At 38.1% G+C, this 72,089-nt stretch overlaps 1 protein-coding gene across 8 annotated transcripts; it reads left to right on the top strand.

Annotated features, from left to right (window-relative positions):
- Positions 1-23,106: 23,106 nt before the first annotated feature.
- LOC311289754 (NACHT, LRR and PYD domains-containing protein 3-like) lies at positions 23,107-60,364 on the top strand. Of its 8 annotated transcripts, none has more exons than XM_084407991.1 (10): positions 23,107-23,197; positions 23,427-23,514; positions 37,311-37,670; positions 45,487-47,352; positions 48,706-48,879; positions 49,347-49,520; positions 54,582-54,755; positions 58,521-58,694; positions 58,789-58,835; positions 58,915-60,364. In XM_084407991.1, exons 3-10 carry the CDS (start codon positions 37,315-37,317, stop codon positions 59,439-59,441), a joined length of 3,492 nt encoding a protein of 1,163 aa, XP_084264117.1. In that variant the 5' UTR covers positions 23,107-23,197; positions 23,427-23,514; positions 37,311-37,314; the 3' UTR covers positions 59,442-60,364. The 8 variants fall into 8 exon arrangements, with proteins under 8 accessions (XP_084264117.1, XP_084264119.1, XP_084264123.1 ...); XM_084407993.1 differs by having other exon boundaries at positions 37,270-37,670; XM_084407992.1 differs by having other exon boundaries at positions 23,112-23,197; positions 23,451-23,514.
- Positions 60,365-72,089: the final 11,725 nt, after the last annotated feature.

Raw genomic sequence — 72,089 nt, 5'->3', positions numbered from 1 at the left:
AGTAGCCTACATTATAGACTTCTAGAAATTTAGTGATACTTTAAGATTGTGATAAAATTCATAAATTAAATATTTATGAAGTGATGAATAATTAGTGAATGTGTGGTGTAATGAAAAAAAAAAAAAAAAAAAAAACACCTTAAAACAACAGTTTTATTGGAGTGTATTATATGACTTCTAAATGCACACAGAGCTCATGCAGGGATTTTCAAGGCAGGTCATGGAGGGTTCAGTTCCAGCACACCTGTCTGTAATTTTCAAGTAGTCAGTTATTAATTGGTTTAAATTGATTCAGGTGTGTATAATTAGGGTTGGACAATAGCCCTCCATGACCTAAGCTGAACTTGAGACTGTTTACACAAACTACCTTAAAGGGTTAGTTCACCCAAAAATGAAAATTCTGTCAGTAATTACTCACCCTCATGTTGTTCCAACCATGTAAGTCTTTCGTTCATCTTCGGAACACAAATTAAGATATTTTTGATGAAATCTGACAGAATTTTGACTCCTCCATAGGCTTCCAGTGTGACCGAAACGCACCGGCCCAGAATAGTTATTAAAACATCGTTAAAATAGTCCAAGTAACTACAGTGGCACTACATTAAGTTTATCATGCGACGAGAATACTTTTTGTGCGCAAAAACAAACAAAAATAACGACTTTATTCCACTTTTCATTTCCTTCTCTCTGGGCCTCGTAGTGTGTTTGCGCTGCGCGTCTGTGTTGCACGTCATCACGCAACACACACATGACCGGCGTCGGCCAATAGTGAGCCTACGTGGTGACGTGTAACACAGACGCGCTGCGCAAAAACACTACGCAAACCAACTAGACATCCAGAGAGAAGGAAATGAATAGTGGAATAAAGTCGTTATTTTTGTTTGTTTTTGCGAGTCACTTGGACTATATTAACGATCTCTTTAATAACTTTTCTGGGCCAGCAAGTTTCGGTCACACTGGAAGCCTATGGAGGAGTGAAACATGGCTCAGATTTCATCAAAAATATCTTAATTTGTGTTCCGAAGATGAACGAAGGTCTTACGCGGTTGGAACAACATGAGGGTGAGTAATTACTGACAGAATTAAAATTTTTGGGTGAACTAACCCTTTAAGTTTTGCATTAACTAGGGTTAATGAACCCAAGCAAAAAAAGGGTTAATGAACCCAAGCAAATAATTCAGTCATTATTTACTCCCCTTCATGTTGTTTGATCCCTCTGTTTTTTTTTTTTTGTGAACACAAAAGGTGATTTTGGTCAGGTTTGTACTGTTGGTTTAATACAATACCAATCAATAGACTTTCAGAAGCTTCAAAAGCATCATCAAAATGCCAGGAAGCTTCTGAAATTTACTGATATTGTATGAAACCAGCAGAACAAACTTGACAAAAATCCCCTTTTGTATTTAAACAATAAAAAACAGAGGGATCTAACAGCATGAAAGCACATAAATAATGGCTGTATTTATATGTTGAGGTGAACTAACCCTTTCACCCACCAAATTGAAATTGTAGTAAATGTATGTATGCATTTTGTATTATAGTAATACCTTGACGAAATAATCAGCTTTGAGCGTTTATGCCTGAGACCGTTTTAAAAAAAAAAGCTTTACAAAAATTAATCACATTTATGCATTTGCCAGATGTTTTTATCCAATGTGACTAAATGCATTTATTACAGGGACAATGACCCTGGGCCAGCCTGGAGTAAAGAGCCTTGCTGATCGACCAGCAATCTTCTGCTAACCAGTTCAGTGGTTTATCCCACTACACCACAAAGGTAGTAAAGCTCTAACAAATATTTGCATGTAATTGTAAACCTATAAAATTACATTTGGCAAGAAACGGAATGCTGACAACATGAATTGTAAAACATTTTAATCTTATTAAATGTTTTAAAGGTAGTCGTGCTCATGGAGAGCAGGCACAGGGATGATTGGAGCAGACACAGCAGCAGCCAGATTGTCCCGCACATGTTCTCCCACTCTTGCTGCAAGGTTGTGGGGATCAGGGAGGCCGTCATCAAGGTCTTCCTCATCCTATGGCTCAACGATGTCCCCATTGACTAGAGCGAGATTATGAAGCACAGCGCAGCACGCAACAACCTCAGGCACGAAGGCAGGGTTCACCTCCAAGGCCTTGAAGAAAATGCAGCGCCAGTGTGTCTTCAGCATCCCAAAAGCTCTCTCCACGATGTTGCGGGCACGGGAGAGCTTGCTGTTGAAACGAGCCTGCACAGGGTTCTGTACAGGCTCTCTGTATGGGGTGATGAGGCAGATGGGGGCACTCAGGCAAGGATAGCCTCCATCCCCAAGGATGCACTTGCCTGCAGGTGGATAAAGGCTGCCAGCATACACAGGGCTGTTCCTCAGCACCCTGGCATCGTGCACAGACCCAGGATATCCCACAAAGACATCAAGGAACTTCCCCCGGTGATCAGTGATGGCCTGGAGTTGGATGGAGTGAAACAGCTTCCTGTTGATGTAACAGTGGGAGTTATTTGCTGGAGGTTTGATACGGATATGACAGCCGTCTATTGCACCAACTGCTCTGCTGAAAACTGGTGACCCAGACAGCTGTGCAAATCCTGCTCCCACTGCCTCCAGGTCATCTCCGGTCGGAAAGCAAATCACCCTCCTCAAGATTCCCATGATGGCCTTGCTCATTCTGTGCACAATGTTATACACAGAGGTCTTTGGGATGTCAAAGGCCTGCGACACCACCCTGTAGAATGCTGCATGGGCCAGCCAGTGCAGGAACACAAGGACCTCAATCTCCCGTTCCCATCCATGGTCAGATTCCAGTCTGACTGCAGCAATCAGGGACCTGATGGACGGCAGAGACAGGCGAAGGTGGGCACGGTGGTCAGCTGCTTCATCAAAATAGAGCCGCAGAATGGGAACAGCTCTGTTGAGATGGCAGTAGGATGTGGGGTTCACCGCCTGTAAATACATGATAGTTTGTTAGAACAAAAAACTTGAATAAAGCAATGTTTCATATGGTATTGACTTGTATATGTAGGCTATTTATTTATTGTGATGATATGATATCTTTTATTCATTAATTTACTTATTTTTATTCATGTTTCATATTAAATATTTATTCATGTTTCAATAAAATATTCATTTCATGAATTCTTGCATTAATCATTGCTTGAATGAAATTGTATGTATTCACATCAGCTGCATTTGTCTAGTGTGTATTCATACATCTATGTCATATGACAATACAACAGTTTGCTTGTTTTACCAAAATATATAATTTTAATTAAGAAAATGTTATATAATTAAGTGCTGGTCAGCATTTGTCATTATTATTGTGCATAAGTGGTGGGGTGGGCTAGTAATGCAATTCATTCTGGGGTAATCTTATTTTTTTAAGTAGTAATACTTGCTTTGTTGGAGTATGAAATCATAAGTCTTCTCCAAAGGCGAGATCTCCGAGCAGCTGCCCGACGTCTCCTTTGTGCACACATTCATCTAACTATTGCAGACATGCCAACCATTTCAGACGCTGAGGAAAACCGTTCTAGCTAGGTTGTACTGATGCAGTGAGATGTCGGTGCACCTGTTGCTCATAACTTTTAAATTGTTGCGCTTGTGATAACGTCATAGGTCACATGATAACGTCAACATGGCGGATGATGTCCGGATCGCATCCATACTCAACGAGATTTGGCTATAAAGTACCTACTCTTTTAGTGCTCGTTAAGTAAGTACTTATTGAAATTAAGTACCTACTCATTGAGTATGCGGTTTGGAACGCAGCCATGGTCTTGAAAAACATTTAACTAAATCCAGAGTTTTGGAGTTATTATCTTCAGATTTTAAACATAAAATGTTTAGACATGTGGCTTTAGCTGTAGTGCATTTCTAGATTGCTACTAGGGCTGTAGTCAACCAAAGAAATGCTTAGTCAACCAAAGTCCTGTCCTGCACAACGATTAGTCGACAAAAAAAAAGAAAAAAAAAGATGCTATGTTTTGCATTTTGATTGAACATTTATTAAACAATTGTCATAGAGCATTTATAAAACAACAACGAAAAAACTTTATTTTTATTTTTTATTGACACCTGGGATCCCCTGCGAAACGGTTCTCATTCGTGCTTGAATAAGGCCGGCGACACACTGGCTGCTGGCGTGAGAGTCTCAGCTGCGTTGGGTGTCTGTTTTTATTTCGGCTCCCATGTTAATAGGTTGGCGTTTGCACACTACCGTGAGACGCGTCTCAGGCGCGGCTCGAGCCACGCGGAAAACGCGTGCATGCTAGAAATAGAACCGACGCCTGAGTGTTCCAGCAACGGGAGTGTTCTCTGGCTAGAGTGCAGAACAGCGGAGTTTGTATGAACCGAAGTGCATGTCTGAGCTTGTATTGCTGCTGTTGCTTTGACATTGTGGAAAATAGAATAATAGAAACAAAATGTATTAGACTTTTTACCCGTTATTATCATCAATCTAAATTAATCTCGTTTTTAATTTACTTAATTTCGTTTTTCTTTATTTAAATTTAGTTTTTTCTTTATTTAAATTTCGTTTTTCTTTAGGCCTATTTAAATTTCGTTTTTCTTTATTTAAATTTAGTTTTTTTCTTTATTTAAATTTCGTTTTTCTTTATTTAAATTTTGTTTTTCTTTATTTAAATCTACCCTTTACTGTGTCAGTAATTTGTTAGTCAGAAAAATATTAGACTACCTTAAAAGTATTGCTTAAGTTAACAGACTGTGTGCGTTTTATATCACTAGTGCAGTGTCCGTTCTCGGAGAATATTTCCTAAGCCCTGCTCGCGTGAGGTGCGCCGCTTCCCGCTCGCGCTGTTCTGTAGTTTACTATTAATTCTGAACGTCTCGCGTCTCGTCTATATTGCACCAAATGCGACACTGCACTCCCTTGTGAAGTCGATTGGATGAACGGTTCTCGAAATAATCAAAATGCAAACGGACGGACAGACACATAGAGATTACTACCTATATTCCTTACTGAGCGCGAAGCAGCAGTGCAGCCAGCCACAGGTGCGGTTCCCGAGTGTTCTACGTGGTGCGCTAAACTGTGGCGCTGTTACAAAATAGCCTAAATTAAAGCATTTAAAGTTGGGGATAAAACATAGGCTAATTATATTTAGAATACAGTAATATATAACTGCTTATAAAGGAATAAATATCAATGAGTAAATCAATGAAAATTTCTTTATTGGTGAAAAAAAAAAAAGATTATGCGACTGGTCGACCAATGAGAATGTCAGTCGACCAAGACGGCATCGACCGATTAGTCGACTAAACGACTAAAGTTGACAGCCCTAATTGCTACAGTGCCAACTTCAATTTTATTTTCATGAGGATGTTTCATAAACAATAATTTCTAATAACTTTACAAAACTTTGAAGCTATTTATAACAATTTTTTTCATTATGAGAATAATTAATATGACAATATTTACAATAAACTGCCAGGTGTCAGCTTTCAAATGAGATCATACTTGTGCTTTTAGTACAAAGGGTTCATGAACTGTATGTGTTTCAGTTTGGGTATGTCATTTCTGGGGATTTTTCAAAAGTGGAGTTGCAGCTTAACAGGTTAATGTAATTTAATTTCTGTTCTTTATTATAAGTTATTCATTACTCCAGTCTAACACACACACACACACACACACACACACACACACACACACACACACACACACACACACACACACACATATATATATATATATATATATATATATATATATATATATATATATATATATACAGTGCTATGCATAAGTTTAGACACCCATACTAAAGTTGACTAAAAAATCATCTTTTGGAAACTGATCTTAATGCCTTAATTTAAAAAATTAGGAAAAATCCAACCTTTAAGGACACCAATTTTCTTTGTGAATGAATAATGTATCGTAAATAAATAAATGTTCTTCCTTAAAATACAGGGTGCATAAGTTTGGACACCCCTATGTTAAATTCCCATAGAGGCAGGCAGATTTTTATTTTTAAAGGCCAGTTACTTCATGGATCCAGGATACTATGCATCCTGATAAAGTTCCCTTGGCCTTTGGAATTAAAATAGCCCCACATCATCACATAGCCTTCACCATACCTAGAGATTGGCATGGTTTTATTTCAGTTAGCCTAATAGCTAGTTTGATTTGCATTGAGAGATGATCTTATGGAAAGTACTCCATGCCAATCTCTAGGTATGGTGAAGGCTATGTGATGATGTGGGGCTATTTTAATTCCAAAGGCCAAGGGAACTTTATCAGGATGCATAGTATCCTAAAAAAAAAAAAAAAAAAAAAACTTAAAAATAAAAATCTGCCTGCCTCTATGGGAATTTAACATAGGGGTGTCCAAACTTATGCACCCTGTATTTTAAGGAAGAACATTTATTTATTTATGATACATTATTCATTCACAAAGAAAATTGGTGTCCTTAAAGGTTGGATTTTTCCTAATTTTTTAAATTAAGGCATTAAGTTCAATTTCCAAAAGATGATTATTTATTATTTAGTCAACTTTAGCATGGGTGTCTAAACTTATGCATAGCACTGTGTATATATATATATATATATAAATATATATGTGTGTGTGTGTGTGTGTGTGTGTGTGTGTATATATATATATATATATATATATATATATATATATATATATATATATGTGTGTGTGTGTGTGTGTGTGTATATATATATATATATATATATATATATATATATATATATACATACACACACATGTATATGTGTGTGTGTCTATATATATATATACACTTTTGAACGGTGGTGTGTATATATATATATATATAACACACAGAGACACAGACATTAATCCATTTTCTGATCCAACATTTTCTGAGGTATTGTTGAAATATGGTACCCAGAACATGCCCCATCATTGCAGCTTTGTGTGCCGACGGCAGTCGTATTTCTCAAGTTCTCAAAAAAATAAGCACGTAGAGGTATAGATAAATTCATTCTTAAATGAAATCTTGCATTACAACATTTTCTGATGTGTTATTGTTGAATTATGGTGCCCAGAACATGCCATTCCATGCAACTGTATGGGCTGACTGAGTAATTAATGATTTCATATATTCTCAAAAAGGAGGCTGTACAGGGCTAGATAAACTTTCACTAAAGAGTATGCACACACAGCATATATGACTATATTTATCACCTCAATCCAGCGATATACCTAACCAGTTCTTAAGCAATAAAGAATAATTAAGACAATACTGCACTGCCATAATCATTTATTACAAATAAAACAAATATATTGAACATGTAACACAATTAACAGTCACAATCTTTTATGAAGAAACAAGTCAATAAATGTATAGGCCTAGTCCAAACGTCTTGTGCGCAGTCATGTTCAGAAGCCATCTGATCATTTAAAAAGATATATCATATTTCACACAGACAGTTAATCTATGGCACCGATTATAACGAGTTGTCATTAAACTACAATGGATGTTGCTTAATAGGCTATATCATATTCTACTTACCTACAAATAACGGGATAATCCAGTGGTGAAACATCTTTCTGCTTGAAATCGATTAAATTCTTCAAGCTTAATCAGAATTACTGTGGTAAGCTTTAAAACAATAAAGAGAATAAATACACAGAATAAATTTTCTATGTTCACTGACAGCAAATATAATCAGAACATACATAGTAATTATGTGTGGTCAAATGATCTTACCTCTGGTAGTAGCACTTCAAGGACAAACGAAACATTATGTGCATCCTCTGCTCTGGGCACCTTTAATGCGTTCTGCTAAAGCTTCAGTCTGTTAAACGTGCCAGTTTATATATGCATTGTGAATATAAATTTAACTATATATTAAATAATAATAATAATAATGTTAATAATAATAATAATAATACTACCTGTTCTTCATTAAAAACAGAAATAAAACAATCTCTCCGAAACTTGAACTTTGGGTCAAATGTTGGATGTTGATGGAGAAACATTGACCTCAAAACTCCTTTTTTAAGGTCATCAGCAACTTTATGGATTTTTTTTTAATCATTTAATAAATGCATAACACAAACAGCAAATTAGAACACTGGTTATCAAGACACGAGATTTATTCATTTAAATTTATTTTCCCTTTTTCGTGCCATTTGAACCCCCCCAAAAAATAATAAAATTTAGCTTTGGTTTAAATGAATTGTGAAATTGTTATAAAATTGAAATGCCACAACACAATATATTATTAGTGCAAATTATATTGCGTGTGACTGTGGTCTGAGGCTGTCATTATCAATGTTTTTAACTTTATCACCCAAAAAAATTAGGCATACCTTTATTTCATCATCTGTTAGTACATCTGCTACCAATCCCCTTCTGATTAGTCTTCTGGTTCTACAAATAAATATATAAATAAAAAGAAAAAAAATTATTTAGCATATTTACTCTCAAAAGTGTGTTATCTATTTTATTTTATTTTTCGTGTGCTAACTAACCTTACAAATGGATGGGGATATTGCATTTTGCATCCACAGTAGAAGCGACTATCAGAGTCGACATTACCAACACCTGCGCAGTCATTATGGAGCCATCCAGCACATGTGTTGCACTGAATCCATCCCACATTTTTTAAATGACCGTTTATTGTTCTGTAAAAAAATTAAATACACACGTTTGTTTGGTTTTTGATAAAAATATGTATTCTTAAAAAAGCTAGGTTTAACTTTTCCATATTCACTGTAGAGACATGTACTAGTTGCATGCTTTTTACTCTTCAATTGTGATAACAATCTAAGACTATCTATTGAAACCGAATACCTTTACTTTTGTGGTCGTCAACATCTTCCTCTTCAGAAGTACTCTTCAAAACAAAAAGTTTGTCTTCATTAATAAATTCAAATGCATTTTTAACATAAAATCAACAAAAATAATAATTTCACTATAATTTGGTCTAGTGGTCTAGTTTTATACAGTTAATTAATGCTTACATTGTTAGGTTTGTAAGTTTGTAGGCTTATAATTACCATTAGGTCACTTTCATGTTCTTTTTCTAGAGTTGTCTAGGAGAATAAACAGAGCACTTTAATGCAGTCTGAGATATTCACAAAAAAAAATAAAAAATCCCTATGTTAGCCAGTTGTTAAAGTTGAATGTGTACTGTTGGATATACTGTAATTTAAAGGGACACTAGGTAGCTTTTTAACCTTAACTGAACAGCTTCGGAGTCAGTGGAATGGTTATATTACTCATTTCGGGTTGAATGGTGGTGGTTTCGCACCCCCCTGGTGCCCGAGAGCGGAAAAAACTCACTTGCAACTTTGGGACGCGGGTCGGTGTCAGGAAGTATCGCGTGATATCAGGTCTCGCGATGTAAAGAATTGCTTGACGGCACTGCACACGTACACGCCCCTATTCAAACACCGGCGGGCTAGCTATAAGCAAAGGGCAACGATAGATTGAGTTATGGGCTGAGGCTGAGCCTGTAAAAAAGAAGCAGAAAGCTAGGAAATCTTTGTCGGAGGACCAACGAAAGAGGAAACGGGAGACTGACCGAGCAAGAAGTCAGACTCGAGTAAATATATCGGACCGGCTTTTTCAGAATGGTGAGAACTGAGAGAAACAGAAGCCTGCAAAACGGATGCTGATCCTGCTGTTGCACTTGTAAGTTAAGTATCTTTGGAATAAACTGTTTAATATTTAAATTTCAAGTAATTGCGACCTCAGGATGTTTGCTATTGTCTGTAAAGGTTTTTATTATGATCGCTGTCTGTTAGGGGCTTACTAGTAACATTACGCTAGATACTATAACTTTGATGTTAGGCATTGTCATTAGCAAACACGTTTGATTTCTGTAGTTGTGTGGCCGTTCCTCTGTCGGTTTTATTTGTGTAACTTACACTTTTATTTTATGTCACTAAGTCAACGCGTCTGATAGTAGGCAATATCAGACGCGCAAAATGTTGCACATATCATGTTCGAGCTAGAAAAAACGTTCTGATGTTTTCTTAGACAAGCAAAGGTAAACTATCATTCTACCAGATGAACTTATAGACCTTGCTAATATAACTTTAGACAAATATTAGCCTCCGATATATATATTTTTTTATGCTCATGCCCATTCTCCCAAAAACAAACAAACAAACAAACAAACACGAAAGCAGTAGTTCGCCTCGTTCATATCGTTCGTTCCCGGTAAAAATACTAGTATGCATGACAACACAATAAATAAAAAAATCGCCATCAGTTGGAAAGAAAGTATTGCTTTACTTGCCTCGGTAGACATAACTGGTTTTGAAATAGCTGGTTCCTCTGCTCAGCTAGGTTGACAGCTGATCAGCTGGGTTGCTCGTGGCGAGGGGGGAGGGACAACAGTTCGTTTTTACGACAGAGTGTTTGAAAGCATTATACTACAGACACTAGGGGGAGCTCGTAGAGAAAAAACACTCAGACTTGCATAATGCCCCTTTAATCGATTTATAAATGTAATAAATATGGCACTATTTCTTTAAAAAAATGTTTTACGGTATTGCATATATTTTATTAATTACATTTAGGACTGTGTCTCCATGTTCCTCATCTGAACTAATCTGAAACATAATGAAATATTTTGCAAATACAAAAGTTAACTAAAACTGGTGTTGTGCTCTAACTTATGGTATTTTAATCATCTTTACTTTAAAAAAAAATAGCCTACCATTATGACTGTGTCACATAGTTCTTTATCAGGTAGGGATGTTAACCGATGACCGTTTGACCGATGGTTGACCGTATCAACGTTAACCGATCAAAGTTGTCGGTAGTCGGTAAAAAAAAAAAAAAGTGATCTCTACATTAGGCTATTATAGACAGTGGACTAAACGCTACTACAGTTAGCCATCTCATTCCAAGATCTTTTTGTGTGAAGTGAACAAATCCCTCACACTCAATTTTTCATAACTCGCCTGTTTGTACTTAATAAACCAATAAAAACATTTGGCGCGAGGTCACAGCGTTTGGGTTCGCGCGCTCACAAGGTTTGCGAAAAGTAAAGGCTACAGGCTAAAACACTCGAGGTTAGAGCCAGGGCAGACGACAGGATGAAGCGTGCAAAGAAAAGTAGTGTGTGGGACCATTTCACCAAAAAGAATGAAACAGATGTAAGTTGCAACTTGTGTGATACAGTGCTTAAATACAGTAGTAGTACATCATCTATGATGTAAGGTGATGATGATGATCATCTTTCTTTATTATTGTTAGCACTACCTCAAACTAAAGCGGCGTCTCTTCGGAGCTGTCATTTTCTTAAATGAGCCGCGGCAATGTTTCAAATGAGCTTCTAACGCTAGACAAACGCCTTTATTTTCAGCGCGATCACCTTGTACCCAAACCATTTCGAAACTAAGGAGCCATTTGTCCTCCGATTACATACAAGCTCCTCTGCGCCGCGTTTGCGGGACTCATGTTTCGCGCTGTTGGGGATTTTAAACGTGAGTGGAAGGGCGGCAGTGTGTGTGTGTGAGCGGGAGGCCGAGCGGCAGAGAGATGCGACAGAGTTGCAAAATTGCAAGCACGGCTCGAAATGGCTGTTATTTCAAATAGCGTAGCATATTTTAAACTTATCAGTTAATCGGTTTCAACCGGCTAATGAGGCTCGGTGGTCGGTCAAGAAAATTTTTAGTTTTCGCCATCCCTATTATCAGGTGAAACCTTCAGGGGAGAATCTTTATTTTTTTTGCTAGATGTAGCCTACTCTCAGAAATAAAAGAAACACAATCAATTATTTAGTCTATCATTGGACAGTTCCGTCATGTTCAATGTTCTTTGTGGTTTTCAAAAGTAACTGATCAATTTAGCCAATATAACCACACAAATCAAACCAAGTTAAAATTACCGTATTTTCCGCACTATAAGGCGCACTTAAAAGCCTTTATTTTTTTCAAAAAACGACAGTGCGCCTTATAATCCGGAGCGCCTTATATATGGATCTGGCGCCTTATGTTAACGTCTGTTAAACAACCGCTGACTTAAACCTTGTTTATACTTTCGCCTGACACCGGAGCGCGAGCCTCCGCTGACTGCGCGCGCAACTCCCCAAACAGACGAGGCATTTATACTTGACGCAACTGTTTTGTTTTAGACTGAACACCAGACCATACAACTGATTTAGACGCGCAAACTGGGTGCCGGTGTGATGAGATGTACTACTAATATCCGTCTGCTCGGGCAGATTCGGCTCAAAGTCATGCATCTTCGGATTCAGAGGCGCGCGCGCTGTTAAGCCGAATCTGCCTGAGCAGACGGATATTCTTTTTTTTATTAACTTCGCGCTCATGCGGACGCGTCGAGTATAAACAAGGTATATTGGTTTACATTTGGACTTTGGATGTGATCTTAGGCTTGAAAAGGTTGGTGACCACTGCATAACGCAAACCCAGTCAAACATTTGACTGCAGTATCTTCTATTCTATATGCGCCTTATAATCCGGTGCGCCCTATATATGAAAACAGTTCTAAAATAGGCCATTCATTGAAGGTGCGCCTTATAATCCGGTGCGCCTTATAGTGCGGAAAATACGGTAGTAAGTAGGCTATGTATTCGAATTTGTATTAGCGAATTAGCGCTGAGGTGCTTCTCTGCGGGTTTAACTCCACCTGTTCTGATATATTTAACTCTGTGGCCCCTTTAAAGGCCAGGCGACCTAAACCTTATTCTGAACCATGGATTGATGATTCCATTCGTTGCCTTAAAAGATGTTGCAGAAGAGCGGAACGAAAATGGAAAAAGGACAGGCTTCAGGTTTCTTTTGAGATTTTAAATGATTCTCTTCGCAGATATCAGAAGGAAGTAAAAAAAGCGAAAAATCGACATTTGTCCAATATTATCAATAAGAACTACTCTAGACCCAAGACTCTTTTTAATATAATTAATGCTACCTTAAATCCATCAGCCGGTCTTTCTGGGGTTTCGACCCCTTCATGCGATGAGTTTTTATTATTCTTTAAAAATAAAATAATGAGCCTCAGACAGACTATAATGAATACGCCGTGTACAACCATTTTTAATTTTTCTAATAAGTGTTCGAATGTCAATGTGCTTCTTAGTGAGTTTATTACAATTACTGAGTCTGAATTGCTCAAGCCTTCTGGCTCTCCACTGGAAATTATTCCTCCGTTTTTATTTAAACAAATCATTACAGACGTGGCTCCATATCTCCTGGTTATAATAAATCGCAGCCTAGAATCCGGCATCATGCCTGATTGTTTGAAGCACGCAGTAGTTGATCCAATGTTAAAAAAACTGAACTTAGACTCAACCGTATTGAGAAACTTTAGGCCTATTTCTAACCTGCCCTTTATCTCAAAATTTTTTGAGAAAATTGTTTTCTCACAGTTACAGCGTTTTTTAGTTGAGAATCTGGTTTTAGAAAATGTCATTCTACAGAAACTGCACTGATTAGAGTCTATAATGATATTTTAAGTACCTGTGATTCTGGCGATTTTGCAGTCCTTGTGCTTCTTGACTTAACAGCAGCCTTTGACACTATTGATCACACTATTCTTATTGATCGTCTGGAAAATAGTGTTGGTATAAGAGGTACGGTACTAAAATGGCTAAAATCATTTTTAACGAATAGGAGTTTTTCAGTTAAGATGGGCGACCACTATTCGAGTAAAGCACATTTGTTCTATGGAGTTCCGCAGGGCTCTATTTTTGCGCCACTATTATTCTCTTTGTATTTGCTTCCTCTAGGGACCATTTTTACGAAATATGGACTATCCTTTCATTGCTATGCAGATGACACACAGGTTTATTTGCCTGTTAAACGAAACTATGCTGAATTAGAGTCATTTAAAGCATGTTTAGAGGAGATTAAGGCATGGCTTTCTTCAAATCTTTTAATTTTTAATGAAGATAAAACAGAAATTATTGTTTTTAGTCCATCTGAGTGCTCAAAATCTATAAATTTGGATTTAAGGGAAATGTCTGTGTACCTAAAACCTTGGGTTAAAAATCTAGGCTTCATCTTTGATAGCGATCTAAAGTTTGACCGCCAAATAAATTCAGTTGTAAAAACTTGTTTTTATCAGCTTCGTCTACTAGCAAAAGTTAAGCCGTTTGTTTCCTTCAAAGACCTTGAGAAATTAATTCATGTTTTTATTTCATCAAGGCTAGATTATTGCAACTCATTATATTTAGGAATCAACCAGCATACATTAGCTCGCTTGCAGTATGTACAGAATGCTACGGCACGCTTTTTGTGTGGCATAAAAAAAAGGGAACACATTATTTATACCCCTATTTTACGCTCATTACATTGGCTACCAGTGCGGTTCAGAGTAGAATTCAAAGTACTTCTATTAGTCTATAAATCTTTAAATAGCTTAGCACCAACTTATCTCTCTGAAATGATTACCGAATATAAACCGGCAAGTGCACTCCGATCAAATAATCAGGCTCTGTTATTTACCCCAAAATCGAGGCTCAAGTGTAGGGGAGACCGAGCTTTTTCCGTCACTGCTCCAAGGCTTTGGAATACTTTACCTACTAGTTTAAGACAAGCTCCATCCCTGTTTACTTTTAAATCCAGACTTAAAACTTTTTTATTTTCAAAAGCCTTCGACTAAACCTGTTTCTGTTAAAATAGATTAGCACATTTGTTTTGTTTTTTTTGTTACAAATGTGTGTGATTCTATGTGTTTTTAATTTTTTTTTTTTTTTTTATGGTCTGATGTTGTATATTTAAGTGAAATTTATGTGACTCAATGTTTGTGACATTATGTGGATTACATGTGGAAAGCACATTGGTCAACAACTGTTGTTTTTAATTGTGCTATACAAATAAATTGTCATTGTCATTGAATTTGTCAGATTATATTTGCTCATTTACATGGAAATGCGCACATTTATTTTCGCACGGTTTTTTGTTTGTTTCTTGAAGCCAAGCAATTTTTCCCTGGGACCACTGACGAAGCATGAAATGCTGATAAACCTTCAATAATAGCTTGAAGCATTTGTCATGGGCCTGCTTATTCTCAATTTCACTTAAGAGTGAAGGTCTGGTCTTCATTGCTAAGAAAATGAAGTACAGCAGGTTATCAACTGTGCAGGTGTTAGCCAATTCTATGGTTCTTTTTGCTATTTGTCCCTTCCTGCACCAGGGAGGCGAAGTGTAGATGCTTTCCATGCCAGTCATATTTTTTGGTGGGTTGTAGTACTTTGCCTTCTTTTTCTGTCTGCCTTTCTGCCATTTCTCCTCTTGACTAAGAGGTAGTTCAATTTTTGCTGTCATTTGTTTCCTTCTCATTGACTGTGTCTTCGCGAATTGCAGAAACAGTGACACCACGCATTCTACCACAAATTAATTCATACATAATTTGTACAAAGTCTCCTGGTCTTCTGTGGAGTTTGTTCTTCAGCACGATTCGCTTTGTGGTTCAAAACCAGTTCTCAACCTGTGTATTTGTGTCTCTAGTTTTCCCCAGATGTTTTAACATTATGCCTGTCCATAGTGGCACTGTTGCCAAGTATGGCTTGAGAATTTGAATCAAGCTTGGACAGTAAAATGGGTTAGCTTGAGCTGTACCACTGCCTTGTTCGTTTTGTGCATCTAATAGTGTTTTTTCAAAGAGTCTTGCAAATGGGGAGTCATGAACAACTGTTTTTGGAGTTTTTTCAGTAACTACTTCTTCCAGAGGTGTTTCGTTGAAATCAGCATCAGCAAAGACAGGCTGATTGTGTATTTTAGTCTGCAGTGTCTTCAGATGATCAAGGGTGCAAACTATGCAAATGTCTTGCAACAAATAAAAATTACATTACCAGTGTGGTGGCATTCTGCATTAGCGCAAATGAATGCAGAAACAAGGTCTTTGTTTCCTTGGTGCACTTAGCCTTTACAATTTTAGTGCACAGCAATTTCACCATGTGCGCTACACATACGTGCACAACAGTGAATGCACATGATTTTCCTTCCAGACATATCCGGTGTGTGGTGAGCGCACTGGCGCCGTTGTACTGTGGCTGCCGTCGCATCATCCAAGTGGATGCTGCACACTGCTGGTGGTTGAGGAGAGATCCCCTGACATGATTGTAAAGCGCTTTGGGTGTACAGTAGTACATATGAAAGCGCTATATAAATGCCCGATTCTATTCTATTCTATTCTATTCTCAAGACACTGTTGCAGATACTTGTGTATATTACACTGACAGAACGTCTGTAGGGTTGCATGAATGAGTGCCCAACTAAAATCGGTTTCCACTTTTTGTGGTTGGAGGCTTTGTTTATATATGTACATAAAATCACGGGACAGGCAGGTCAACCAGTGCTGAATTGTCGGTGTGCTCTGATCTGATGAGAGCATCTCAGCGAACAACAGTTGCTGTAGTAGACTGAACTGGGCAGCAAAGTGCATAATACAATACACTTTTGCATTTTTGTGGTTTTGACACAAAACACAAGACACAACACTTCCTGTGGCATCTAGATACAAAAAAAGGTTTTTGTCCTTTTGTAAATCTTTTAAGAGCTGAAGCTGTGTTTTAGTGTACATGTGTAGTGTAAATGGGGAAATTGCCACACACTGGATGTATTGGTGTTTCAGGGGTGTAAACTGTTGGTTTAACCCTCTGGGGTCTGAGGTGTTTTTGGGGTCCTTGAGATGTTTTGACATGCCCTGACATTTGTGCTTTTTTCAGTTGCTTATAAACATATTAATGGCAAAGGTGTAATTACACTCTATTTAGCACAAACAGGGCTACCATAATATGTGATCAACATGCATGTATATGTTTGTATTTTTGAGAGAATAATGTTTATGCATGGTTATTGAAAAAACTAAAAACTAAAGTTTCTGAAATAAGGCCACAAAACACATACTAAATATGTGTCAATAAGACTTTTGACTAATGGATGTTGTCGCCTAGAGTTTTTTCTTCAAAATGATCTGAAAATCATCCTGCCTAATCGTTCACATAAAAACAATACATTGATTTAAACTTTGTAAGTCAGTTTTTTTGTCAGAAGAGGTTTATGCGTGGGAGTGGTAATGGCCTATCAATATTAATGAGATTCAGACCAGGGGTGTGACAGACACTCTCCCTATGGCTAATGGGCCATCAAGTGAGGCAGCCTGAACAAAGAATAGAATGAGAGGAGATTCAAAGGTTTTGTTTTTCAATCTGTTTTATTGTAATTCCTCTATGTGGAGGAACTAAATTTGCTCTAAGCAAATCAAATGTGAGCAAAATAAAAAAAAAAATCAGTCGGCTATAAACAGCAATTGTGAGCGATAAATAAACAAAAGTAAAGGCAGGTATCTCACAGTAAATGCTTATGCCCCGTTGATGCGGGCTCTAAGCAAATCAAATGTGAGCAAAATAAATAATCAAAATTGTTGATTGCAATCAAAATTGTATTCAAAGAATCCTGAAAAAAACGTATCATTGGTTATAAAAATATATTAAGCAGCACAAGGGTTTCCAACATTGATTTAAAAAAAAAAAAATCATATCAGAATGATATATATATACAGTGCTATGCATAAGTGAATACACCCATGCTAAAGTTGACTAAAAAGAGGAATAAAAAATCATATTTTGGAAATTGAACTTAATGCCTTAATTTAAAAAATTAGGAAAAATCCAGCCTTTAAGGACACCAATTTTCTTTGTGAATGAATAATGTATCGTAAATAAATAAATGTTCTTCCTTAAAATACATGGTGCATAAGTGTGTACACCCCTATGTTAAATTCCCATAGAGGCAGGCAGATTTTTATTTTTAAGTATTTTTTTTAAAAAAAATTTAGGATACTATGCATCCTGATAAAGTTCCCTTGGCCTTTGGAATTAAAATAGCCCCACATCATCACATAGCCTTCACCATACCTAGAGATTGGCATGGGGTACTTTCCATAAGATCATCTCTCAATGCAAATCAAACTAGCTATTAGGCTAACTGAAATAAAACCATGCCAATCTCTAGGTATGGTGAATGCTATGTGATGATGTGGGGCTATTTTAATTCCAAAGGCCAAGGGAACTTTATAAGGATGCATAGTATCCTAAATTATTATTTTTTTTAAATACTTAAAAATAAAAATCTGCCTGCCTCTATGGGAATTTAACATAGGGGTGTACACACTTATGCACCATGTATTTTAAGGAAGAACATTTATTTATTTACGATACATTATTCATTCACAAAGAAAATTGGTGTCCTTAAAGGTTGGATTTTAATTTTTTAAATTAAGGCATTAAGTTCAATTTCCAAAATATGATTTTTTATTCCTCTTTTTAGTCAACTTTAGCATGGGTGTATTCACTTATGCATAGCACTGTATATATATTCTACCAAATTGGTTCACAGTTAGAAGCATCTCAATTTTTTTTGTTTTTTTTTACAAATTGTGCTTGCAAAATATCCAAGGAAAACATGTCTAGTAATTGTGCAGTTAATTCTCATATTGTATTTTCAGTTTTAGAATATGTATCCTCTCCCCAAATTTGTCACTAATAAAAAAAATTATTTAAAGAAAAGGCTTATATTTACCTTTTAATAGTTTGTTTACATATACCTTGTAAATATATTTTTTATTAAAAAGGTTACAATTACAACAAATCAAATGTAATCTTTCTTTGTAAAAACTAAAGTATACATTTTAACATACATATTTCAAAGTTAAGGATTCATTACTTTGAATATAGCCTAGGCTACATTGGAAAAAACACTAATAACATATTATTTGATGACTTTATTTTTGACAAAACATACTTTATTTAACATATGAGCAAAAATTGGCAAACAAAAGCTTATTTGAGGTGGCAGATATTTTACAGTAAAAATTTATAATCTATCCAAAACTAGTCAACGAAATGTTGTCTTTCATATGTCTGTAACATAGGTCTTTCGTTTTTATTATAAGGAATATAAAAGCGGATCATTCATTCACACACAGAAACGCGATTCAAATTTAAACCGTCTTTTTGCGAGTTGTGGTAAACAGCGCGCATCTCTGCCGTTCATTCATTCACACACAGAAACGCGATTCACTTGAGAATGAAAAAACTTACTACAGTATTCCTCAGCTCAGCTGGATCCATTGTCCTCGAAATACCAGCACTTCTGAGGTACATTTTCCATTATTATTATTACGATAGTATTATTCCTCACAGCGCTGCGAGACGGTGTAAACAAGTACAATGTGTTTTCTCGAGCTGATATGGGGGCGTTCACAGTTTGCATGGATTGCCTCAGATAATTTGCGTTTGAATAGCGTGCGCTCTCCGTGGGCGGGGTCAAATTAAAAATAATGAGCTGAGATGAGAACGACTGACATCTCTCTCTTTTCATACAGATTACATAAACTGAGAATATTTGTTTTTTATAAACTTTTATAAATTTTATAAAATTACTTCATTCAAAAGAAGAGAATTCAAGCTTCATGCCTGTGTGTCTGTATGCCTGTTTGACTGAGTATTCGCTGAGTTATGGTTCATTTTCGGACGCGTTTCAGAATTGACTTCATTGACAGAGAGAAAGCAGAACTCGCATCATGTTTATTTTTCTTTATTTGGCAAAAAGCACAACACTTTGTTTTTATTGTGAGTATACACAAAAATAATACACACTTAACAGGATCGATTGATGTATAACACATGTAAAATCAAAATCAACAGATTATTTTGCAGTCTCCTTTGCACTGATAAGGAAAAAAGCGAGCAGATCACGCCGGCGTGATTGCCGACCTCAGAGGGTTAACACGACAACGTGTTTTGGGGGCCTGAAAACACAAACGTGTTTCAAAGTGCAAGTTTTTGATAACAATACCGCTATTGTCTCTGTATGAACTACTAAAACATTAATTTGTGCAAACAGTGATGTCGTGCGCATGTGTGACAGGTTGAGAATCTTTAATATTCGTTTTGGCTCTTGGCTCAGAAGTGGTTAATTTTTAATGGTTGCGTATATTTCAAGTGGCACTGGGGTTGAACCACGGCTTGACATTGAGCACACCTGTGCAGCTCAATCATGGAGGTGCGTCATGTTCTAGTGGCGTGATAAAAAGCCTGTCTAACGGCCCATTCACACCGGACGCCGAAGCGACGCGGAACGGAGGCCGCTTCCTTTCGGCGCCCATGTTAACCTATGGTGTCGTTCACACCAGACGCGGTGCGCCACGGCGCGTCGCGGCCGGCCCGCGCCGTGAAGCGCCAGTTTCGGAGTCTGGTCTATTTTTTTCGCGAGCCGCGAGTGATCCGCGTCCATTCCGGCAGGAAGTCACACCAAGAAACACGAGACATCCGGTCAATTGTCAAAATATAAGCAATTTTCAAATAAAAATACCGCGAGTATTAACAAAAAGTATTAATACAAGAAGTGTACAAACTTCTTGGTTACAGAAACATGGTGTATTCATTTTATGAGGTTATTTACTTACCCATGATGTAAAAAAATAGCTCTGAATAAACAACAACTGAGCAGAAGCGCTTGTAGACCGCCGCGGAGAATACGCGTCTAGTGTGAACAGGCAGGCGCCGGACCGCGCGTGATTTTCCGTTCCGCGTCGCTTCGGCGTCCTGTGTGAACCAGGCGTAAGTGGGGCATCATTCTTCTCTGTGCTGTGTGTAGTAACAGGCTACCCGTTCCTATTTCCCGTTGCCCTCCCTGGAATGTGTGTGTGCGTGAAGTGGCGAGTGCAGGTAGCATAAAGCTTAATGTAGCCTAAGAATTTCCCCTCCGAGGTGAGGCCCAAGAGCGCTAGCTGCTATTTTTTTATATACCCGTTTGTGTCACCGTTTCATTGTCCTGTTCGTACGGCTGACTGCAGTGGATGTTGCGGTTTCGAACTACTGTATTTACCGAGCTCTTTAAAGACTTCTACCCTGCTCGGTATGAAATGTGTTGAAGTGACATGCGTGTTTTATGGGCTATTATATTAAACTAACTGTCAGGGTTCTGTCACTTCTGTCTAGTCTATTTCTTGGTTTTGTGACAGAGCCCTGACACTCCTGTTTTGTCTTGTCTGTGCGCCTTGTTTCATGTGGTTTCATGTCTTGTCTTGTTTTGTCTTTTGCTGTGTAGCATGCAGCTTGTGTTTACACTAGCTGTGTGCTTTCATGTTGTCATGTTTTGTGTGAACACGTGGCTTGTGAGTGTTCTCATTGGCTGCGTGTTCATGGCTGGTTATTTGTTTTACTGGCCATGTGCTTGTGTTTTTGTCATGTTTGGTGTGAGCACATGGCTTGTATGTTTCCTTGTGCCATGTGTTCTCCTGTGGATTGTCTAGCCCCTCCCATCTTGTTACCTGATTATTGATTTATTTTCCCCACCTGTCCTCCCTCGTTACCTCCTTTGTTTGTTCTCCCTATTTATTCTCCCTGTGTTTGCAGTCCTGTGCTGTTTCGGTCTGTCAGGGTTTGGGTAGGTGGAAGTAGCGAGGGCTCAAGTGCAGAGAAATAAGACTTTTATTAAGTATAATCAATAAAACAGGAACAAACAAAAACTACCCCGAAGGGGAAAACAAGACAGACTTGACTTGGACTGGACTTGGCAACAGGATCTAGGCAGGACATAAGAAGTACATTCGACGATGAAACAATCTATCGTGATATGTGTCATGATTTACAGTGTCAAAAGCAGCTCTTAAGATAAAGTAAAATTAGCAATGAAATGCAACCTTGGTCAGATGCTAAAAGGAAGTCATTTGTAGTTTTAACAAATGTAATCACAGTGCTATGAAGGGGCCTGAAACCTGAGAATTTTATAGGGTCTAGTTTAGTTGCCAATAGCTTGTTTTTTGCACTTCCTGACATCCAAAGCATTGTTTAGCTAACATTCAGATAAAGATACATAAATGTTCAGGCTGATGAACAGTATTTTGTTAAGATAAAATCCCTAAAATTAACTTAGCTATTGCCCCTCATTTGGCATGGTTTCCCAAAAATGTTTAGCTTGCTTTGACAACATTCATGCTTGTTACCACAGGATCTGGACAACATCTAGGATCACACTGGAAAGAGTTAAAACCTTTTAAATGAAGATCTGTAAAGCGTATTTTAATTTCACCAAATTATCTTTAAAATACAGTCTCTTGAAAAGGGACATTTCTTTTCTCTCTTTTTTGCATAGTTTATATAATATACATTTTGCTATTTAGTTTTATTATTTTTAATAATTGTTTTATATTTTCTTCATTTTGTACTTTGTAGACAGCCCCTATCCTCCGTGATTACATTATAAAATCTATGGGTCGCCATACATCAAAGCAGATTGAATCATGGTTTGAGAAAGCCAACATATTGAAATGCTATTTGATCTTAATATTATTCCTCTGAGACAACATTTTCTGACTGCATCTTTTTCTACAGCTTTAATGCTACAAGCACCAAACTCGCCACAGACCATGGGCCTGTTCTGAAGTTCGTTGCTTTATATTTTCAAACTGTCCAGATTAACAGTTTTGGTATAAATGTCAAAAATCTAAAAGATTCCCATAGACTTACATTGGCTAAGCAAAAAAGCCCCCTCTAGTGGAGCAGTATAGTTTTACAGTTTACTGCACTTTGTTTTTAATAATTCCTCTATTTACCTATGGCAGCTTATGAATCAGAAGTCTCACATTTACAGAGAATAGTTTTTTTTCAGCATTGCAAAATAAAGTGAATGGATAGGCCTACACTGTGTGTGTGTGTGGTTTTACACTTTGCTGAAAAATGAGAGTTTAAAAACAATTTATTGAAAAAATAAACCTATTTGCCATTATGGGAAATCATTCATGATTTGTTACAGTTTTTAAGGGCCAAATGCCTTAAAATGATCAAACGTCAAGCCAACTTGATCTTGGTAAACTTTTTTTGACACATTCAAGCACATTTTTTTCTTCATGGATAAGCAAGTAAGATCCATATGCATTATTGGCTGGTAATGTTTTCACTTTGAACATTAGGCATTCCAGATTCTTACTAAACTTATCTCTCCAAATAATCAAACAGGCACCCAGTGTCCGACTGGTATTTATGTAAAAATGTTGGCAAGAATGCATGCATTAAGAGAAAAAAAGGTTACTTGAGGATAAGTTATGCACTTATGTGGGCCAATCACAGCTGTCTGCTGTCAGGATAGACCGGTCACATTTGGTTGTAATTTGATCCTTCACAGTCAAGAGTAAAAGAAATCGAAACCAAAAGTTTAAATTCTTTGCCTGATAAGACACCATTTTAAGGTTGCTGTAAACCAAAGCTTACAAGTTCAAATTTATTGGTAAGTCTAGTAATGTCTTTCTTATAACATTCATAACGTTGTCATAGGAATGTCTTGACACTAGACGTGTATGTTCAGTTATGACTATACTATACCAAAATGTCTTCACTATTCAAATATTACCTTTTTATTAATATTACTAATATTATCATGAAAGCTGTTTAACACCGACTAGTGAGCCGAACCTGACTAGTTAAAAAGACCAAATCATGTTTATATTTACATTTAGTGTCTTGTACGGGTTTCTGTAAAGGGTTATATTTCGGGGTCGAGCGAGGACAACTTCTTCTTTCCTGGCGCATTCCTGTTCATACAAGGTCAGTAGAAGCCTATGAGACGCTAATATAGTCAAACAAACGTTCACATGCCTGTATGTGTGTGTATTTGGTATATATTTACAGTCAAACTCAATTAATAGTTTACTTAAAGGTATACTTGCGGAATCAAGCACAATGAATGAATAGATAATGTTTATCATATAATGTATTATATACATTTAATTTCTGTGAAACTTGAACTGGTACAGGTTTCAATGAGGTTTTCTCAACATTCGTATCGAGGTCAACAATTGTTATTTTTATAACTATTTCTCCCACGGGTATGTTGGGTCCTTCCTAGGAAACGGTGGCTAAGATACAATCCCTGACATATCTTCTCTGTTACCAATCCACCATCTTGTTTTCTCCCCTGCTTAGTAGTGAAGAGTACAACAGATGACGTTAATCAAGGTTGCTGCACACTTTTTAAAGTCAAATTAAAGGCTTTTTAAGACCTGAAGAAATAAAAAATAAAACTGTACATTAGGGGTGTGCAATATTGACAAAAAAAAATGATATCTCTATATTTTCGAAGTTTTGTTGATAATAATGTGCTTTTGTGCTGGTACCATGACTGGTTTAGGCTTGTTGTTGACAGCTGACTCACGAAGATATTTATATCTCTTTATAACAGTCATCAGTTCACAGCAGTGACAGAAATTTGCTTTTTTTATTAGGGTCATTATTTGCCACCTTAAATTGATTTCGAGGGGCATTTTTACCTATATATGGATTTTTTTTTTTTTACTAATTAGATGTATGCATCACCTTTTATGTCAAATTCTAACATTCAAAATAAATTATATTAGAAGAATAACAGTATAGGGAGCTAACCAATCAAATAAAATCATTATCAACAAAATCCATCTTTGCAGTGCAGAGGAGACAAAGTGGCATTAATATATTTACACAGCATTTACAATTGCATAAATATTGCTATGCGATTTTTTTTTTTTTTTTTTTTTTTTTTTTTTTTATTCAATATTTAAATATGAAATGATTTCTAATTTTAATGTTTTAATTAAAGGGTACTTTAAATATGAAACTAAAACCGCCAGTAGGTGGCAGCAAGTCACTGTCTTCTTCTTGTTCTGCTACGGTTTCATTTTGAAATTTCCGTCAGCGAAATAAAGAAAAAACAAACAACATTGACAATATTGTGTCTAAAATGTATCTCACAATTTTAACTTATTGTTCATTTAAAGGCACAATATGTATTTTTTTTTGCCCTAAAAATATAAAAAATCACTATATCTATGTTATATATTTTTTAAAGTTGTGTATTTACATTATCCCGACAGTTCCAATTAACTTCTAAATCCAGAGAAATTAATATTTTAATTCGAAGACACGGACCGTGTCTTTATTTCCGTTTTGTCGCCGTCAATGCCGTCATATCCGTGTTGTCTCTGGTTTCCGATCGTGCTGCCATGGCAACCAGAGCTATGACCCAGAGCCCTCTGATAGTAACCAAACTGACGCGGACAACTGTGTAGTTCGCAATGTCTATCTGCACGCTGTTGTTGTTTCGTTCAAACATTATGGACCATGGAAAGCAGACTTTGGATAAAAAAGGAGAACTAAACCGAGAATCAATATCAGCGCGGTGTTTTCGAGATGCCTAGTGCTCCCATAGACAGTATATAAAAGAGAGCTCCACGTCCGAGACTTCGACAACTCCTACATGTACTTTATTAAACAGGTGAGCACATTTACATAAAACTAATCAATATTATATAGTTCAACAATGATAAAATGTTAGAATATGATCTGTATGTTATTCTAATGTTGATCTAGCTTACTGCTAGTCTCATACAGACAAACTAACACATACATTTCAACACATTCAAATGCAGTTTAGAGTGATAGTGTAATGTTAGACCAAGTGAAACAGCGCTGCGTTACCTCACAAGTTTAATTTGTCTAATAAACTGACCTGTGAGTAGTAATTCTGCGTGTAGTTCGGTAGAATGAAATGTCCATATTCCTTTTATATCCGCGGGACTCGCGTCACGTGTGGACCTGATAGCTGTCTCTTAGCAATCCCGAACTGCTTCATATCACAGTCATGATAAAAACATCGATGTATTCAGTCATCCATAAACATTATTAGATCGGCCGGCTTGACGTTGACGACAACATCCATAATTCTTAGCATGTGTTGCGTCATCAAACTACGCCTTTGTTATTGTAAAGAGGTTAGCGACCCCTAGTGGAGAAAAATTCCATACTGTACGTTTAAATGTTGTATAAAATATCCCAGTTGCAATTGTGCTGGGGAAGACGGCACTCTTGCTCATGTAATATTGTAATATAACTACATGCATAATATGATATAAATATAAGACAAAAACTCATTTGGGGACATGCCTATAACCGCACACATCACACAGTGAAAGCACGAGTGACACATGCGATGTCAGCTCGCAGTGACACGCACAACATTAAAACAATGATTACAATATCATCATAGACAATCGTACACCCCAACGCACATAAAGAATGAACTTACAATTCAACAACTGACATTACCAATTTTCTTCTCCTCTCCTTTCACATGCAGGAGACTGATGTAATATTGTGCCGTAAATGAGGCGAATTGTCACATTAACAAGCAAATCCACAAAGATAGAATAAATAAAAAAATATGTACGCTAATTACAGTTTGTAGTCAACCAGAATAATACTTTTACCGCCGCCGTTCCCGCTGTGGTAAAATTGGGGATGTGTATTTGCTACCTTTTACCGCTAAGAGGCGCTACAATCACAGACTTTGAAAAGTGTCAGTTTATTCTCTCTATTGCGTAATCTGCCGCGGCTCGTTAAGAACTGCTAGCAGATAAATTCAAGTGAAACGTAGTTAAACAAATTCATAATCACAATACTGAAATTACAGTACAAATTTAGAACTGAAACAAATGTAGGCTTCTATTATTACTTCTATTAGTTTTGCATGCGCGTAAGACATATAGCTTTCAGACGGTAGCTGTGGTCAACGTGCTACACCATGCGCCTCGCTGGGCTTTAAGAGTTCAGAGTTGGAAACTCAGCTCTATAAACTAATTTCATAATTTTGTCTTTAGTTTAATATTTGTCGAAAATAAAAACTTTTGAAATGTGCATTTATTGATTCAAAACACTTTTCGGAGCTTTGTTATTCATTGTCTGTCCTTTTTATTAACACACGTTTAGACGATAACATTGTAGACCCTATAGCCACATGCTGTTAACCGATGTTGGCCGACAGCGTTTATGTTTAACTGGTCTTGATGCTTAAATAGGTAACAGTTTATTGAAGTAAAGCGTTTTGTTTAATTAATAATGGCACAATACAATATAAATTTGCTACATTCCAGTAGAGCCTCTGTTGCACTGCACAGACAACAAAAACCCGAAGGTGCTGTAGAAGGAGATTATCAGCCGATCGCACCAGAAAACTCAGATGATGAATCTCATCTTTAATCTGCTAAATTATTGTTTTGTGAATCATTCACGAAATTGAGATGACTGACAGTGATACCCAGCCATAGCAATGAAATACATTTTTCAAAACAGATCCATAGGCCTATAAACAACTCAGAAAAACTGACTTGGCTACAAAAAAATAAGACTAATTTATAGTATTGATTTCAATATAAAAATGAATGAAAATGTAAAAGAACACTAAAATTGTAATATAAACCCATCGTACATTTCTAGGTTTAAATAAAGAGTCGGGACAGTTTATTTATTTATCACAGGGTTGGATCGAGTTTAGCTTTTAACGAGGCAAAATGAGAAATACAAAATCTTCTTGCGACATTTTAAATTTGTATTGCCAAAGAAATTGCAGCTTTGCTGTGTGCAATTAAAATAGTACAAAATGAAAATAGTACAAAGCTACATAAATTAAGAACAGGTGTATTTCTTTGCCTCTCTCTCGCTGACGCACTGGATCTCTTTTTAGCAAGTTTCTTTTGTCTCCCTCACTGAGCGCGCCGGGTCTCTTAAAATCAAACAGAGTAGTACAGCTGATCATTTCGCTGCGTGTCAGTCACATCAATTGCAAAAACCAACTGTAACAAATTATTTAGCCTTTGTTGCTTAAAAGAAACAGAATACCTTTTTGAATTCACCTTACAATAAAACAAGGTTGATCGCGAATTAAAGAGCTCTGTATCTGCTGATCACTCCCATTCGTTTCTTGGCATGAACGCGTTTCGTCAACAGTTCATGTTTAGATAATGCCAGATTGCTGACAATCATACACACTGCTCAAACATTCTAAAACTCTACAAAACCAGTTGAAACAACTGGATTGAACCCTTCAAATAAAAAATATATATATTTATGAAAACCTTTAAATACTTTAGCTAATTTAATAAGATATAGAGCTTACATTTGGACACATTGAGAAATTTATCCTGAAAGGAACTTTGCCTTTGCCTGCTCTTTGAGATAAAATCTGTATCATCAGGCTGGCTATCCGAAACTCTCGATGTGAAAGAGGGGCGGTTAACACTTAATTGTCCTGTACCCCAATGATAAAGCCACTGAACTGCCCCTACAAACCCCCACAGGCTCTCTGAAAGGAGAGGTGCGCTATTCTATACATTAGCATTATTATGTTGATAACGAAGGAATTCAATAATTTAGGCTACATGTAGTAATGTTTCTGTCATAAAATTGTATTAACTAAATATTTCAATGATTGAAGAATTAAAATGCTACTTAATTAGCTAAACTTATTTAGCAAAACTAAATACAATCTTCAAACGCATGTTCATTTGTTGTCATGAATAAAATGTTCAACTCCGTATTAAATTCCACTGTTTTTTTTGGGATCCTGGGTGTGATTCGGGGGGGTTGAACTATCACACCTGAGAACTGTCACACACTATCTCACTCTCTTTATAAGCCTTGGACTTTCTCTCCCTGTTGCCGAGTATTGAATTGCGTTTAGCACTCCCCTAGTGTTAGCTCCTCTACAGAGCCCTTCCAGTGATCTTAGTCTTGCCTTGTCCTTTGTGTTTTCCTGTGTTCTGATTCTTGCCCATGTTTCCTGGATTCACCCTTAGCCTAGCCCTTTGGACTCTGTTTGCACCTCGTTTGGATTATTGCTGTTTACTTGGATTATCTCTCTTTGCCTTGCCCCTGTTGGATATTGTTTGCCGATCGTCTACCCACGCTTGCCCTAAGGATTACTCTGTGTCATGCCTCTGCCATACCTGTTTGCTGTTTATTGACCCTGCCTGTATTATGACCATGTTTTGGAATAAAGCCTTGCATGTGGATCCGCACGTCTCTCGTCTTGTTCGCCCCGTTACAGGTAGGCTATTTCGTGCTGCTGTTAAACCAAATAACATTTATAGAAAATTATGAACTGAAATTAAAAAATATTGAAACATTTTGACAAAGAAATGATCTGATCTGTTTTTACATTTTAATTGAGAGTGAATTAGGCTACATTTAACTAGAGGGAGATTTTCACTCTGGCCTTGTCCTCTCCTCATTGGGAAGCGCTCATACACATGATAAACCTGTTTGAGTAGATCCTCTGTGCCTCTCGTTGGTTTCAAATTACATAATCAGAGAATATTTGTTCACATTTAAAGCTTTAGACATGTTTCTTATCATGACTGAGCTGCAAATGGCCTAGTTTTGGTTCATTTTTTTGACGCGCAGCAGTTTCCGGAGACAGAGACCACAGAAAACTTTTTGTCGTTAGCCTATTGTGAGTGTACATTAATGAAAGCAGACCTTTTACAGTTGAGCCCAGAATAACTCTCTTATCTGTATGACCAAAAAATGATGGAGTGTATGAAGTTATTTTAGCTGTTAAATAATCCAAGTGAACATGCCGCCGTGTCTGTCGAACGCTAATTCAACCTGCCAGAATAAAAAAAAATATTTTAGAACAATGCGTAGCGCCACTCGGCGTGATGTGCCAGTAGACTCAATTATAAACTTCAATATTTCATTAAAACAATATCAAAACGCTTTGTGACATTTTGAAAAGCTTGCATGCATTAAGGCCACTGAAACCAGGATCGTAACTGAAACACGCTGCGTGTGATCTCTCAATACAGGAGCTGAAGCACTGGTTCTGATTGTATTGTTTGTCGCTTAAACGTGCGTGTTGCATATCTTTATTATATATTTTTATATGGTCTATTTGTGAAGTAGCATTGATTACTTTTGAGGGAAATCCCCGTCCCCCCTGGCAAATCGCACCTTCCTTACAACCTTGTTCTTAAAAACTATATAATTTTTTTTTAACAGAACTGCTTTTGAAATTACGATTGGAATTATTATTATACAGATGTAATATTTGTTCCTATTGTAAAATGGAAATGCATGGTAATTTTATTTTATAAATACCCTATAAAAAAAAATAAAAAAAATACTAGGCCTATGATGTTACAAAGTTTTAGTACACGACAAATCTCTCTGCATTAATAATAAACAAGTAATAAAAACTCAGTGAGTGTTTTAGCGCAATTTTCTCACGTCATGGGATCACAACACTAAGAGATAGTAAATGAAAGAGAAAATAAGTTGCTCGAGAATATAACTTTCTCTTGAAATTCAAATTAACTTTCTGAAATCAAATCAGCAATGGATAATAAAAAAGGCACAATCACTTGACTAGTTGAACATCAGTTTTTTTATTAGCTCATTATTTTTTACATCTTGTGTTCACTCAATGTCCTCGATTTTCTCTGTATCAGCTTCCTTTTCTGCTTTGTCCTCTTCAGATTCTTCCTTCTTTTCTGCTTGACTATTGGCTTGTGACTTTGTAAACTCTTCTTCTGCTTTCGAGATATTTGCCAAAACATCCTCTGAAAGCCACGAGTCATCGTAGAAATCAGATACGCCTGATGAGGAAGCCGTTGGTGTGGATGTCGCCATCTTTTGTCGCTTTGCTGAACGTTCTTCCATTTATTTTGCAACAACCTCTTGTCGTTTTCTCATATATTCTTGCTCCTTCTCCAAATCTTGATCGATACCTTCATTGATTTCTTGCCGTAATTCAGTGGAATTAATTGTGCTCATGACTCTTGTGAATACCTTCCTTACGTATTTCTGTGGAACAATAGTTTTATAGGTGAAAAGGCAATATTTTTCTTATTTCCCTTCATATAAAGTTTTCATTAATTTTTGAAGCATAAAGGAAAGATTTTTGATCAATTCTTTTTTTCTAATATTATTGTAAATTTTAGAAGCTATCGATTGCAATTTGTTTCAACTCGATAGCTATTATGGTTGCCGAGAAATTTGCAAAAAACTGAATTTTTTCTGGAATTTCCGGGAAATCCAAAATCTTTTCCTGGATTTTTTTTGTGCGTTCCCGAAATTAGACCTTCCTTAACATAATGCCGAAAACCCGAAGTCTCTAGGTGGTCTGGTTGAGGAGTAGATAGAAGTGCAAGATTGGTGCGCACAGACAGAACAGAAATCATGAGTTAACAATCGCAATTTTGTCCGGTGGAAAATTGCGCTAAAAAATTACAATAGCACATCTTTGTTTGGGATTTGAACCCGTGTCATCTAAACAATTGATATCTAAGCTTCTGGGTTCGCGGTTCTACCACTCAACCATGAATTTACACCCTGATAAATGCCCAAAAGTTTGTTTGTCCAGCAGTCAGTGTGTTCGCTCCCACGAGAGAGAAGCTCTCTTCATTCGTCTCATTCCTCAATAGAATAGTAAAAATAATCAGCGTCATTGCACCTAATTTATTTTCACTGACTGCGAGATGACGTTTTTTATTTGTTATCGCGCTGCTCCCCCGAGGAATAGGCTTCTGTTACCCACCGACGTCTACAATATGAAATCTTTAACTGTTGACTCTATTTTTCAGTTCTAAAAGTTTGTTCTGTTCGGTTTAAAATGTACTTTTACATATTTAATTTTTTGCTTTTGTTAAATTTAACCAATTCTGTTGTTGCCTAATAGGCCTATTTAAAAAAAGTTGTATTTATTTTTTGTTCTAAAAGTTTGTGCTATTGGTTTTTTTTTTTTACATATTCAATCAGTGTCATTTTTGTCAAAATAATGAAAAAAGATTTTACAAGACCTTGTGCTGTGTATTTAAAAAAAAAAAACAATCAGACAAACAGACATAATAGTTCACTGAAATATTGAAGTTTGTTACACCTGTTACACCTTTTCTCAAGAAACCTTCACTTGATGATAGGGATTTTAATAATTCTCGCCACTTCCTTTTATTACTAAAGCATTGGAGAAAACGGTTCTCATTCAACATTCAACAATCTTTTCTTGGCTCAAATACATTTGTTGAAACTTTCCAGTCTGGCTTTAAGCCTCTGCACAGCACCAAGTCTGCTTTATTACAGGTTTCTAATGATATACTGTTAGCGGCTGACTCTGGTGACTCTGTGTACTGTTAGACCTAACCTCGGCTTTTGATACAGTTGATCATACAATTCTCTTATCCCGATTGGAATGTTTTGTGGACATCCAGGGAACTGTCCTCAGTTGGTTTAAGGTGAGACACGGCAGGCAAAAAAATACACATTTAGGTCTTTATTTTACTACACTTTGTCTGTTTGAGTGTGCAGATTTCGCCTAAATTCATAAAAAGTTGGCGTTCTAAATCATCCCGCTGCTCCGCGATCGCTGCCTGCACCCCGTCATCACATACACCGTTAGAAAGCTCTCTCTCTCCTTTGCAATGCTGTCGGATCCAAATATGGTCATTTCCTGTCTATCAGCAACCAATCATGAAAGTAAAACAGGTGATTTAACTCGAAATGCGCAATCTCATTGGCTGATGCCAATTTCTGACAATGTGATTCGTTCAGAATCGTCACGTGACGCGCTCTGACATTTCCGCGGTAGTTCAAAATGTCGAAAGAAATGCGTGTAAAATTCTCTCAGAGAAGCCGAAAACAGTTGTCATTAGCTAGAAGACACAAGGGATTACCAACGAAGACAAAAGATGATGAAATGCCATCGCATAGTGCATGGGTTTTCACTATTTTTGTGAACGCTCCACACGCACTGATAGGACAAAGTCAGTAGGAGAGCCATACGTCGTCCTTTCAGTTTCGGTTCTCAATCGATCAAGTGTTTACATGTTCTCTCGATAAACCACCTCTTTCAATCCGATCGAAATTATTTACAATAGAGCTGACGCTTTGAGTTTGTAATGGGTTATGTTATGAAATATCTGTAGTGACTGACTGCATGATATCGCCGTATTTTTACAGCCATGCGAGGCACAAATTAAAGCTTGGCGGGCCGCATGAGGCTCGCGAGCCGCGAAATGAGTAACCCTGACATAGTGCGTCGATGCGTTACGAACAAGCTGTAACATTTTGAACACATCTAAATGTAAGTCAAAAAGACACATTACATTTCAAAGCACTTAAAACCCACGAGCCAAATCCTGAAAACAGTCCCCTCAGTCAGCTGATGGTGAAGCTAACCAACCAGGCTCCCTTCAGCACTGGTTCAAAACAACTCAACAGAACAAAACTAATTATGAATCATTCAAAATATCAATATTTAGAACACTGGAGAAAGCAAACAAAGTAGACTAAATTGTTATTTGACAGAGTATCTGCACACTGTCAGAGAAGAAGAGACGGATCCTGACTAAATACAGGCTCAGTGACGACCAACTGGGTCAGACAGAGATGCACTTCCTCCTCCACTGGGAAAAAGTATCTTCACTAAGTGATTTACACCTTGGACAAATAGCCAAAAGAATAAAACTTCCCAAAGTTAGCACCAGAAAAGAAGCTGGAAGTTCTCCTAGGAGAGGGTAAAGCAGCTCCACTGACAGCTAAATATGTATCTGCCTGAGGGACTGTGATATATTTAGTTTTTCCATTCCACCTGTGTGATGGACTGTTGATGTGTTGTTTTGGATGTTATGATCAGTGATGGATGAAGCAATAATGAGTTTTGGATGTTCAACTAGGGCTGGGACGGTATGGATTTTTTCTTACCGCGGTTGAAAAGCAAGAAATTCCCGCGGTATTGCGGTAAACCGCTTTAAACCTCAACCCCCCCCCCCCCCCCTCCCCCAGTTTTTTTTCTGTGACGTCGCGGCTGGAACAACAAACAAAGTGTGGCGATGATGATCTCAGGTACTGTTTATGTGCTTTATTTAATGTTAAAAGCATGCAATGTGACTTTGAATATCGTTTAGTGCTCCAGCTTTGTAGCTGTAAAAGCAACAATGGATAATTCACCTCAGATCTTGAAATTAAACAAATGGAAACAAGAACGTTCAAACTGTGAACATACAAGTGTATTCTTTGGCAAATATTGTTTTAGTAACTCAGTAGCCTATGTATTTTTAATAATGTTTAAATGGTGTAATATTTGTGAATTTAATTATGTAGCCTACTTATACATTTTCTTGCAAGTGCCGTCAAGATTCCTCTCTGGTGCTGTGAGTATGCACTTGCCGCGACTCCGCGAGGGTTAACAAATGCGTTCTTCACGTGAGAGAACTGTGTTAAATAAGCACGTGCAATTAAAAGTTGAGGTCCTGCTTTTACTTTTTTTTTTATTTACGGTGCGGCTTGGACGCGGCGTCCGTCGAAAATAGACTAGGCGCCTATCTTTAGCGAAGCGGCGCGGAGAGAGCTTCTGAAACGCGCCGCGTCGTGGCTGTTGTAAACACAAGCATTGACTAGAGTGGGCGCGATCAGCTCCGGGAGCCGCATCGCAGCAGTAACGCGCCACAGGGGTTATAGTCAATAGCCTACAAATGGAATGTTATTATGTGTCATGGAACAACTTGCGAACGGTCAGATTTGCTCCATCTTTTGATGATGTTTTGTTTAGAAAACCTTGAATCCATGTAAGACACAATGTTATTAGACACAATTCATGTCATTAGAATCAATGAATCTATGTCATTAGACACAACGTGAACACGTGAAGGCCAGTGTTTTTTTTGTTTTTTTTTGCGGTGATGACGGTGACAAGCTCAGACCCGCGGTAGGCGTCACGTGACCGCGGTATTGCGGTAATGCGGTAACCGTCCCAGCCCTATGTTCAACAGTGTGATACATGGATTTTACTTGGACCTAAAGCATATTTTGTCTGTAATTCATGGCTTTCAATAGAAATTAGTGGAATTTTGCCATAAAAATCTTTAAAGGCCGTTTTCTCAAAATGAGTTTTTTCTCACACTCCTAGTGACGATTTTCCACTTCTGTAGCACCTACATACACCAAACTTTACAGTCGTATTCCTAACTATATTGTGAATAGTTAACCAAGGTTATAGTCTTTGGCCCCCATGAAAACTTTAAGAGCAGTAACATTGACCTGGATTACCTTTCTTCTCCTACCTCATCCTGCATTAAAAACTTCTGAGATAAGAACCTCAAATTCGAAAAACAAATAAATGCGGTGATTAGTTCTTGTTTTGTCCAGCAACGTCTTCTCTCTAAGATCAAATCCTCTCTCTCTGAGAAAACCTTAGAGATTCCTATCCATGCGCTCATTACATCGCGTTTGGATTATTGCAACTCTCTTTACTATGGCATGTCCAAATACTCTATTGCTCATCTCCAATTAGTACAAAATGCTGGTGCAAAGTTCCTCAAAAGAAAACGTAAATTTGATCATGTTTCTCCTATCTTAAAATCGCTGCATTGGCTACCTGTGCATTTTAGAATTGAGTTTAAAATTCTTCTCTTTGTTTTTAAATCCTTAAGTAATCTGGCACCAAGCTATTTGTCCGAGCTTCTCTGTCCACACAATCCCACACGAAACCTGAGGTCTGGTGATAAGAGACTTTTGTCTGTACCCAGATCACGGTTAAAGCATAGAGGAGACAGAGCCTTTGCTATTGCCGGCCCTAGGCTGTGGAACAGCCTTCCGGTTTACATCAGCTCGGCACAGTCTTTAACCGTTTTTAAATCTCTGCTTAAAACTTACTTTTTTTTTCTTTAGCTTTTAATTCATTGTGAGCTTTTGTCATGAATGTGTGGTTTGCCCATGTCTCTTAATCTTGTGTTTTGTTCAGCACTTTGGTCAGCCATGTTTGCTGTTTTTAAATGTGCTATAAAAATAAATACAAACTTGAAGATAAAAGGCTGTGGCCTATCAAATGTAGCTGGTTTCAATGAGTTTGAGCAAACTCTGGTGTTTGGTTTCAAAAAGGCTTTTAGTGGTGTTTCACCGACATTGACATGTCATGGCTACCATGCTCTGGAACAGATTTTATTCTTCTTTTTATGAGATTGCAATCCAAAATTGGACTAATGTGAGCAAAGCAACATGTATCTGATACACTGTTATAATGATATAATACATTTTATATGATAAATAATTAGCACACTACACATAAGCAGTTAATTTTCAACTTTTAATTTAAAACTATATTCAAGCTTTAGAACATATAAAGATTTAAAAACTGCTAAACTTAGGTTTTCATATGTTATTTGTAAACAATTATTAAATAAATTCAATTGATACATTTGCATTAATATAGATATAATTATTTCAGCAGTCTTCTAATCTTCTGAGAAATTAAACTGTACCAACCCTCTCACAAGAACTGAATCAAACTAACGCTCTCCATGTTTTGTGTAAATAGCTGGGTTTCCATCCAAACGTGAAGCAAATCTTTTCAAACTTCGCAAAAAAAAAAAAAAAAAAAAAAAAAAAAATTGGTGTATTTCCAGCAAGTTGTTAGAGCAGATGACGTTGTTATTAGTAACCTTGTAAGCAACAGTAAATAAAACACCATCAGCAGAAGCAGTCACGTGGATTTAAGGTTCGCTATGTCAGAATTTATTCGGCAAATGTGTTTCCATCTCACCTTTTGAGAGTGTAAAAACTTTTTTGCAAAGGGATTTTTTTCCCTGCGTTTCCATCACTCGTTTCTGATGTGATACTTCAGAATGGGCATAAAAACAGGGTGAAGAAAACAGCTATTTCTGCAGATGTCACACTTTCAGGGGCATTTGGTCTATAACCATGATGAATCTGGTGCAAATTCAGTCTTCAGTGTCCTTCCACAGGTTTTTGGGGGGTTTTATTCAATGTATTAATATGATGAATTAACTTATTTTCTTATTGAAGTCAGGGTCTTAGAACTCAGAAACCAATAAAAATAAAGAAACATCTAACTTAATACCACATTTAATAAATGTACTAAGCAATCAACGTTTTGGTAAGTCACTTTTAGTTGTATAACGCTTTATATTATACAGATTGAGATTGTTTGAAAGCAGCTTTACAGTGATAAACAGAAAAATAAAGATCCAATGATGCAAAGAGAATTCAATTCTGCTGTAAAGCAGCTCTAAAAGGACAATAGTAAAGAGTCACATTTGAGTTGAAAGCAGTTCAGTGTTGATTCATTTCGGTTCAATAATTGTGAAAAATACATACATTTAGAAATTAGTTAAAATTCTAATTAATTCAGCCATAAAGCAGCTCTGGAGAAAACAGTGACGTCATCATCCAACTAAGTTGAGTTCTCTTAAAATAGTATATATGCACACATTTCCATTAAAACTATAGCTCTGATTTAGAAGCTAAAATAATATTACATGAATGTAAATAACCCTTTACTCCTAGAATAATTTTTGGTGGGTTTCATAAGTGATCTATGAGCAGATTTCGTTATTAATTTTGCCTTGTTTTATTGTGCGGGAGAGAATGAGACAGAGCCTGAAAGCACGTCTCATGGAAAATATGCGAGACGTGTGCAACCCGGCATTACAGAATGATATTGTTTATTATTTTCCTGTTATGCATAATTTATGTTGTCAGTGTTTGTAAAGGTTTGGCTGAAAATCACATTTAAAGCACAGGAGAATGAGTCTCTATGAGGAGAGAGATGAGGAGAAGGATGTTGTTCACTACCAGAACCAGAGAGCAGCATCTCCAGAGCCCAGCCTTATGTCTATGGAGAGTGATGAATCCATAGGAGCCCCCCATAACTTCAGTGATGAATCCATGGGAGCCCCCCATAACTTCAGTGATGAATCCATAGGAGCCCCCCATAACTTCAGTGATGAATCCATAGGAGCCCCCCATAACTTCAGTGATGAATCCATAGGAGCTCCCCATAACTTCAGTGATGAATCCATAGGAGCCCCCCATAACTTCAGTGATGAATCCATGGGAGCCCCCCATAACTTCAGTGATGAAACAGTGACCTTTAACCCCAGGTGAGCCAAAAATCAGTACTAGGGACAAGAGAAAGAATTATAACTTAAACATCAGTGATAAAAGGAGATAATCTGATTCACTGAGGTCCCTTTCTCAGTATCAGACCAAAGAAACGTCATGTGTCTATGAAGGGTGACAGTGACTTGAGTCTTTTGAATCATTTAACTAAATTGTTTGTTCAAATAGTTCAGTGACTGTTATTTACACCGTAGTGAAAAGTTTGATAAGTATTTTTTGTGTAAACAAATTAAAAATGTATACCCCAGTTTCACAGACAAGGCTTAAAGGGATAGTTCACTTTGAAATTAATTTTTGATATGTTTTAGCTTACCTCAAGGGCATCCAAGATGTAGGTGTCTTTGTTTCCGCAGTAGTTTCAATTTTGATATTTTTAAGTCAAACCGTTCTTGTCTGTCAGTCATATAATGCCGGTCTATGGTCACTGGCTCAAAACACAAGCACAGAGTCCAAATTAAAACAATTCCCCATCGTCCAAATGAAACAATTCCCCATCATAAGTACACATTGATGGCCTAAGACACGAAACGAGCGGTTTGTGTGAGAAAACGAACAGTATTTATATCGTTGTTATCTCTTGAAAACAGCACATGTCCAAATGATCTGATGGCGCGGGCGGGTATAGATAAATACATTAGATGTCGCTAGGCTACGGTTTCGTTCCAATGAACTGCAGTAGCCAAGGCGACATCTAGTGTATATATCTAATATATACATATAATAGTATATATATAATAGTATAATATATAATATATACAATATAATATCTAATATATACATATAATAGTATACCTGTCGCCTTCGCTACTGCAATTCATTGGAACAAAACCGTAGCCAAGGCGACATCTATGTATATATCTATACCCGCCCGCGCCGTCAGATCATTTGGACATGTGCTGTTTTCAAGAGATAACAACGATATAAATACTGTTCGTTTTCTCACACAAACCGCTCGTTTCGTGTCTTAGGCCATCAATGTGTACTTACGATGGGGAATTGTTTAATTTGGACGATGGGGAATTGTTTTAATTTGGACTTTGTGCATGCTCTTTGAGACAGTGACCATAGACCTGCATTATATGACTGACAGACAAGAACGGTTTGACCTAAAAATATCCAAATTGAAACTACTGCGGAAAAAAAGACACCTACATCTTGGATGCCCTTGAGGTAAGCTAAAACATACCAAAATTTATTTTCAAAGTGAACTATCCCTTTAAGCCTAGTCCCATACTAAAATGCATATTTGAGCTGTTTTAAATTAAATAAACTTATATCTTAAAATACATCACTTCCATTGTTTTGTCTCAAGATGCACACCCGTAATGTTTTTTCCTAAATGTCCTAATTGACCTAAAACCTAATCCTGGCTTAATTTCATCCCTGTCTGTGAAACCAGGCCATTATGCTCTTTTAAAAAGATCTATATTTTTCCTCTATTGTAAACTGCTACAAGTTTCTTCATTTAATATTGTAGGATTTGAGAATGAACCAGACCCAAATAAATCTTTCAGGCTAATCGAGAATCAGAATTTCATAGAAACTCTGATCGACATGCAGGAACCTATATCAGACAATCTGCCATTTGAGATGCCATCCAGTCTAAGAAAACGTCTCCGGTTACTATCGTAACCTCGGTTCCCTGAGAGGCGGGAACCAGACATTGCGTCAGCTGACGCTGCGGAAACTCCTCCCTTCTCCACTTTTGTTGAAATCTTATAGGCTAACGCCCGCTTGGAACAGCTGGCCAATTGCCGTGAAGTATTTAACTGCTGACAGGCTCGCGGGCAGTATAAAATGCAAACTTTACTGATGAGTCTTATGAAGTCTATTGTATATCACACAAAACATGAAGTGTCCGTTTTAACTCCAGAAAATCACAGTAAGAGCTGAATAAAACAGTACAAGAAGTGTGCATTAATGTCTTATCCATTAACTCTCTCTTCCTTGTATTATCTTCAACATACATAGCGAATTACACAAAAAAACATTTGTTACAACTAACAGTAAACAAATTCAGGGGGTGCTAAATAAACTGGTAAACTTTATATACGTAAAAAAAAAAAGTATGGAATAATGTGCGCACGCTCCCTTTCATTACTGCCGTGACCAGTATCGTTCCGGAGACCGTAAGCTGGATCACGAAAAGTTGGTACATATCCATCCTAGTGTAACAACTTCAACCACGTTGTCCTCAGTGACTCAGATTCCGGGAGTCTATGGAGACTTTTATGTTCGTTGGTACATCAATAAACAGAACGTAATGTTTTTTTGGCACAGACATTGCATACATGTCTACAGCGAGTAAACAGAATTGGCGGACTGCTGTCACTATGGCTCACTCAGAGTCTATAGAGACTCTTATGTTCGTTGTGACATTCTTCAAACAGAACGTAATCTTTTTTTTTTGGCGAAGACATTGTATATCACCAGCTGCTACAGCAAGTAAACAGAACTGGCGGACTGGCGTCACTGTGGCTCACTCAGAGTCAGGCCGGATCTATGCTAATAGGGCAGATTGTCACCAGTAGGGGGAAATCTGAAACCACACATTTGGAGAGATTGTTTATTATTTATGGGGATTATAAAAAAAGTATTGGGTCATTTTTATAATCATAGGCTTGTTGTTTACACACACTGTAGACACACATCTGTGTTCAAACACCTTATAAAAATGAATTTGGCATAATAGGTCCCCTTTAATATCAATTAATGTCATTGATGAACTTACAGACCTTTTTGATCACCTTACAGTTTTATGGATGTTGTGAATGTTGATCTTTCAAAATTCTTTTTATGTTTAAAATCAGTGACTCAGAGCACATAAAAAAATAATAATTACCAAGTCACATTTCAGCAAATATATGGTTTCAACTTCTCGGGTGAGTTTTATAACATTGGTCAGTTTTAATGAGAAATATGTTTGCATAATGTGACAAAGGGAGAATAATAGCTAATAGGTAATTCTCTATAATTGTCCAGATTTGCCAATCCCTGCCTTAAAACACTTAAAACAAGCTAAAAAAAAATTATAATAATAAAAAAAACATTCATTCATACAATAATAATGATTCATAATTTTTTTTTAAATATGGTTTGTTGAAGACGCTATTAGATATATTAGCTGTTTCACTGCATTTACATAGTTTTGATCAGTAGGTGTCCCCTTCGAATGGAGATTCACTAGATGTTGGATGTTCAATAGACATAATTTACTGTAGAAGGATTGGTTCATTTAAAATATTTAGCTTTCTGCTGAAGTGTTTCATTCTGATTTTAAATAAGGAGAAACTAGAGGATTTTATAGTCCTGTTCCCGCAGGATTCTGTCCCGCTCCTGCAAAAAATAAAATGTTACCTTCTTTCTGTCCCAACTGCAGCATTCATGTTTTGTCCTGCTCCCATCTGTAAAAGTAAAAATATACTTTTTTCAGTACGTTCATGAATTGGTTTAAAGTTACGTTTGGTTGCACAACCTACAAATCCCAGCATTAACGCTCTCAATAAATTGTTATTAAAGGATCTATATCCACAGACCACTGTTAATTCTATCAGAAAAGCAAGCATAGGCTACTGCATGCATGATTTGTCATGGCAGAAAGCATGCAGAGTGCTCCCTTTATAATCACAAAAGCTGTCACTCATTTTAGTTTATCACAAAGGTCCATTATAATCAATGAAGCCATCTACACTGCATAATGAATCATTTTACATAAGAGTCTACATCGAGTCTGTTATAATGAGAGGATTCAAGAGCATGCAGAACTCAGCACCGAAAAAAAACTCGTTCAAGAAATCAATGTTTTGTTCAAGTGAAAACATTTGAAACTCTCCAGAGCACAAACACAGATATGCAATGGATCGATTGCCAAATATTTTTCACCAATATGGTATTGTTACGGAGAAAACGTCTCAGGCTATGACTGTTAACATGATTCCCTTTAGAGGGAACTCCAGCTCTTCAGGCGACCCTGGTATATAGTCCAGTTCCAGAATATAGAATCTTATAACAGTGATGACCAAACTAACTGCATCACTGATAAGGCCAGGAGGAGACAGTAGGGCATCCAGGAGAAACAATTTATCTTCCTCTTTATTTCCTGAAAGATTTTTAAAAAGTTGTCTTTCTCCCATGGCACAGGCCGTCTCCTTGGTGTCCCAGAGAGACAGGTCTGTGGCCCAACGCAGCTCTGTCATTAGCAGTGGTGGAAAGAGTACTGAAAAATCTTACTTAAGTAAAAGAATTGCTACTTCAGAAATAATTTACTTAAGTACAAGTAGAAGTAGTACTGAAAAATTATATGACTCCAGTAAGAGTAAGTACAAGTAGAAGTACTAATAAAATAATATGACACAAGTAAGAGTAAACTTTACTACGGTATAAAGTAGTTCAGTATTATTTTTCTATTTTTACCCAAAATGAGTCGATGTGAGCATCATTGAGTGCTAAACACTCTATTCATGAGGGGGCCTTCTGGCTTCCAGTATGAATGAAACAGACATTCAATTAAAGTCCACCATTGAGACTCGCAGAGCCATACATTTTACAAAGCTCCTGGAAATCCATTAATGGACAAATGCATTAGATATCGTTACAGCTGATGAGCACATGAGCTTCCAAAACTGCGAACTTAAAAATTGGAATATGAGTATAGCTCACTTACATTCACTAAAATAGATAGTGAATGTAAGCAGTCTGCCAAACGTTAGTGATACTACGTTAGTTTGAACGCCCCGCCACGAGCTGGACTGGAAGTTTTCATTGGTTTTGCACCTGAGTCAGACCTGTCAGTTATGCACAGGGGTCTACCACAGTAAATATGCCCGTCAAATGCCAACTTGCCCTGTTGCTCCATCAGCACCTTTACCTTTATTGTACTTTTTACTTTTGTTGAAAAATAAATGTAGCGAAGTTGAATTCATCTCAAGTAAAAGAAAAGAACACAATTTATTACACTCAAAAAAACGCTTGTCCAGCATGCTTTTATAATGCGCCTCCTGCTTCTTGGCCTGCCAATCACAGTTTAAATTGGCCACAGAACAAGTGGCAACCTCCACCAGCTCCTCGTAAGCAGGGGATAGAGGTGGCGGATCATCTAAATCCAGAGGTGGGAGTAAGTCACACATGTGCAAGTCACAAGTAAGTCTCAAGTCTTAACCTTCGAGTCTCAAGCAAGTCCAAGTCAATTTTGTGAAAAGCAAGTCAAGTTAAGTCACTGCTTTATGTCAAGCAAGTCAAGTCGTAGCTTGGGTCACAAGTCACTGGCAAGTCATACAAACGTTTGATGATTTCACTGAATTTATATATTAAAATAAGTTAAAACTACAGAAGTTGTGGACTATGGTTTTATTTGCAATTTTTTTTAAAATATGCATTTCCACATACAGCTGAGTGGTTACTACAATAAAAATATAAAAAATAAAAAATAAATAAAATTTCAAACTACATAGCCTAAAATGTAAATGTAACTGAAATTAGGCCAACATTAAAGCATGAAAAAATAAATATGTATCAAACATTGCAGAAGACCATTAAAAGGTATTAAACAATTCACAATTCAAGTATAATGGTTCCTATGCCACCAAATGGCATTCTTCAAACTGGCATCCCCTTTAAATAAGTTATGTATTTTTAATTATGAAGTTAAAACCGCCAATAGGTGGCGCCAAATCACCGTCTTAATGTACGAGTCATAGAAGCATTCATTCAACTGATTTGTTCAAAACGGCAGATTCGTTCTGGAACTAAGCAACTATGGCACTGAATCACAAATACGCATAACTCTTTCTGTGGCTTGTTTGGAACTATTGTTATTGGAGAAATAGAGCAAAAACAGAGAATATTTGGAATATTATGTCTAAAATGTCACATCACACTCTTTGTTTTATAAAATCATTATCACATTTGCAATCGCGCCAATATTCTGGAAATATTTTTTTTAATATCATATGTTATAATTATAAAAATAACTCATACTAGGGCAATTTTACCACCACATTTTGAATTTTGGGTGCCTATTAATTCTGCTGGCATTTTGCCCCCAACCCTCTGATAATCTTACCCTGCTTTAAGAGAAACATAAAACAACAAAACATTAACAGTTTTCTATGTTGTTTTTCGTCATTGGAAAGAACGACATATTTGGCTTTAAAGCATGATTGGAAAAAAATGTGGCAAATGTTATTCAAAACATATGCCATCATTAATTATCATTTGAATATTGACAACATTAAGCTACATTTGAAAACATAATTGTGTATAAAGAGGCATGCTGTTTTGACCAATATTCTCTCTAGATTTAAAGATAGTCAAATTAACTATAACAAACAGGTTAAACAAGGCATAGCTTAGGCTACTTTTAGAATTAATTTTACTTGGTGAATGAAGTTCGACTGTTCGAGGTTGTGATGGTCGTCCGATATCCCTTGCCTGTTATTATGCGTACAGCGAATCTTCTTGTATGAATATGGTCAATTTCTAGTGTTTATATCCAAAAAGAAACGATGCTGGGAGATGTTTTTGTATTTGGCGCGCTCATCGCGATGTATGTTTTTTCTGGGCTTGTGCAGTGTCACGCAATCGCGCAGAATCTGATGACTGGCGTCAATGGTTCCATTGCTTTCATTTTGTTCATCAATTGATGTTGCGATGATTTATATATCTTACGTATTTATGTATTTGTGATTCGTTTGTTCTAAGTTATGATCTGTTTGTCCTCTAGGGGGCGAGTATGTTGTGTCTTTGTTTTATTAAGGACTGAATGCCGGCACCTGTGGATCCTGTATGTTTGGCATAAGAAGTCCAAGCGGCCAAATCTGTGCGGCGGGCGGGGTGTTCGGCGGCGGTTCTGTGGTCTCTTGTTGTGTCTTACCCCGGTTCATTTTCCTATCGTTATGTCTATATCATTTTGGCAATAAATCCCCTATTGTACGAGCTGAGTTGTCTATGTCCTCTCTTGTGTTATGGCTGCGGTCGTAACAATATAAAAATGTATATCAAGTCATTCTTGAGTCATACAGTTCAAGTCAAGTCAAGTCTTGAGTCATTGGATCTCAAGTCAAAGTCAAGTCGAGTCCTTAAATTTGCGACTCGAGTCAAGTCGTGACTCGAGTCCCCCATCTCTGTCTAAATCCCCTGCCTTGATGCTCACGATATTCACCTCTCACTCGGGACAGAAGAAGCTGCAAAGTGGGCTCCTGGTTCCTGAGGTGAAAGCACCAATCAGGATTGGGATAGTTGCACACGTGTCACACTGAGGCTTTCCCCATAGTGTTTGAGTTCCCTCAAAAGGGAACTGACACTAGACCAGAATGTATTAGCAGGTTTAACTCTAAATGCAATCAGAAGCAGCAGCAGACAGGAGAAGCCTAAGCCTTTCACAATACTCTGCCTATGCTTGTGGCAGTAAATCATTTTCATTTTAATTTAGTTGTTTTTTTTGCTTTGTCTCTCACAACACCCCCCCCCACACACACACACACACACACACACACACACGTGTCTTACTGCCCAAACCCACACTCACCAATCAAATCTTGTCCCATGCAACACTCTGTTGTATCAGTTCCTGCAGGAGTGAAGGTCGTTAGAATATAAGAGCTTGTTAGTCATCATTTTATAAACACACTGTCACAGTTGAAACAAATACGAAGAGACATTTGTGAGATGTTATTTGAAGAATAAAACATTCTTAAAAAGAGTTGTTTATTATATCTCAGCTGGTTTTAAATGACAGCTGGCTTTCCTAGAAGATCTTGCTCTCATTCATTCTTTGTGTTGTTGTTCTTGTTTCTGCAGTGTGAATAGAGATTATCAGATTGAAGACCTGCAGCAGGATTCTCACCAACCAGTAAATAATGAACTACAGAAAGTCAAAGACCTACACAAAATCACCATGAAGAACAAGTATGAGACCTTATTCGAGGGAATCAAACTTGAAGAGAATCAAACCCTCCTGAACAGGATCTACACACAGCTGTACATCATAGAGGGAGAGTTTGAAGAAGTGAACAAAGAACATGAGGTTTTACAGATGGAGAAAACATCCAGATTAAAGAACTCGCATAACACTCAAATCTTCTGCAATGACATTTTTAAATCCTTACCTGAACCAGTATGTGATGAGAAGGACACAATAAAGGTTGTTCTTACTAAAGGCATTGCTGGAATTGGAAAAACCGTCTCAGTGCAGAAGTTTGTTTTGGACTGGGCAGAGGGAAAAGCCAATCAGGATGTAGATTTCATGTTTGTGCTTCCATTTCGAGATCTGAACTTGATTCGAGATGATCAATACAGTCTTCACAATCTTCTGGTGGACTTTCATCCTGAACTTAAAGATCTTGACTCAAAGATTTATGAGGAGTGTAAAGTTGTGTTCATTTTTGATGGACTTGATGAAAACAGAATGACACTGATATTTTCAGACAGTGAGAAAGTTACTGATGTTACTGAGGCTTCCTCAGTGAGTCTGTTGATGTCAAACCTCATGAAAGGAGATCTGCTTCCCTCTGCTCTCATCTGGATCACCTCTAGACCAGCAGCAGCCAATCAGATCCCCTCCAAATATATCAACCGTCTGACTGAAATTCAGGGATTCAATGAGCTTCAGAAGGAGGAATATTTCAAGAAGAGAATCAGTGATGAGCATCAAGCCACCAGAATCATTGCACACATTAAAAAAGCAAGAAGCCTCCACATCATGTGCCACATACCAGTCTTCTGCTGGATCTCATCCACTGTGCTTCAGAAGCTCCTGAAAGAAGATCTGAGTGAAGAAATCCCTAAAACTCTGACTGAAATGTACATCCACTTCTTGCTCATTCAGATCAACAAGAAGACTCAGAAGTATGAACAAAGAGATCCTGAGAAACTCCTGCAGTCAAACAGAGAAGTGATTATAAAACTTGCTGAACTGGCTTTCAAACAATTGATGAAGGGCAATGTCATGTTTTATGAGGAAGACCTGAGAGAGAGCGGTATAGACGTCACTGATGCCTCAGTGTATTCTGGGATTTGCACTGAGATCTTTAAGGAGGAATCTGCAATTCATCAGAGGAAAGTCTACTGCTTCATACACCTGAGTGTTCAGGAGTTTCTCTCTGCATTCTATGTGTTTTACTGCCATCTGTTGAAGAACATGGAGCCACTGGAGTTGTTTCTGAATGACAAACATGAGAAGTACAGATCTACGAAAAACATGTTTGCACTACTATCATCGGCAGTTGATATAACCCTTCAGACTGAAAATGGACACTTGGATCTTTTTCTGCGGTTCCTGCTGGGTGTCTCACTGGAGTCAAATCAGAAACTCTTAAAGGATCTACTGACACACACAGAGACCAGCTCAGAGAGCATTAGAGAAACCACACAGTACATTAAAGATGAAATCAAAGGAAGTTATGGTCTCTCAGCTGACAGATCCATCAATCTGTTCCTTTGTCTGCTGGAAGTGAATGATCAGACTCTGTACAGAGAGATTCAGGAATTTGTGAAATCAGGCACACACTCAGAAAATAAACTTTCTCCTGCTCACTGCTCAGCAATAGCCTATATGCTTCAGATGTTAGAAGAGGTGCTGGATGAGTTTGACCTCATGAAATACAACACATCAGATGAGGGTAGATGGAGACTCATACCAGCAGTGATGAACTGCAGAAAAGCTCTGTGAGTATTCATTCATGGCATCACAAAATAAACATATTTCTATTTAGTTGTGATTCAAACTAATTAATCTATAGAACAATAACCCTATATTTATTAATAGAATACAAGTGTGGAAATAATTGCATTTATCCTATTTGTATTGAAGCGGAAAGGATATAAACATTTGAAGCACATTAAAGAGTAAACCGTAGAAGCACAGCCATGTGGAAACTGTTTATAATCTCAGAGTCAGAATATAAAGCACACAATTTTACTTAGTATTACTTAGTACATTTGTTTCCCAACCCTGTTTCTGGAGGCACACCAGTGTCATTTGAGTTTAAATGCAACAGTGATGAGAATGACAAGTCTCCAGCTGTTCTGCATCACATACTTTCAGCTCACCTCCATATTCGGACTCTATCTAATGTATTGGGTTACTTTTGGTTAGGGTTTTCAGACAGCTAATGTATCAATCATTAGTGTTTGTAGAGCTTCATGTCAAACAGTGTAGGCTATTAGCTTTGGCAGTTTTTTTTTATCCTGGCCCTGGGGACCCACATACTGCACATTTTGTATGTCTGTCTTATCTGACACACTCAGTTAAGTTCCCTGACCTAAAGATCTGAACTAGGTGTTTTAAAAAGAGACCAAACTTAACTGCAGTCCCATTTGGGGCACTTTCCACTTAAGAAGTTAAATAATGAAGACATACTGTACTCAATTAGAAGGCTCCACAATATTGAGGCTGCATCCTTCCTATATCAGTCCTTCTGAGGATTGTAGGCTTGTGTCCTTCTTAGCATTAAACACTAGAACAGGGCTGTTTAACTCTGGCCCTCAAGATCCACTGTCATGAGTCTGAGTCAGAGACAGCTCAGGGGTGCCCAATTCTGTTCCTGGAGAAATACGTCCATTCAAAGTTCAGGTCTATCTGGTGGATAGTTCCTATAACTAAGTTACTATAACTACTCTGTGTGAAAGCCACTATAGGCACAGGGAAGAGACAGACGAAACATGAAACATCCTCCCTACCTGGGTCTCTGTATTGAAAACTGGAAGGCTTGCGTTCTAGTACATAAATCGAAATAGTCCAATTTTACACACAGTATGATCAGCAACACAGTCAATTAATCACTACTGCTGGGTGACAAGAACTCATGAAGCGAACGTCCAGACAGTTTAAATATGCTTTGTGGGAACACCACCACCACTCCACCTCTGATGTGGATGCAGCCTTCAAATTGAGAAGCGCCTAAAATATGCAGTTCTATGGACCCCCAGGACCAGGACTGAAAGCTTTGTGATCATTAAAAGCACAAAACATTGAAAACATTTTAACATCCCTCTCCTCATTGTTATCCTCTGTAATAGGCTTGTTGGATGTGGTCTCTCTGATCAGTGCTGTGAAAGTTTGTCTTCAGCTCTACAATCATCAAATACCTATTTGAGAGAGTTGGACCTGAGTAACAATGACATCCAAGATTCAGGAGTGAAGCTGCTCTCAGTTGGACTGATAAGTTCACACTGTCAACTGAACATACTAAGGTTTAACCTTCACATTCACTATTAGACATGCACAACCTATGAGCAGTCAATGTATTACTGGCTGATAATTAGGAATATTTTTATTATTATATGTCAATAATGGAGTTATTTTACTGTATTGTAACTGCTCTGGTGTATTTGCATGCTCACTACTTAAATATGATAAAAATTTTCAGGTGGCTTCAAGCGTTTCTGCAACGTGTGACCTATATAGTTAAATGTGTGGCCTATCATGTTGTAGCAAATCTATTCTGTGTGGAAAACAGTATCCCTTATAAATCAGATATAAACTGTGATGAACGCTTGGTTATGAATGCTTAGTTGCTATGGATACAAAGGTTCAAATACAATATGATTGATGGCTTATTGATAGTATAAGACATTTAACAAGGAAGGTATGTAAATATTTAATGACATATGTCAATTAATTCTGACATTTTAATTACCAAATTCTTTATTTTGTTCAGACTGGCAGGTTGTCGATTGACTGCTCAGTGCTGTGAAAGTTTGTCTTCAGCTCTACAATCATCAAACTCCCCTCTAAGAGAGTTAGACCTGAGTAACAATGACCTGCAGGATTCTGGAGTGAAGCTGCTCTCTACTGGACTGAAGAGTTCATACTGTCAACTGAACATACTGAGGTGTGACTTTCACTTCACTATATACTCAAATATGTGTACGAATAGGTGTTTTGTAGTGATCAAATTTTATTTTAAATCAGCAGCATCTGATAACTGACGAATGGACTGTTTGTAAGAAAATAAAAGAGTGTTTTATTTAACCCTTATGCATCAATTTAAAAAAAAGTTACACATAGGTTCATAGTGGGCAAAAATGTCCATGTCCAAAAACTGTCAAAATATTATAGATTTATATTTTCTTCCACTTTAACTGACGTCATTTTATTTAACCAGCATCAGTTCTAATCAAAATTACCAAACATTCATTAATTTTCAGAATTGCAACCCTTTAAATGCTGGTTTGTTTACATAATGCCACAGTTTTTTTTTTATGGAAAAAAAGAAAAATAGTAATTATTTTCATTTTACTAAATGCTAAGCAGATTTTCTTTCTTTGATTTTTATAGTCTTGAATATGTCAATGATTAACAACAATATTAATTTGTATGCATTCATATTTTTTTGTGCAATGTGAGACAGAAAAGAAAAAACTACCACTCAGTTCAATAAAGGACAAAAATGTCCTTGTCAAAATAGTGTCGTTAATATTTTCTTTCACTTTCACTGACTTAAGATTTTTTTACCAGCATCAGTTAACACATTTTTAACACATTAAACACCGTTTTCTTTACACAATACCAGCGTTGTTTTTTTATAAAAATGATAATAATAATAATTTTCCATATACTAAATATTACAGCATTGAATATGTTTAACAACAACATTAATTTTAATGCATTCATATTTTTTATGCAGTATCAGATAAAAAAAATTAAAAAAACCCACTCAGGTCCATAAAGGACCAAAATGTCCATGTCAAAACTTTGGAGGTAATAGGAGTAATAAAAACTAAGTTTTTACGTTTTGATAAAATATTAGAAATAAAGCAAAAATACAAGATCACTTTGATCAAGAACAAGATTTATTGTTCAAAACTCAAGAACACCCAGAACAGAAATAATAGGCATATGCACAAGTGAGCGAGACGGAATTCACTCATAGCAGGAGCTGCAGTATGTGATTGTGTGGACTTTGCCAGGTCCATGGAGGGGAACAGGAACAGGGGGGAACAGCTTAGCCGGCAGCTAGGGCAAAACAAACCAAGGCGGAGCAGGCTGTGCAGACGGCCAGGGCGGAAATGTCAGTCCATCGGGCGGCCAGAGTGGAGACAACAGTCCATCTGGCGGCCAGGGCGGAGACTTTCCCTCGGGCGGCCAGGACGGAGACTTTCCCTTGGGCGGCCAGGGCGGAGACTTTACCTCGGGCGGCCAGGGCGGAGACTTTTCCTCGGGAGGCCAGGGCGGAGACGACCCTTCAGGAGGCCAGGGAGGAGATGAGCCTTCAGGAGGCCAGGGAGGAGACGACCCTTCCGGCAGCCATGGCACAGGAACAGGAGCGGACCCCAGCTTAGGAACAGGAACGGACACCGGCACAAGAACAGGAACAGGACCAGACACCGGCTCAGGAACAGACACCGGCTCGGCAGCGGCCATCTTGTCCGGAGACACAGGCTCGGCGGCGGCCATCTTGTCCGGAGACACTGGATTGGCAGACGTGACGTGAACAGTCTCTGGATCAGCAGACGTGCCAGGTCGCTGGGGTGGCGCCGGCAGGGCGGAGGAAGACAGCGGGCTGCTCGGGCACGGCCTCCGGGACGGCAGCGGGCTGGGAGGCTGGAGGTCTTCCTCCTCCTCCGCCGTTTCTGATGGCGATGTGCAGGCTCTGGGCTGGATGGGAACCGCGGCGAACAGAGCTCTGGGCTAGGCAGAATCAGTGGCGGATGGAGCTCTGGGCTGGACATCACCAGCCCAGGGTCGAAGAGGGGCCAGAGTGGAGAATGGTGTCGGGATTCCTCTCGACCACCTCCTCCACTGCGGCCTCCACGGGTCCCGCAAAATCGGACCAAAAATTGTCTTCTCTCCTGCTCGGTGGCTGGGGAAGAGACATTGGAAAACATACCGCTAGATCTTGTATGACGGAGTCCTTCTATCACGATCCACACTCAAAGAGACAAGGGAAGATCCAATAATGCAGTGATATTTTATTATGGAAATCTGTAACTCATAAACAGTCCAGGCAGGGATCAAAATCCAAATAAGCAATCCAAACACAAAACAATAAACAGGTAAACCAGAGCGGAAACAGACCTCAAAAGTGGTGTGACGAATAACAAGGACTCCGTAACACTCCGTGTGTGGGGTGGTGTGGCGCAATGGATAAGACACATGCCTTTGGTGTGAGAGACCCGGGTTCGAATCCACTGTGAGACACCAATGTGTCCCTGAGCAAGACACTTAACCCCTAGTTGCTCCAGAGGCGTGCGACCTCTGACATATATAGCAATTGTAAGTCGCTTTGGATAAAAGCGTCAGCTAAATGAATAAATGTAAATGTAAATGTAACAAACACTAAACAGGCAGGGTATTTATACACACAGAAACTAACAATCATGATGGGGAACAGCTGGGTGCAATGAACAGTGATGAGTGCAGACAAGGATTGTGGGGAATGCAGTTCCTAATGTGAATGACACCGTGGGGAAAGAGGACCTCTAGTGGACACCAGGGAACATAAACCAACACTGTAACAATATGCTTGCCACACTTGTTGCAGGTGCAGGCAATTTATTTATTTTTGTCAGTGCAGAACTCGCTTAACTGCATCTTTTTGGTGTTTGGGTCTCCCTGCTGTTGATCCTTTATCATGGTGGAGGCAGATATGGCATTTATGGCATTACAAACATTTTCCACAGTTCCTCCAAAAACACCCTCCGTCTGAATGTTTTGCCCTGGTTCCAGGAGGGATCCACGGCTGACCACAGTACAAATGAGTTGAAGGAAGAGACATCTACCAGGTCTAGAGGACATCTACATTATTCACAAAAATATAGCAATATAGCATAAAAAATACTGATTTATAAAAGAACTATGCAGCAAAAATAAAAATAAACAAAATATTCTTGTCCTCATCATTCACAAAACTACAAGAAATACTGAATAATAAAAGCATTATGCAGTAAGAATAAATGTATGTGTAACTAATGCATAATGACACATACTGTGTCCAGATTGTTGACACGTCCTTTGCAGCGGTTGTAGTCTGTTATGATTACTGGCTTCTTTTTCTCAGTGTCGCTCACAGCCAGCTTGCGGTGCTTGGTGCTAAGGAGCAGCACATTTTACCCTTGTTTGGGTATATAAGACACCGCTGTGTGCGTCATAGAGAAAGCAAAGAGGGAGGACAGGAGTGCTCTATGCCTTGTTAGCATTAGCTATGGGGGAAGCTCTCTTTTTTTGTGAATCGTACTGACTAGGGCCAGCTTGTCGTGCGTGTAATGTACAGGTCGTGTCATCCTGTCATCTAACCTCAGGGTGGAGCTTAGGAGGTTGAATTTACGGTGGGACGTGGTGGCCTGGAAAATGGAATGTCCATTTTCCACATCCCACAGGCTGCTTGTCGATTCATTTCGGGACCTGTACACACTGGCCAGAATCAGCAGACTGATGTATGCCTGAATGTCAGTGGAATCGAAATCAATCCAATCTGTCACAGAACGCCTCCCCTGTAAATTGGTGTTTTCCAGAAGAAGCTGAATGATGTCTGCACAGTTGTGATGCGGGCAGTGGCATGGTGTGTGGGACCCGGGGTCATACCCTTGGCAGGATTGTAGCTCAGTGTCCCAGTGTGAGTGGAAGACAAGAGAATCTACCCATTTTTTTAATTCCACTGAGGATCTGCTGTCTCTTCTGTGTCCTCACAGTTCTGTCATCAGAGGAACAAGAGCTATCAGAGGAGTAAGACTCCAGCGCCAACTAGACTTCATCCTCTGAAGTCAACTCTTCATCAGTTTCACATGTACCCGGGTGCTCACTGAGTGGGCACAACTAGCTCCAGAGCTTCCCTTGCTGTGAAAACGTATCTTTATCTTACAAACTGTGAAATGACAAGGCCCCTCAAGTATCACATATTTGAAGGTTTGGCTCTGAGAGCACCTGTGTCAACTAAAACTTACCAGACAAAACAATCACTATTTTCTTGTGGTGAAAATAAAATCAAGGTGTTGAGGGTCTTCTGAACTTCTACATCAAAATTAAGCTCACCTTTTATCTTTGTACAAAAACAATAACAAATAAATAATCTTAAAAACTCAGTAACTTCTTGACTTTATTTATAGTTTTCACATGGCAGGGTCTGACTCAATTACATTGGGTGGGATTTGTGATTTCCAGTACAATAGATTTTTCTTTCTTTCACTGTTCACACACACACACATAAAGTGTTCAATACACACATACAAACCACACTCTGCAGTATAGTAGTACTGACTGTATTTATTTTAATCAGTCTTTTTATTTTTATTATATAATTAGCATCAAACAAACAATATAGTTCTTATTCACAGGGATTAAAGATTTTTAAACGAAAAGATTGAAAGATTATTGCACAAATAAGTGGCAATATGCACTGTGTGTGTAAATCAACATTTAACAAAAGAAGAAGAAAGTATTATGGCGCTTTTTCTTAACGTCTGTTTCCATGGTGACTCGTTTATTTGTCGCTCTGTTTAGAATTTCTGGTGTGTTATCCATGAATATAGTCTGAGTTGGATGAACTTACTCTGGATGCATTTTTGGAACCAGCATACCTCGAGTAAGCATGGTTTGGTTTACTCAACCGAGAGTTCAGGGTATGTTTGACGGTAAGATAACCTTGCTTTCTGGAATACACCCCAGGATTACTAGAAAGCTACGGGCACGTGAGTTTTACCATGGTTAGAGCTAAACTCTGCAGGAAAGACTCATGAGAGTCAGAGTTGCCCAGCCCTGCTGTAGAATATACAATGTTTTTAATCGTTTTTACAGAGCTGTGTGAATGGGGATTGTTCTGACAGCATTGCCGTCTGTACACAAAATCTGCGAAAGAAAATCTTTTCTGATTTTGGTACATTGTTGTCATGTAAACACCCTATATCTTATCTTTCTGACATTGGTGATGATTAGTTTCTGCTTCATTTTTCTTTAGATTGGCCATCTGTCATCTCACTGGTCAGTGTTGTGAAAGTTTGTCTTCAGTTCTACAATTATTAAACTCTTGTCTGAGAGAGCTGGACCTGAGTAACAATGCCTTGATGGATTCAGGAGTGAAGCTGCTCTATTCTGGACTGAAGAGTTCACACTGTCTCCTGAACATACTCAGGTAATTAAGAATGAAGATAAATACTCTGATCAAATTAAATATGTAACTTTATGCTCTTGATTTCATGGGAGCCTGCACTATGACATCATAACCCAGTTGCTTTATTTGCTCTAGTCTTTAACTGAAAACATTGGGCTTCTTTTTTAATGAATTGTCTGATTTTTAATCTGGGATGCAGTAATTTCACAATAACATCTCTACACACGAAATGAGGACGTAAAAAACTGAATGGTATTGCATATGATGGAGACATACAATCAGAATACAGCGAATTTGAATAGTAATGCCAATCAGAAGAGAATTATAGAGATTAACCCGCAGAGACACAGAATTGCAATCTTTGAATTAAGGCTTTTAAGTAATGCCTTATTTTCAAAAACAATTTATGACAACTATATAAAAATATGTTCTGATATGATTGTTTTAAAATTAGTTTTTAAATGGTCATGATCTTTCATATACATATGTGTTTTAAATTCACTTTTACTTAATGTATTCACTATCATTTCATGTATTAAAAGTTTGTTTTAATGTGGCTATCTTATGGCCAAACAGTCTAGTCCCAATTATGTAAGCTCTCTTCACATTATGCATTTTTAAATGCTATTAAACAGCCATACATTGTTGTACTATACATTTTTTATTCATGTGACTTCAACAAGCATTGAAGACTGCACTACAGTACTGCAGTTAAAGAGATTTGTAAGTACAGAACAGGCTGTGATTATGCAGGACAGTAAGTCTAAAAAAAAAAACATGGATAAGCACAAAAGGTTTGGGCATCTTGAATGATACTTCAATCAGACTGCAGTCCATTTTTTGTAAGAGAGAGACTGGGCAATGCACATTCAGAGCACAGTCTTAAAACAGAGAAATAGAGAGATTATATCAAACTCTCTTTCCTTGCCCTTATATTAAATTTGAGTTAAGGCGAGACACGGCAGGCAAAAACATTGTTTGTTTTTTTTACTGGTCAGTTTTGAGATTTTTGGATATTTGTCTTCAATAACGTGTCTTCTTTCAGACTTGTGGTGAAAAAAAGTCAGAAATACACATTCAGGTCTTTATTTTACTACATTTTGTCTGTTTGCGTCTGTAGATTTCTCATAAATTAATCAAACGTTGGCGTTCTTAATCAACATGCTGCTCCGATCGCGGTCTGTACCCTGTCATCACATGCACCGCTGGAAAGCTCTCTCTCTCTCCTGTACAATGCTGTCGGATCCAAATATGGTCATTTCCTTTTTATCAGCAACCAATTGTGAAAGTAAAAGGGTTGAATGCGCAGTCTCATTGGCTGATGATAAATCTTTAACCCTCTGGGGACCAAGCTGTTTTTGGGGTCCTTGAGATGTTCTGACATGCTCTGACATTTGTGCTTTTTTCAGTTATTTATAAACATGTTAATGGCAAAGGTGTAAATTCACTCTATATAGCACAAACAGGGCTACCATAATATGCGAGCAACGTGTATGTAGATGTTTGTATTTTTAAGAGAATAATGTTTATGCGTGGTTATTGGAAAAAATCAAAATGAAAGTTGCTGAATTAAGACCACAAAACACATATTAAATATGTGTCCACAAGACTTTTGACTAATGGATGTTGTCCCTTTGAGTTCTAGCTTCAAAATTATGTGAAAATAGTCTTGCTTTATCGTTCACAAAAAAAATACATTGATTTAAATGGTGTAAAACAGGTTTTGCTTGGAAAGCCAATATGCGAGGGGGAGGAGTAGTTTACACCTTAGATTACAATGTCCCACCCACTCTGCATAATGACTCTGCATAATTAGCCATTCATTCAGGTGTGACACTGACTGAGCCACAATGCAAGGAGACAAAAGATGTATTTAGAAGAAGACTTATATTGACCATTTAAGATTTCGCTTACATCTATCTTGTAAATATGTTTTGCTATTTTATTAAAAATGTTACAATTACAACAATAATTACAATTTCAACAATATTTCAAGTGTACTCTTTCTTTGTAAAAAAGAAAAAGAAAAAAAGATTATAGGCCTACATTTTATCATATGTATTCATTAGTTTGAATATAGCAAATATATATATATATATATATAACGTTAGATATGAGCAGAAATTGCTAAACAAAAGCTTATTTGATGTGGCAGTATATTCTACAGTAGCCTAAAAACTGTACCCAAATCTAGTCAACAAGTGACTGACTGTAACGTTGTTTTTATGAAATATTAGGGCATATAAATGCTAATTTGCAGTTTAATACGTTGCTTATACAAATACATTTTATTTCAACATATTCCAGTCGATTTTTACTCATCTCAGTAGGCTATAGCAAAGCAGTTTATTCTTTCACACACAGACGCACGATTCATATTTAGGCTAAACAGTCTTTACAAATATGTACCCTTCATTCATCTCACAGAAAGGCGAGTCATATTATAGAAATGCCATTCATCTTTTTGCGGTTTGCATAGGCCTACACTAACGTTATTCCATAACGTTATTCCACATCAACACTTGAGAAAAGAAAACAACCTACCTCACTCCTCAGCGGGATCTGCTCCTCATATCAGGAGATATTGCTCCTCATATCAGCACTGTTCTGAGGAAACTTTTCTCCATAAGGTAGGCCATATGCCTCACTCGATCGCGACACGCTTTGTTTACAGCTGATGTGGGCGTTCTCAGAATTTGCGTTTGAATAGCACGCGCTCTCCGGGGAGTGGTCAAATTACTTTTGAATGGCTCGTAATGAGCTCGACTGGAGTCGCTCTCTTTTTGTACAGATTACAGAAGCTGAGAATATTTGTTTTTTATATAAATTACTTCATTTAAAAGATGCGATCTCAAGCTTTATGCCCGTGGGTCTGTTTGCCTGTTTGACAGAATTTTCGCGGAGTTATAGATCATTTTCGAACGCGTTTCAAATGGGAGTTTACTGACAGAGAGAAGGCAGAAATAGCATCATGTTAATTTTTCTTTATTTGTCAAAAAGCAAAACACTTTATTTTTATTGTGAGTATACAGAAAAAAAATAGAAACTGAACAGGATCGATTGATGTATTACACGAAAATGAAAGATCAAAATTAACAGAGCATTTAGTGTTTATTTTCATTGCTAAAAAAAAAACCGAGCAAAACGCGCGGGCGCGTTTTTGGTCCCCAGAGGGTTAAAGCCTGTTTTCTCAAAATGACTTTTCTCTCATACTCCAAGTCCAAAATCTCCACTTCAGTAGCACCTATATACACCAAACTTTCTGGTCTTGTACCTAGTTATATTATGAAGACATTTACAGAGGGATTTGTAAATATATTATTCCTAGTCTGATTTCTATAACATTTTATTCCAAAAAACATGCCGAAAATCTTTTTTTTAAGGCTATTGACAATATATTCTGATTTTTAACCTGGCTTTATCCAATAATCAATTTCGTTTTTTTAAATATATGCAAATTAGTGCATATTTTATTAGATATAGCCTAATTTGCATACTTAAACATTAAATTATAGAAAACTTTTCTCATCTTAATGTAGGTAATCAACTGGGAAAGTTTCATGGTGATATCTGCTAGTTAAACCCTATTCACCTGTAGTGTCTCGCCTTAAGAAACTGTTTAACTGTTTTTATACTGCTTGATTGATTTCAGTAAAGAAGCTAAAATCACATGGATTCAAGGAAAGTGTAGCTCCATCTGGAACTAAATTAACCAAACAGGTCACTGTGATAGTGATGTCGGATTGACAAACTAATGTCATGTGGACTATTGCTGTGTGTTTGTAGATTGTCTGGATGTATGGTGACAGAGGAAGGCTGTGGTTATGTGTCTTCAGCTCTGAGTTCAAACCCCTCACACCTGAGAGAGCTGGATCTGAGCTACAATCACCCAGGGGATTCAGGAGTCAAGCTGCTCTCTAATACAATGAACAATCCAAACTGCACACTGGACAAACTCAAGTAAGTGTGTGTGTGTGTGTGTGTGTGTGTGTGTGTGTGTGTGTGTGTGTTGATTGCATTGGATGTGCAGAATGTGACACTGTGTGTTTCATAGTGTGGATCATGGAGGAGAATTCAGGATTACAGCAGGACTACAAAAATGTATGTCTACAATCACACACTCACACACACATATTTAGTGACTGTTGTTGTTGTAAACGTTTTCTCTTCTTGTGTTCAGATGCCTGTAATCTCACACTGGATCCAAACACAGTAAACACTGAACTTATTATTTCTGATGAGAACAAAAAAGTGACATGTTTGGAAGAGAAACAGTCTTATCCTGACCATCCAGAGAGATTTGATGAGTGTCCTCAGGTTCTGTGTAGAGAGAGTATTTCTGGACGTTGTTACTGGGAGGCTGAATGGAGAGGAGAGGCTGATATATCAGTGACATATAAAGGAATCAACAGGAAAGGATGGAGTGACTGTCAGTTTGGACTTAATGAATTTTCCTGGAGTCTGAATTGCTCTGATAACAGATTCACTGTCTGGCATGATAAAAAGTCAACTGACATACGTGTCCCTTCAGGCTCCTTAAAAAGAGTTGGAGTGTATGTGGATGTGTCAGCCGGTACTCTGTCCTTCTACAGCCTCTCTGACACACATACACTCATACACTTGCACACATTCACCTCCACGTTTACTCAGTCTCTCTATGCTGGATTTTGGGTTTATCGCTTAAACTCCTCAGTGTCTCTGTTATAGTTTGAAAAGCTTTGAGCAAAAACAGAGATGTTGCAAATAAATAAATTAAATTAAATTTGTATAAATCTTTAACACACAAAAACACACTCTGTTTCTCAGATTTATGTAATTATTTTATTTTAAATTTAAAAATTCTGATGCAGTGCTCCTAACAGCATAATATCTGTAAATATGAGAATATTAAAGAATTGGAAAATTATGAGTAGAACCAGAAAATATGAACATTGATTTTAAAGTACCGGTACTAGTTTATAAATCACTCAATGGCCTAGGACCAGATATGCTCATTGAATATAAACCTAACAGATCACTCAGATCTTTAGGATCAAGTCACTTAGAAATACCACTTCAAAGTGGTTCACTCAAAGCACGATGAGTTCGCTTTAAGCTATTATGCCAGCTGCAGCTGGAACCAGATTCCTTGTTATTTTTATTTCTTATGCATGATATTTTTATTTCTTATGCATCTGTTGTGATTATTTTAATTCCTTTTCTATGTAAAGCACTTAACAGTAAAGTAACCTTTGTGTTGTAACAGCTTTAACTCTGTTACCTTAGGGGTTATGTTTTGCCACACCATTAGGGGGTGCTAATTATCTTCATAGATGAGTATTTAGACAGGTACTATACCTGAAGAAGGAGGCAAGCATGTGGATAGAGGAAGCAATGGCTTTCTTGGGCTATTCCGTTTGACTTTTTATAAGGTCCTATGATTGTGGAATGTGTTTCCTTTTTGGTCAATCAGTAAGTAGTAGTGATGGCAAAATGAGGCTTCCTGAACCACTGAGACCTCGCAGGCCATTGCTTCAGCCATTGCTTCAGCTTCAATGTATATTTTATAAAAATATTTTTATTTTATTATTTTGTACTCACTGTTAATGTCTGTAACCTTTCATTTGCAATAATAAAAAGACATGAGCAGACATTTGTCCATTACCTGTGTATAATATAAAATATGTATCTTTCTCTGTCTGAATTTACTTGTGCAGAGTCACACACACAGATAATGAATTATTCATAAATTGTTTGGGTAGTGACAGTATGAACAACAACAGTGACACTGTGTTGAGTGCAGTGCTTATGTTGGAGGGAGTGTACTTAAGTAAAACTGCAACAGAATAGTCTGGAAGGAAGGATTACAATAGATTTTTATTGAGAAACAGAATTATTTCAAGTGTGTTGGGGTTTAGACGATTCCTCTTCTCAGACAAAATCTCTCCAGCCTTGGAAAAGATCCTTTCACAAGGAACAGAGGATGCAGGGGAACATAAAAATGGCAGTGCCAGCTGGTATAAATGAGGATACTGATGCTTCTGTTGAGCCCAGACAGGGGAGGATTCCCTCTTTCTTGCTGGCTCCATTACCAGGAAAAAGGAAGAGGTCACAAAAAGCAAACAAATCCAAAAGGGCAATCCAAATCAAAAAGCAGTCCAGTACAGATCCAAAAATCCAGAGCAATCCAAATAATCTTATCTAATTAATATAACAAGACTATAATATAGCTACTATAATTAATAACAATATACTATAACTATTCTAACCTGATAATGTAATAATATACAGACTTAACACATATATGACACAATAACGACAATGACAATGATAGTTATCTAACTTTCTGACTCTCTGACACTACTACAACTGCTTCTACTACTGCTGACAACAGCCACAAGGTGGCGCGAGTTTCGAACCGCCTTTTATCCGTAAGCGACACTCGGACCGAACTGATGACGTATCCACACAAACCGAGGCCTCGTTTGTCATTAGTCACGTGATTTTCACGTTAACAACACAAGCCTCGAATCGCGGCTTCATCTGGCACGCCCATTTTTTCTCGACACAAGCTCCGACGCCTCAGTTCAATTGTCACATCACTAGTAAGTAGTATGTTTTTTTTTTACAAATATTACCAAAACCAGAGTGTACATGTATTTAATGTATAACTATGATATTGAGTGTGTTGAGCATTGGGATATTCATGCTAATTGTGACCGTGTCGTGTATTTAGATCAGGGGTGGGCAAACTACGGGCCGCGGGCCATGTACGGCACTAGGCTGTTAAATCCGGCCCGTCGAGTATTTAAAAAAATGTCTTAAGATCGCATTCATTTTGCCTTTTTCTTGCAATACTTTGCGTTTTATATATATATATATATTGCGTTGCATATATTTGACAATCGGAATATCAGATATTTCATGCCATAGCTAACAAATGTAAAAAAGGAAAAATTACATAAAAGCAGATCATCATTCATTCAGCACTGTTGTAGCTGCGGTGTGTATGACGCGTCACCATGGAAACCAAACAGACAGCAAGCGCATAGACTTGTTGTAGTCAGGTCCGAATCTTCAAAATTGTGTAACCCTGTAGGCATTTTTGAGGAAAAGTTGTTATACCACATTTTTAGAAAGTTCAATGTCTCCTGAATAAGGATCCACCGTATAACATTGAAATAAGGGTCCCATTTTCTTGTAATTGTTATTGAAACAATAGGTGCATTATTCACAGCCGAAACACTACAGGTGGATAGGGTACAATTTTTAAGTCATAGATATCACCATAAAACCTTTCCAGTTTTTCTCTTACATAGAGACAGACATTTTTTGTATTACAAGTTTTCTGAAATGTCATGTTTACATATGCAAATGAGGCATACCAGTATATATGTATATATATATATATATATATATACAGTGAGGAAAATAAGTATTTGAACACCCTGCTATTTTGCAAGTTCTCCCACTTGGAAATCATGGAGGGGTCTGAAATTGTCATCGTAGGTGCATGTCCACTGTGAGAGACATAATCTAAAAAAAAAAATCCAGAAATCACAATATATGATTTTTTAACTATTTATTTGTATGATACAGCTGCAAATAAGTATTTGAACACCTGTCTATCAGCTAGAATTCTGACCCTCAAAGACCTGTTAGTCTGCCTTTAAAATGTCCACCTCCACTCCATTTATTATCCTAAATTAGATGCACATGTTTGAGGTCGTTAGCTGCATAAAGACACCTGTCCACCCCATACAATCAGTAAGAATCCAACTACTAACATGACCAAGACCAAAGAGCTGTCCAAAGACACTAGAGACAAAATTGTACACCTCCACAAGGCTGGAAAGGGCTACGGGGAAATAGCCAAGCAGCTTGGTGAAAAAAGGTCCACTGTTGGAGCAATCATTAGAAAAAGGAAGAAGCTAAACATGACTGTGAATCTCCCTCGGACTGGGGCTCCATGCAAGATCTCACCTCGTGGGGTCTCAATGATCCTAAGAAAGGTGAGAAATCAGCCCAGAACTACACGGGAGGAGCTGGTCAATGACCTGAAAAGAGCTGGGACCACCATTTCCAAGGTTACTGTTGGTAATACACTAAGACGTCATGGTTTGAAATCATGCATGGCACGGAAGGTTCCCCTGCTTAAACCAGCACATGTCAAGGCCCGTCTTAAGTTTGCCAATGACCATTTGGATGATCCAGAGGAGTCAAGGGAGAAAGTCATGTGGTCAGATGAGACCAAAATAGAACTTTTTGGTCATAATTCCACTAAACGTGTTTGGAGAAAGAAGAATGAAGAGTACCATCCCAAGAACACCATCCCTACTGTGAAGCATGGGGGTGGTAGCATCATGCTTTGGGGGTGTTTTTCTGCACATGGGACAGGGCGACTGCACTGTATTAAGGAGAGGATGACCGGGGCCATGTATTGCGAGATTTTGGGGAACAACCTCCTTCCCTCAGTTAGAGCATTGAAGATGGGTCGAGGCTGGGTCTTCCAACATGACAATGACCCGAAGCACACAGCCAGGATAACCAAGGAGTGGCTCTGTAAGAAGCATATCAAGGTTCTGGCGTGGCCTAGCCAGTCTCCAGACCTAAACCCAATAGAGAATCTTTGGAGGGAGCTCAAACTCTGTGTTTCTCAGCGACAGCCCAGAAACCTGACTGATCTAGAGAAGATCTGTGTGGAGGAGTGGGCCAAAATCCCTCCTGCAGTGTGTGCAAACCTGGTGAAAAACTACAGGAAACGTTTGACCTCTGTAATTGCAAACAAAGGCTACTGTACCAAATATTAACATTGATTTTCTCAGGTGTTCAAATACTTATTTGCAGCTGTATCATACAAATAAATAGTTAAAAATCATACATTGTGATTTCTGGATTTTTTTTTTTTAGATTATGTCTCTCACAGTGGACATGCACCTACGATGACAATTTCAGACCCCTCCATGATTTCCAAGTGGGAGAACTTGCAAAATAGCAGGGTGTTCAAATACTTATTTTCCTCACTGTATATATATATATATATATATATATATATATATATATATATATATATATATATATATATATAATTCAAGGGGCAGGCATACCAGTACGCGGTTCTCCCTTTCGGGCAGCCCTTGTTCCTCTCGACGACTGGCTGATCCTAGCTCACTCTCGAGACAAGGTTTGCAAACACAGGGACCTAGTGCTCCGGCACCTAGCTTGTCTTGCCTTCGGGTCAACTGGGAGAAGAGCAAACTCTGCTCCGTGCAGAGGATCTCTTTTTTCAATATGGAAATCGACTCGGTCGCCATGTGCGCGCAGCTTACGAACGAGCGCACCCAGTCACTGCTAACTTGCCTTCGTCAGTTCGAGGGCAAGAGTGCGGTTCCACTGAAACTATTTCAGAGGCTCCTGGGGCATATGGCATCCACAGCCGCAGTAACGTCGCTCGGTTTGCTTCATATGAGACCGCTTCGCGATCAAGTCCCGAGGTGGGCATGGCAACACGGCACGCTCCGAGTCCCAGTGACTTTGACCTGCCGTCAGACCTTTAACCCGTGGACGAACCTCAGTTTTCTATGGGCTGGAGTGCCCATAGAACGAGTTTCCTGGCATGTTGTTATATCAACAGATGCCTCCAAAATGGGCTGGGGCGCCATGTGCAATGGACATGCTGCCGCGGGCAAGTATGCGTTTCCCCCAGTGAGCCTTCTTGCGCAGACTTTGCGCAAGATCAGGGAGGACGAGGAGCAGGTAATTTTGGTTGCCCCGTATTGGCACAACCGCACCTGGTTCCAAGAACTACTCCTCGCGACAGCACCTCCCTGGCCAATTCCTTTGAGAAAGAACCTGCTTTCTCAGGGACGGGGCACCCTATGGCACCCTCGTCCCGATCTTTGAAATCTCCATGTGTGGTTCCTGGACGGGACGAGGCAGGTTTGAGTACCCTACCACCAGCGTTGGTGGCTACCATCACTTCCGCTAGAGCATCGTCCACGAGACATGCCTATGCGTTGAAGTGGAACCTCTTCGTCAACTGGTGTTCTTCTAAACTTCAAGAACCCACGAAAGGCCCGATCAGTGTCGTGCTTTCCTTCCTGCAAGAAGGGTTGGAGCGAAGGCTGTCTCCCTCCACCCTGAAAGTGTATGGTGCCGCCATTGCCACACATCATCATGATGCAGTTGATGGTAAGTCCATTGGAAAGCACGACCTGATCATCAGTTTCCTGAGAGGAGCGAGGAGACTGAATCCTCCTCGCCCTCCTCTCGTTCCCTCTTGGGACCTCTCAGTGGTTTTAACTGCTCTGCAGAGTGCTCCTTTTGAGCCTCTGCAATCAGTGGAGCTTAAGTTCCTGTCAATGAAGACAGTGCTCCTGGTTGCATTGGCCTCCATCAAGAGGGTAGGGGACCTGCAGGCATTTTCGGTTGACGAAGCGTGCCTGGAATTTGGACCGGCTAACTCTTACGTGATCCTGAGACCCCGGCCTGGATATGTGCCCAAGGTTCCCACCACACCCTTTCGAGACCAGGTGGTGAACCTGCAAGCGCTGCCCTCGGAGGAGGCAGACCCAGCCTTGGCACTGCTCTGTCCAGTACGCACCCTCCATGCTTACGTAGACAGAACGCAGTGTTTCAGGACTTCAGACCAGCTCTTTGTCTGTCATGGTGGGAAGCTGAAGGGAAAGGCTCTCTCCAAGCAAAGGTTGTCTCACTGGATAGTGGACGACATTGAGGGCTTACCAGCAGCAAGGTCGACCATGCCCCCTTGGTGTGACGGCCCACTCCACCCGGAGTGTGGCATCCTCTTGGGCTCTAGCGCATGGCGCCTCGCTAACAGACATCTGTAAAGCTGCAGGCTGGGCGACACCTAACACGGCCTCTGGGCGACCCCCACGTGTGTAGTCCACTGTAAGCCTCTCTGAGCATGTGTCTTTCCCTCTGCAAGCCACCTTGCCACCCCTGGGTTTGAAATATTCCACCTGCGGCTGGACACCCCAGTGATTCTCAATATGCAGCCCCCTGGGGTCATGTGTATTCCAAGTTCCCCCCTTCGGGCTGGGCATAATTGCATATTTCCACTGATATATGCTTCCCAGTGTACCTTGGTACCTTGGCGTAATTCCAGCAGCCAATAAAAACTGTCCCTTTCATGTTAATGTTGTTTTTTCATTGTTTACATGTTTAAATATTCTGAGAATGCATAGTTTAGTTATAATGTTTAATGTTTAAACTGCAAAAAAAGCATTAAAACGTTTTTTTTTTTTTTTGGCAGCCATTTTGTTTTTATTGTTTATGCTAAAACAGTGATGTTTACAACTTGTTATACGGCAGAAATGGATTCAGCACCTAAAAATCATATAGAAACAACACTTGAAGTACTTTTCCTCAAAAATGCCTACTGCATCTTATCCAGGGCTATTTATCTATTTTGGGACTCGACTATTGCACGTTAATGTTTTTTTTCCCTTTTTTGGAAACTCACAGAGAAAAAAATGTTTGGTAACCGCTTACACAGCTGTTTAGTTTTTCGTTTGATTTGTCTGCTATTTAGTTTCTTTGCTCCTCTGGATTTGTGGATGTATTGTATCCTGACTGATTCCGTTTTCCGACCTTTATCGCCCGGCTTGCTACACTTGCAGGTGTTTTGTTTCTAATTTACTGTTAGGCCCATTAAATAATAATAAGGATAAACAATATTTAAAAAGTATAGGCTATAATTATCTAACATCTGATTAATTTAAAATTAACCTAAAAAAATAACATGCTAAATGGGGGATATCTAGCATAAAAAAAATGTATTGTCAGAATGTCGTCTCTCAGTTGTTGAATTTCGCGCAGATGTTGCCACAACGTAAATGTGTTTGCTCAGCCCAATCTCATGAAAGTGCGAATACCACGAATTGTATTTCTAGTGCTTATGATACGCAGTTTTCGCGTGCATATGATACGCACTTTATGGCGTGTAATAGCCACGCACTCCGCACCCCTAATCCTAACCAAGGGGTTTACAGTGCGTAGCATATGCACGCAAAAAAAAAACATTTTTGGCGTATAAATGGCACGAGAAATAAAATTCGTAGTATAGATACGCACTTTAATGAGATCGTGTTTCATAATTTGCTACTGGGCCGGCCCTCTGTCAAATTTTAAAACCCAGTGTGGCCCTTGAGCCAAAAAGTTTGCCCACCCCTGATTTAGATGGACCTTTTTATTCCTGTGCTTTCTTACATGGGTGAAAGTACTTGCTTCAGCTAACTTTCTGCTTTGTGGTTTGGTGCTTGCATTATGACGCTTGGACGTTTAACGTGAGCACTAGAGGGTTTGGATTGCACTTGTGGAAGACAGGAGGACACTTTTCCTATCTGCAACCTTGGGACTATCAAATTAAAAGTGCTGACTTTTGCAAGGACATTTCATCCATTACCAAGCTTTGTTGGCTTCACCATCAGCTAAGTTTAATCATTCACTTTTCCAGTCCAGATTCCCCAAACGCTTAACTTTTCTTGTTTGATGACTGATGTTTTCCTGTTTTCTACCTTGTTTATTTTTTTTATTTTTTTTTTTTATAATGATAATATAATACATTTGAGATTTTGGGTTGGTGAATACATTATAAGCGTAAAGCTTGGGTCTGATTCTTCAGAAATATAGCTGGGTAAACCAAAGCAAACTAGTTTATCTATACCTAAGTTAATATCAAGCCTTGCATCCCTACTCTGATATATAACTTAAGCCGAAAAGGGGTAACGGTTACAGTGTAAAGTTACCTTTGTTTATGAAATTAATATTTTATTAATTAATTCGTTAAATTAAGAAAATGCTTGTACTTGTATAACATCTTATTTAAGTTTTGTAATGCTGTATTCTTTACCATTGTTACATATGTTGTTGTTTTAAAACAGAAGTTGTTCGCCCAAAACGGGGAGGAAGCAGGATCCACATGCAGCACACTTTATTCAATAAACTGAAAACAATACAAAGACTCAGACCAGGAACAGGAACAGGAACAGGAACAGGAACAGGAACAGGAACAGGAACAGGAACAGGAACAGGACTCAGGAGCAGTACAACCAACATCGACAGTAACAACAAGAACTCACAAAGACTGGACTAAAACACAGGGCTTAAATACAAGGCTAAACAAGATAACAAGGGGGCGTGGCTAATCTGAAACACCTGGGGAGACTAATAAACATGAAAAGACAGGGGAACACAGACTGACATCACAACAGTCACTAATAAAGCACAATAAAAATAATTTAAAGAGAAGGCTTATATTGACCTTTTAAGATTTTGTTTACATCTATCCTTGTATAGGCTATATATATTTTTGCTATTTTATTAAAAAGGTTATAGAATTACAACAACAATTAAAATGTTAACAATATTTCCAGTGTAATCTTTCTTTGTAAAAACTAAAGTATACATTTTATCATATGTATTTCAAAGTTAAGGATTCATTAGTTTGAATATAGCCTACATTGGAACAAACACTATAATAACATCTTAGTTGATTATTTTTGACAAAACATAATATATATATTTAACATGAGCAGAAATTGGCAACATTATAAGCTTATTTGATGTGGCAGTATTTTACAGTAAAAACTTTATAATCTATCTGATTTTTGTAGTCGATTTTTACTCATCTTTGTATAGTAATAGAGTTTGGTAAAAGCTGTTCATTCATTCACACACAAAAACGTGATTCATATTTTATTTCCACAAGTTTTATTTTTGCACAGACAGTAACAAAACAGTCAAGGAAACAGTCAAGGGAACATTATCTGCACGTTTTCCTTTTTATTTTATTTTTTTTATCTCCACATCTAACTCAGACAAGAACTAGACAAACACCCCCACCCCCCACACACATAAACCCCTCAGGAGGATTAACAAACACTGCAATATCTATAATAATAACAATAATACATTAAATGTATATAGTAATTACAAAAATATATTATAATAAAACATACAAATGTACACAAGCATACCTACATGCATGCGCACACAACCATACTGTACTGTACATAAAATGTAAACATGCTCACACAAACTTAATCGAAATCTAGTGAGGTCAGAGAATCAAAGAAATTTAGAATGGGGTTCCAAGTTTTATAGAATTTAACAGTTGAGCCCTGGGTAGTGTACTTCAGTTTTTGTAGAGAAAGGAATGACATAAGATCTTTTAGCCAAGAGTTGGTTGGGGGTGGAGTAGGACACTTCCAATGTAGCAAAATACATCTTCTAGCAACCAGGGAGGCAAAAGCAATAACGTCTGATTGTTGTTTTGTTAAAAGAGAAGAGAAAACAGACACACCAAAGGTGGCAACAATAGGACATGGAGGGAGAGAAATGTAGAAGTAGAGTTAACTCTAACAAGAGCCTCGGACCAAAGCTCTTCAGAAAGGCTGAGCTCTAACTCTTTCTCCCATGTTGACTTCAGACAGGAGAGAGATGAAGTTCTAGATGAAATCAACATGAAATAGATAGAAGAGATACGGTTACCATTTATAGGGGCTGACAGTAAATTCTCGATCAGGGATTTTTCTGGCAATTGGGGGAAACTGGGGAAATGAGTTCTTGCAAAATTACGAAGTTGAAATACCTGAATAAGCCTGTAGTATGTAAATTATATTTGGATACGAGGTCCTTGAACGTAGCAAAAGAATTATCAATGAAAAGATCTGAAAAACAAACAATGCCTTTATCACGCCATCTATTAAAAGTGCGATCAATAACAGATGGTAAAAACAAGTGATTGTTGCAAATAGGGGTAAGAACAGAGAGTGATTTCAAATGAAAATATTGTCGAAATTGTTTCCAAATTTTTAAAGTTGATAACACAATGGGATTTCTGGTATAGCTAGAGGGTCGGAGAGATATAGGAGCAAGGACTAGTGCTGGAAGAGAAGAGGAGGTACAAGTAGCGGCTTCTAGTGTACACCAGTTAACCTCTGGAGCATTATACCATGATGAAATCTTAGGAATATTGGCAGCCCAGTAATAAAATAAAAAGTTTGGCAGAGCTAAACCACCCTTGCTTTTGCGGCGTTGAAGAATAGTTTTGTTTACTTTAGGAATCTTACCTGCCCAAATAAAAGAGGAGACTGTTTTATCAAGACAGTTGAAAAAAGATTTAGGAAGAAAAAGAGGGAGAGATTGAAAGAGAAATAAGTCGTGGAAGAACATTCATTTTAATTGTCTCCACTCTTACATTTTACATTTACATTTATATTTAGTCATTTAGCAAACGCTTTTATCCAAAGCGACTTACAAATTAGGACTTAATTAAGCGAGTCATCATGAAGAGGCAAAAAACAACAACAACGCAAGAAGTGCTCAAAATACGAAGTTCAGGCATTATTCAGAGTAGCATAAGCACGATAAGTGAGGTTTTAAAGGGAAAGGTTATTTATTTATTTTTTTATATATTTTTTATAAAGTTAAGTGCTCACAGAAGAGATGGGTTTTCAGCTGTTTTTTTAATGTTGTCAGGGATTCTGCATTCCGGATGAGGGTGGGGAGAGTGTTCCACCAGCATGGAACTGTGAATGAGAATGTTCTGGAAAGTGATTTTGTGGCTTTCTGTGATGGAACCACGAGACGTCGCTTGTTGATCGATCGTAGGTGTCTGGTAGGGATGTAGGCTCGTAGGAGTGAGTGAAAGTAGGAGGGAGCTGAGCCTGTGATAGATCTGTAAGCAAGCGTCAATGCCTTGAACTTGATGCGAGCAGTGAGAGGTAGCCAGTGCAGAGAGATGAACAGAGGAGTGACGTGGGCCCTCTTGGGCTCGTTGAAGACAAGACGAGCTGCAGCATTCTGGATCATCTGTAGAGGTTTGGTTGCACATGCTGGAAGTCCGGCCAGAAGAGCATTGCAGTAGTCAAGCCTCTTCCTACTAGAGAGAGAGGTAGGCTGCTCCAACGTTTTAAATCAAGTTTAATTTGTTCACTGAGAACTAAAGAGAACTGAAAGATTGAGAAATGTTTACCCCTAAATAACGAAACCCGATAGAAGACAAATGAAAGGGTAGGGCACTTTGAGGAATTTTCCTAGCCGCATCATTTATGGGGAAACATTCACTTTTTGCAAAATTCAATTTGTAACCAGAAAAAGAGCCAAAGGTGTCAAGTAGGCGCCAAGTAGGCGCATAACCTCATCAGCACAGCCTACAGGGTCCTGGAGATATAGCAACAGATCGGCATCCCTGCCTTGTCCCCCGGGAGAGAGGAAAGAAAGAAGAACTATCAAAATTGGTTTTAATGTTTGCAGAAGGGGCTGAGTATAAAAGGCGAATCCAGCAGTGTTTGTATTAACAATTGGGATATTTAAGTTATGGAGAAATGAATCCATTAAAGATGAGTCAGAAGGAGATTGAGAGGTGTAAAGCTTAGAGTAAAATGTGGAAAAGACCGAATTAATTTTATGAGGGTCAGAGACAAGCTTGTCTGAGGAGTCATCAAAAATTTGTGTTATGTAGCGTGATGCAGACTGGTGTTTAAGCTGGGAGTCAAGAAGACGGCCTGCTTTGTCCCCATGTTCGTAATAGGTGGGTTTGGTTCTTTTAAGTAAATATTCTGCTTTATGTGTTGAGAGCAAATCAAATTCAGTTTGTAGCTTTAAGCGTTTCAGTTTAAGTTTGGGGCTGGGCTTGCAAGAATACTGACTATCCACCTCTAAAATTGAGCGGATAAGCTCTTGCTGCTGTGATTTCCTCGTCTTAACTAAATGGGCACTATAAGAAATGATCCTGCCACGAATGAACGCTTTAAATGTTTCCCATAGAAGAGAAGTCCGTTTTGTTAGTCTCAATGAAAAAATCTATATTTTTAGATAAAAATTCACAGAAATCAGTTCTAGCTAGAAGCCCTGTATCAAATTTCCAAGGGGTCCGGCTTTTAAAAGCGGGCAAGAGGGAGATATCTAACATGTGCGGAGCGTGATCAGAAATAACAATAGCAGAATAATCGGAGGAAATCACAGAAGAAAGTAGGGTTTTGTCAAGAAAAAAAGTAATCAATACGAGAGTAAACATGGTGTACACTAGAGAACAAAGAGAATACCTTGTCAGAAGGGTGGAAGAAGCGCCAGGGATCTACACAGCCTATTTGATTCATCAATGAAATTAAGGACTTGGACATAGCAGAAGATGTAGATGCTTTAGAGACAGATTTATCAAGATTATTATTAACAACACAGTTAAGGTCACCTCCAAAAATAAGATGATGTGTGTCAAGATTTGGGATCTTTGAGAAAAGCGAGGGCATAAAAGTTGGATTGTCCCAGTTCAGAGCATAAACATTTACTAAAGTAACTGGTTTTTGAAAAAGAACACCGGTGACAATAACAAAGCGTCCCTCAGGGTCA

This window comes from Rutilus rutilus (genome assembly GCF_951802725.1).
Source record: "Rutilus rutilus genome assembly, chromosome: 4".
NCBI lineage: Eukaryota > Metazoa > Chordata > Actinopteri > Cypriniformes > Leuciscidae > Rutilus > Rutilus rutilus.
This window is presented reverse-complemented; position numbering and strand designations above follow the sequence as displayed.

What these genes read in the sequence shown, in the direction of transcription:
- LOC311289754 (XM_084407991.1), top strand. Translation starts at nt 37,315, where the DNA reads ATGAGTCTCTATGAGGAGAGAGATGAGGAGAAGGATGTTGTTCACTAC. An exon ending in TGTCAACTGAACATACTGAG is followed by an intron (nt 49,521 to 54,581) that starts GTGTGACTTTCA and finishes ATTTTTCTTTAG; the next exon opens with ATTGGCCATCTGTCATCTCA. An exon ending in TGTCTCCTGAACATACTCAG is followed by an intron (nt 54,756 to 58,520) that starts GTAATTAAGAAT and finishes GTGTGTTTGTAG; the next exon opens with ATTGTCTGGATGTATGGTGA.